The sequence below is a fragment of the Anolis sagrei genome, chromosome 3, assembly GCF_037176765.1.
Source record: "Anolis sagrei isolate rAnoSag1 chromosome 3, rAnoSag1.mat, whole genome shotgun sequence".
NCBI classification, from domain to species: Eukaryota; Metazoa; Chordata; class Lepidosauria; order Squamata; family Dactyloidae; genus Anolis; species Anolis sagrei.
In genome coordinates this window covers 149,066,011-149,138,099 of record NC_090023.1, presented here as the reverse complement: position 1 = coordinate 149,138,099, position 72,089 = coordinate 149,066,011, and the positions used below count along the sequence as shown (strand labels likewise).

The 72,089-nt window shown below is 39.0% G+C and overlaps 3 protein-coding genes across 7 annotated transcripts in view; 1 reads left to right on the top strand and 2 right to left on the bottom strand.

The window, feature by feature from the left end:
• The window catches only part of VDAC2 (voltage dependent anion channel 2), a 15,527-nt gene extending 15,074 nt beyond the window's left edge, over positions 1–453 (bottom strand). Inside the window, exon 1 of one of the 4 annotated variants that reach the window (XM_060769118.2) lies at positions 326–453. The gene's annotated coding sequence lies outside the window, so the exon portion shown is untranslated. Of the gene's footprint in view, positions 1–281 lie in introns of all 4 variants that reach the window. The other 3 variants (XM_060769114.2, XM_060769116.2, XM_060769115.2) reach the window with 3 other exon arrangements.
• Positions 454–16,349: 15,896 nt separating this feature from the next.
• SAMD8 (sterile alpha motif domain containing 8) lies at positions 16,350–49,663 on the bottom strand. 2 transcript variants are annotated; one of them, XM_060769120.2, is made up of 6 exons: positions 49,582–49,663; positions 35,388–35,983; positions 25,917–26,012; positions 24,730–24,847; positions 23,003–23,153; positions 16,350–21,619 (listed from the first exon to the last, which is right to left on the bottom strand). In XM_060769120.2, the coding sequence occupies exons 2-6, from the start codon at positions 35,969–35,971 to the stop codon at positions 21,315–21,317; spliced, it is 1,254 nt and encodes a 417-aa protein (XP_060625103.1). In that variant the 5' UTR covers positions 35,972–35,983; positions 49,582–49,663; the 3' UTR covers positions 16,350–21,314. The 2 variants fall into 2 exon arrangements, with proteins under 2 accessions (XP_060625103.1, XP_060625102.2); XM_060769119.2 differs by lacking the exon at positions 49,582–49,663 and adding an exon at positions 47,770–47,939.
• A 173-nt stretch (positions 49,664–49,836) lies between these two features.
• LOC132771296 (dual specificity protein phosphatase 13A) lies at positions 49,837–63,461 on the top strand. The gene is given in 6 exon segments (XM_067466958.1): positions 49,837–50,280; positions 59,881–60,019; positions 60,119–61,123; positions 61,125–61,309; positions 62,737–62,954; positions 63,147–63,461. Coding segments are annotated over 4 exon segments (699 nt in total). The 5' UTR covers positions 49,837–50,280; positions 59,881–60,019; positions 60,119–61,057; the 3' UTR covers positions 63,377–63,461.
• The last annotated feature ends 8,628 nt before the right edge of the window (positions 63,462–72,089 follow it).

The following is a 72,089-nucleotide window of genomic DNA, read 5'->3' as shown; positions in this document are numbered from 1 at the left end:
GCTTTGAGGAAATACTAGGAACAGACTTTTGCAAAGAGAGGGGCACTCCTAAGGGGGGGGGGGGGTGAGGCAACTTCGCAAGGCTGTTGGGAAAGTAACGTGTGGGGGGGGGGAGTCTCCAAAGTGGGGCCTTGGCTTTGGAGCAGCGCCAATTCCATGCAGAGAGAAGCCTCTCTTGGAGGGTCCTGAGCCCTCGCTTCCTCCCCACCAATTGGGAGGCCGAGCACCAAGACCCCCCTCCCCCGCGGGGCCCGCCGTGTTTCCATGGCAACCCCGCCTACCTGTCTACACGGGGAAAGGGCGCAGGAGCGTCTCTATATCGCACCTTTCTCGCGCGCGCGCTTCCTTTCCTCTCGCCGCGTGAAGGCCGCGCTGGAGGGCGAAGTGAAGGAGACACCTCGCGCTCGCCGCCCGCCTGCACGCAAGGACCCTCCGAGGGAGAGCGAGGGTGGCCCTGGCAGGCGCCTGTGCCGAACCCCTGCCGCTGCCTTTGGGGATCCAAGCAGTCACCTCAGCGAGGGGGCCAAATCGAGGCGCAAACGCCGCTGAGAGAATACAAAGGGAAACGACGCCCTGAGGGTATTCTCTAATTAGTCAGGCACTGCGGTAGGATGCCCCGCGAGAGTAACGGAGAGGTCCTCAGCCACAGCAGGGCCTGGGGCGGAGAAACAAAGGGGCGGGGCCAAGAGAGAAGGCGGGAGAGCGAGGGGGACGAGGAAGAAGCGCCGGGGCGTGGCCTCGCTTGCATAACGGGGGGAGGGGGGCGGGAGGAGCAGAGCGTTCTGGGCATGCGCTGTGTGAGGGAACGTGCAGAACGCGCTCCTCGTGCCCTGGGCGCGCGCCTCGCCAAGGAAACCCCGCCACAGGAGGGACAGAGCCGCCCTGGCTGCCTGGAGAATGGACTGAATGGCTTGGACGCTTGGGGCCTGGCTGAGGTCTATGGAGGTCTGGCAGGGCTAAAGACACCATCCTAAAAAAAGATGAAACCAAACTGCATTATGGAAAGAACAAAAGAGCTGGATAATTCATTACCATGCAAAGGGCTGATGGGAAATCCAGAGCACAACTGTTGAACTTTTGGTTGTAAACCACACCTGTTTACATAATCAAATACAATGTTACCTTAAGAAACAACCTCTCTGGCCCAGAGCTCAATGTCACAGGTTATCTAAACAACCAAAAATCATTACATAAAGAGAGCCTTTTCCTTTTCTATTGTGTGCCAGATCTGCAGGGAATGCAGCATTGCTTCTCCAGCAGAAGAAGCAGAATCTACGAAGCCCACCTCCTTCAAGATGAACTGAATCACCTCAACTGGGCTCTACAGGCCAATGGATACTCCACCTCAGACATCAGCTGCAAGACCAAGAACAAGCCACAAGAGTTGTGATGACACGCTGGGAAGACTGATAAGAAAATGTCCGGCTATTTTCCCAGTGACCATCAGTATGCCCTATATCAGGGGTCCACAAACTTTTTAAACAGAGGGCCAGGTCACAATCCCTCAAACTGTTGGTGGGCCGGATTATAATTCGAAAAAATCATGCACATTGCAAATATCTTATTTGTAGTGCAAAAAACATTTTAAAACAATACAATAATTAAAACGAACAACAATTTTAACAAATATAAACTTATTAGAGTTTCAATGGAAAGTGTGGCCCTGCTTTTGGCTGATGAGATAGGAATGTTGTTGTTATTGTGTGCTTTCAAGTAGTTTCATACTTAGGTTGACCCAGAGTGAGGGCCGGGTAAATGACCTTGGAGTGCCGCACCTGGCCCCCGGGCCTTAGTTTGAGGACCCCTGCCCTATATGTACTTTAATATCTCCAAAATAAAACTCTAGAGACGAGACTAAATTTAACCAATTGTTTACTGAATAATCAAGGTGAATCAAAACAAGGTATACAAAAGTGTAGTTTGATTCTTGATGGTATAGAATTAGAATAGTAAGGTACAGGTATAAGGTACAACTGATGTAAAGAACAAACTATATGAAATAATATTCTCTATGATGGTACAATTCTAATCTATAAGGCATACACTTCTATACTCTTTGGGCAAATACTATCTATATTCTTCTATACTCTATGGAGGCATATACATCTATATTCTATGGAAAGTACATCTATAAACTCTGGGACATGTACTGCTTAGGTCTTTGGCATGTACATCTATAAACTTTGGTCTCTGAGGCAAATACGTGCTAAGGATTGCCTGTTCCAAACTGCAAAGCCAGACCAGACATTTTCTGGCTAACTACTACAAGCTCAGTCAAAGAAGGATGGAGGGGAAAAGGCCTTCCACCAGGCTCTGAGCCAAAATGGGCTGAACCAACAGAGCTCGGCCTCTAGGGGGATCTTAAGCTCCTACTCTAAAACTTAGCAGAATGGAACAGTCCACCTCCAGGGAGCAAACAGAGAAATAAACAGAGGGGTAAAACTAGGCTGAGACTTCACAAGGGTCAAGACAAAGATCCACCCAGATGAAAAGTGTTCTTGCCATACATCAAAGGAACCATTGACCACATAGGGAAGCTGATGAGGAAACACAACATACAAACTATCTACAGACCCACTAAAAAAATCCAACAAATGCTATGTTCAGCAAAGGACAAGGACATTTAATTATAAATGGATGTATTGTCGAAAGCTTTCATGGCCGGAATCACTGGGTTGTTGTCGGTTTTTTCGGGCTATATGGCCATGGTGTAGAGGCATTCTCTCCTGACGTTTTGCCTGCATCTATGGCAAGCATCCTCAGAAGTAGTGAGGTACCCCCCCCCCCAATCTCACTACCTCTGAGGATGCTTGCCATAGATGCAGGCGAAACGTCAGGAGAGAATGCCTCTACACCATGGCCATATAGCCCGAAAAAACCGACAACAACCCTATAAATGGATGATAAGTAATAGTGATAATTGAATACAATTTAATATAACACAATACTACAACTGGAAAAGGGTTAGCTGCTCTTCCGAATATCAACCAAAGAAACTATGAAGCCAGATACGGAGACAACTGGAAGTCGAAATTACCCCTTCTACCCCCTCCCCAACCTCCCTGATTTATCCTTTTCCTCTCCCCAATACCGTTTAAAAATATTGAACACGTTCTGCTATAATATTTCTTTTCTGGATGTTTCAGTCCATGTTGGATCACAGATGGTACATTTTATTACTCAGTAAAATAATTTTTGTCATACCTGCCCTGTGAAATAGGCCTATGTAAATAACAACATTAAGAAATTTAATGCATTACAAACAATCCTGTTGCTAGTATCCTGACCCTCCTAATTTTTGCAGCCCTGGGCAAGTGGCTAAAACAGGTTTATGGAGCCCGTCAGACTGCATTTCATTGTAGTAAATTATAGAATTGTGTTGGCCTGCTTTACTAGGAAAGAAAAGTGTGAGAATATGTGCATACTCGAAGCAAAATAGAGCATACTAATGAGAGGTGCACGGGCCATAAACCCACCACAAGTGTTTTAAAAATAATTAAAGTGTACAATCCTATTGGAATGCAAACCACTACCTCCACCCAGGAAATATTCCACACAGGACCTTTACAACTAGTACATTTGTACAGAGTTTACAACAGATGTGTCACATATTTTCTATGTCATTAGCTGGAAGACCAGTGACAGAGTTCCAGCTCACTACTTCCCTACCAATATAATTTTTAAAAAGGAACGCCTGCTGAAGCTTTGTAATCCACATCAAGATGCTGGAAAAATACCTTACAAAATGGCAACAACATTAACCAGATGTCATAGCGGGTTTAATAGCCAGCTCTGAGATTAAAAGCTGAAATTGTTGAAACATATTATACAAACACTTCAAAGAAGCTCAGAGGTGAGAGCGCCCCAGGTAACCACAAGAGGAATACTAGGTCAAGAAGCTGGCAAATTGGGCCAAGGTAAATATATAGGACACCGATTTATTAGGATCCTGACATTAAAAAACATGCACAGAAATGTCATAGAACAGAACCAAAACACAGGCATCATTTAGAGATTAGACAGAGGGACTGGCAGAAGCCCTCAGTCAGCAAAATCATTACATAATACCAGCTTAGCAGGCATCTGCCAGACAAAACATAAAGCCAAAACCCTATTGACTAGAGTTATCAGCCTTTGCAGTCTTGAACTGAAATAATAAAATTCTATGAAAACGCTCAAAAAGAGAGGCAAATATTTTTTAAAAATAAAATACATACTCCACATGTTTGTTAGATCTAGTAAAAGGGGCTATTATATATACCAGCACGTGATAATATGTTTGTTTATTGTGCCAAGATTGCATCTCTATTTTAAAATCTTGCATTTTGTTTTGTCTTGCAGTCTTGATACAAGTAATGAAAATGTGGCTCTCTATTTATTTATTTATTTATTTATTTATTTATTTATTATTTACCTTACTTATATACCGCTGTTCTCAGCCCGAAGGCAACTCACAGCGGTTCACAACAACAGTTTGTATCTCTAGATACAAACTGTGTCTGCACTCTTGATAGATTATAGATTCTGTCCAGGAGCGACACTATTCATCCCAACCAGCAAAGGAATATGAGGCATATTTAGACCTTGAAAGGAAGGATATTACACGCAAACTAGGGACTTCATCACATGGACTTACGGATTTGTAGAGAAGCGTGGGGGTCTGTCCCCATAGCGATGGGAAAAACGCTTTTTGAATGCAAATCGCTCTGTGAAACTTTTACTGCTTCCCATCCCACTGTTTTCTTGAAGCATTCTTGACCCCACGTTGCCCGCCTTCACATTCATCACATGGGGAAGGCTTGTCATGTCCTCCCTGCTTTCCCCATTCTCTATCAGCCGAAAAACCTCTTTTATCTTTCTCTCTTTAATCTGCTGATTCTCCCCAGTCAAACACTGCTCTCTGTTTGCAGCAACGAACCAAAACAGGGAAGGATACTTCCCATCCCACGTGTTTTTTGTTTTAAAGAGAGGATCAAATTGCAGTAGCAGCTCACAAGACGATTACTCACCCCTGGAGGGAACTCCCTCCTTCATGCTCATTTCAGTTAGAGATGGGAACACATGACAACCGGAAGTAGTTCAACGTCATGTGATGGGCTCCATTCCTCTCAGTCACTGAAATGAGCCTGAAGTGTCCTTGTTGGTAGGTGTAGTTGGTTCCTGCTCTGAGGACCATGTCTTATACCCAACCTCAGTGCGCAGCATCTGCCAAGTACTCTTTAGCATTTCACAAAACACATGTGACCAAGTAACGTGTGTGGTAAAGGTAGCACAAGCTATTTCAAGCTATTTCATGAGGAGTAATATAAGTTAAGATTGATTGCTTTTACCTAATTCCACTCCCACCCGTTCAGTTTACTCAGTATAAACAATTTTTGCAATTTGCTTTGAAACTACCTCATCACACAAGGTTCTTTTAGCTCCTTGGTCCTCTTCAGGGATGGGGCCTGCCAAGCACCATCACATGATGCAAGCCATGACTCCCCCCCACATTGGTGGCCAAAGTGGTGAGGAAGCATTGCAAGACACTTCCTCACCAACAACAGCGGGAGGTAATTTGTGTTTTGGGTAGCTCAAGTGCAGCTACCCACATTTTTCATGCCTTTCTCCCATCTGATGGAGGCAGGGACAGGGCACCAATGTGCCTTGTCCCAATGCCTCCATGTGATGGAGAGAGAGTGAGCAGGTTGCAGCAAGGTGCCTCGTACACCTTCAGTTTCACCAGCAATTGCCATCAAAACGGAATAAAATATGGGGAGGGGTGTCAAAAAAGACAGAATTGGAGAAGGAGACTGAAACTTGGACACTTAAAAGTTAAAAAGTAGGAGAGAAGATAGATAGATGGATGGATGGATCGATGGCTGGATGGGGAGAGTCACATTTCACATCTCAAGTTTGCTTGAGATGTGAAAAAGATCTGAAGTGACTTGAAACATGGGGGAGTTAAATTAGTGCTGTCTTAACATAGGAACCCCTTTATTTATCCATCAAGGGAAACAAAGCAAATTGGATAAGGTTAGAAAATAGGTCTATGGAGCTAGGATTTTCATGTTATACTTCCTGAATGATGGCATATTATGCAAATATTATAGTGAGATGAGAAAGGGTTAAGCAAAACCGACCACAGATTTCCTACTTTAAACTATCCCTTTAAAGTTCACTTTATAACTTTGTGTGTCATGTGTTTCAAACTTTTGGCCAAATAAAAATTTAAAGAATAATTGAATCATAGAGTTGTAAGGGACTAGAAGGGTCATCCAGTCCAAACTGCTACCATGCAAGAACACTCAAAAGTACCTTCAACTGATGGCCATCCAGTTTCTGCTTCAAAACCTCCTGGGAAGGAGATTCCTCCACCCTGTGAGGGAGGGTCCCCAGGTGTATTGGCCTTCAACTACCAGAAATCCTAACAACTGGTAAGCTGGCTGGGATTTCTAGGAGTTGTAGGCCAAAACAGCTGGGGACCCACAGGTTGAGAACCACTGGTTTAACTTTTCTTCACATTAAGATGTTTTCCTCATGTTTAGGTGGAATATTTAAACATGTCTATTATGTCCTTTGTCAGCCTTTTCTTCTCCAAGCTTAACATACCCAGCTCCCTAAACAGCTCCTCGTAGAGTTTGGCTTTCAAATCATGTATTGTGAAACGTTAGGCTGCAACTCTGTGGAAAGTTTCTCAATTGAATTAAATCACTGGCTAATCATTGAACCAATGGAACTTACATCTCATTAAGCATGTTTAGGATATATCATTTATTTAGGAGTGGTATTCTCAGTCGCAAAAGCAGTTGATGCTTCATAGTGTGTATTTTTTCTTTTATGTGTTTTAGAAGTATGCAGGTGATCGTAATACAGTTCCAATCAGTGACTAAACTAAATGAGGTTCAGACAGTATCAAGATTGCCCATTGTGGCATATGAGTGCGTCCCAGGTGACATACCCATGGTAGGGGCTTTTGGGAAAGTCAGAGAGGTCTACACCCCACCACAGGTTTTCTCACACTCTTTCCAACCTCCCTACAAAATGTGGAGAGCACAGCCCTTTACTAACACCAAAGCCCTCCAAAATGCCTCAGGTACCCACCCCATCTTATTTCTCATTCACTCACTCTCCCACACCGAGTCAATCCTGCAATTTGAGAAAGAGAATGAAATTTTCCATTACATTCATCTTTACCTGTATGTTTATGTCCTTTCTTTTTCTTCTTCTTTTTCTTTTCTTCTATCATTTCTGTTTTTCCACCCTCCGACATAAAGAAAGGTAGGTTCTCCGACATGAGAAAAAATAGCACAGGGGTTCAGTTTCTTCAGCAACTCCTGACGTGACTGAAGCCACAAAGCCTGCTAAACTGATAGACTTTAGCACTTTACTGCCCTATTGTAGTGAGGAAGATATACTCTACTCCCCCTGTCTTAACAAAAAGATTAAGGGGACTGTTGTAATTGAACAAAGGAAAGCTATGACTTAAGTAACAAATACCTGTATCTTGCCGTTTATATAGCCCTGGGATGGTTAAGTTTTTAAAATGACAGAACTTAAAATTTCTCCTAGATCACTTACATGAAAGTATTATATTGAGCTCAGTAGGAGTTTCGTCAAAGTAAGAATAGACTGTATGGTATCAGGTTGCCCTTGTACAAACCCAAACATTGTATCTGGACTTCAGGGTATCAGGTTACTCTTGTACAAGCCCAAACATTGTTTGGCTTTACAGAATGGAAGTTTCTGCTTTAATTCTGCCAGATCCTCAGGGAGATCCTGTGTAGTATGTAAGTATCTGAGAGTGTCCTCTTAAACTCGATGGCAACTTACTCCTGAGTAAATAAACATAACATCAAGATGCATTCTTGTTTATAAATACATCCCATTGAGGTCAATGGGATTTACTTCCAACAAATTCATCTAAGAATGAAGTGCAACTATTTGCTCAGAGGGAAAAAACTATTTAACTTAACTTCTATCCTTGCTGCACTCTGGTGGTAAAAACACACCTGAAATACTTCTTTCCATACTTCTTAAAGATGCAGCACTCCAAGGCATACTGCTTTCCCCTGTGCTCTATATATCTGTACAATAAGCAGGGATCCACAAGGTGTAGTACCTGCTAGAGTAAAAGTGGCAGTACTAAGCCTGTGAGGGCAAGGGCCAGCTTCTGATGGGACCTCAGATAGCTTGGACAAAGGGGTATCCTTTACTAACTGTGAGAATGGATGAAGAATTGTTGTAGGCTTGAGAGAACCCTCCAAATGCCCAATCTCCTCGGTTACATATTCTGTTAGGGAAGGGCTTTTTAATTCATTGGCAGATTACATTTTTTGCAAGAAAATCCTTCAGATCCATCTCTAAGTATGGTCCCATCTGGAATCACAAGGCATTCCTTCCTCTCAGTGTAGACAACACTGGACTAGATGAGCCAATGTCTTGACTTTTTAGAAGGACATTTCCAGTGTTCCGAACCATGTATTTTTTATGCTTAACTTAAACAGCAGAACATGTTTTGCTTCTATTCTGGTTGGGCTGAGACTCTAATCATTGCAGTCTTGGTGTGCTCAGAAACAGCTCGGGCCCCTTCTACACTGCCATATAATCCAGATTATCAAAGCAGATCATTCAAATTATGATAATGAACTGAATTATCTGAGTCTACACTGCCATATAATCCAGAAAATCTGTATAGAAAATTCAAGGAGATGGATCTTGTTTATAAATGTTTATAAAAACTTTGGACATTCCCCCCAAAATTGTGGATATGTGAAATGTTCTGAAATGTGATGGGCTAACAGTGGTAAATGTGTTCTACCATTGTAGCACATTACGCCTCAAATATCTGTCAAAATGAGAAAAAAGACCCTGAAATTTCCCCACTTGAGCAATTGCTATAATGAAAAACCAATGAAATGTTGTTATTCTCATTATAGTAATGAAATTTTCACTAACGCTACTTTAGAAACACTTTAGAAATGAAATGCCAGCACCCCGTAATTTTGTAATGAGTTTTGAAAAAAAATTTCATCAATCGCACAGCACTACTAATGACCTAAATAAATTAATTGCATTAAGTGTTGAGTTATCTGCATTTTAATTAGGAGTTAAGATACCTTAGAATGGTTTCTATGAAATCAGTAATCTGGAAAGTTAATTATCCCCATCCCCAAAGTTCTATTGAAAATACTCAGATCATGTCATCCAACTCAGATATCCAATGAAACTGGGTATAGGAAGATTTAGAATATGCAAATGTTTTATTTCTCAGCATAACAATGAAAAGTCTAAAGCAGTTGAACAGGAGCAGGCGGAAAAAAACAGTCTATTAAATTCTACCTTTCATCTAGATGATTAGGCAGATTCATGTACCAGGCAGTAATACAATACTTCTCAAAATGGCCACTCATGCTACCTCTACTAAAACCATATGATTCAGCAAAGCATTTGACCATAGTATGTGCAAAATGTTTGTCTATATGTTGGTTTTATGTTAGCATATGTTACGTTAGGAGGGTTGTAAATCAGCTGGAAGACATAAATACAGGTTCTGTATTCATGTCTTCCAGTAACCATATCTTGAAAATATATTTTTAATTCTCAAAAGCAACCCCTGATTTTGTAGCCAGTGAACACAACCCTGTTCAGTGCATACTCTGCTATAGTTTTTTTCCCACTGCACAGGTTCTGCCCAGCACCCGTTTACCATTTATATAAAGGACCATTGTACTGCGCCATTCTATATAATAGATACCACATTCCATGGATCTTGGTATCCATGTAGGTCCTAGAAAAAATCCTAATAGATACATGGGTCCACTGCATTCTCATTTCCATCTATAGCAAATTTGCAAGGTGAAGAGCACCTAAATAGGAAGTTTGTGTAGACGGAGATTAAATTAGAAGACGATGTTTATTTATTACCTTCTGGGGAGTCAACATGCAAGCAAATGAGTACCATAATTCACCAAGGATATATTATTTGCAGGCTGTTATTTGCAGGCTGAAGTCTGTAATGACAAATGCATGAAGTGACATGCCGAGTTACAGGTTTAGGCAGAGAGCCTATATGACGGGTGGCAATCATGTGGTTCACCAGATATTGTTGAGCTGCCTCACGCAATGGTGATGAATTCTAGGAACTGTAGTCCAAAACATGCATGTAAAAGGCTTCATTATTTCTATACTTGTTAAATGGGGTCGTTAAAGTGGTGAACAGGCGCCTGACTTATGACAGCACATTATAGTCCCCTCTGAGTTATGAAACACATTGGATGACCTTGGAGCAGTCATTCTCTATCAGCCAGACCAACCCTGCTTATTGTGAAGAGAAAGTAGGGAGGGAGAACAGCCACATATGCTGCCTTGTGCTTACTAAAGAAAAAAGTGGGATAGGGATGGAACATACAAAGAAATTATTAGTAATCAGAGCAAAGATTTCGGGGTAATCTAAACAGTGAAGACAGGACAAAATGAAATGCAGAAAATACAGACGGTGACAGAAGTAAGTGGACTTACTGGTAAGACTGGATGGCTGCCCTTTGGCTTGGTGTCTATCACCACAGTATGGAGCTGTCAAGGAGCTGTCTAAAACACAGTTTTGTTCTTAAAATAAAAAGACTATGTCCCTAAAGGGAATATTTCCTTATTCTAAAACACAGTGCTGCCTACTTCAATTAGGTAAGTATGCTTGGGGAAAGGATTAAAAGCTTTCTTCTCAGCCATCAGAAATTTCCATCTGTCCTGAATTTCCTATGGTTTTTGGCTAAAAGGAAGATGAGTCATTCCTGTGGAACTGCATAGTCCTGGCACAGTAAAAGGAATGCATAGTTATTTATGATAAAACTCGTTCTGGCTTTGAAGACTGGCTGGGCAACTATGTGTCACAAACTGGTAATCTCAGCATGTATTTTCTCTCTTTTTGTTGCTTGATATCAACATGAAAGTGAGAAATCAAGTCCTTAAAAGCCTCGTGGTAGAAAAAAAAAACCCTATACATCTGAACTGAAATAAATACTACTTACTTTGGGTTGCTGTGTGGCCATGTTCCAGAAGCATTCACCCACATCTATGGCAGGCATCCTCAGAAGTTGTGAGATCACAACCTCTGAGGATGCTTGCCATAGATGTGGGAGAAAGCTGCCATAGATGTGGGCAAAACATCAGGAGAGAATGATTCTGGAACATGGCCATACCACCTTGAAAACTCACAGCAATCCAGTGATTCTGGCTATGAAAGCCTTCAACAATTACTTATTTTGTTTACTGGCAAAATGTGCTTTTAAAATACTGTGACCATGTTGCTAATTTTCAGTCAATATAGTTTTACTGTAAAAAGTGTGTTCTAACGATGGGAAAGATAAACCGTAACTTCGAGTGTAACCTTGTAATTAAAGCAAGACATGAAAGGAACAACAAGAAACTGTGTGTGGGTTATCAGTAGAACACGAGCTGGCAACTGTGTCCCTCCAGATTTTTTGGACTGCAGTTCCCATAATTCCTTACTATTGATCATGTTGTCTGGCCAAATTACAGAGTGCACTTTTTGCTGGACCTGATCCGGTTTACAAATAAGTGCAACTTAAAAACGAACCAACAGACCCTATCTTGTTTGTAACTTGGGGATTGGCCATATATGTTTGAACATTAGTTGTGTAGTGTAATATTAGACACACCTATCTAGATATACACATAATTGGCATCCTTGGAAATTTGTCCAAGGCTACAGTCTGAATTGTTTTGAAAAGAGTAATCAATAGAACACAGAACATGAGAAGAGCCATGAGGATATGACTGACTGATCAGGCTTATGCTCATATATTCTATGTAGTCTCTTTGTCCTGCATAAATTTTAGTTATTTTTGACTAATAATAATAATAATAATAATAATAATAATAATAATAATAATAGCTTTATTTGTACCCCGCTACCATCTCCCCAAGGGACTCGGTGTGGCTTACATGAGGCCAAGCCCAAAATACATCAGACAAAACATCAATAAACGCAACATCAATAAAACAATCAATAATATGGTATATAGAACACTAGAAGATGAGCAAGTCTAGGGATCTGTGAGGCTGTGGAGGACTTAATTAAGCCCATAATTGCAATGCCAAAGTTGACATAGTTGGCACTAGGTCTCTTGCAGAAGAAATAACATTTCAGTCTCCCAAAATACCTTGGCTGTTTTTTCACTACACAGTTATAGCACCATGATTCAGCTTTACCTGACACACTTTCATCTTACAGAAACGTGAGTTTTGTATTTTGGTGAGGCTCTAGAGTTCTCTGGCAAGAATCCTGAATGCCCATCCCTAAATTGCAGAAGCTGGGATTTTGCAGAAAATTGTCATCCTGGCACTAAAAGTCTTAGTGCTAGATTTGAACTGCAAATGGCATGGAGACATGAAAGGATTCAAATTACCCTGTTTCAATACTTCATGTTATTTCAGAGATTCCTGCTTAAATAGCCTTTTCAGCATGATCAGTTTGATTATGGACATATTCTTCTCACAGCTTCTGTCTTTCACTTTCCCCTCCTCTCTTCTGCTATAAAATATTTGGCATTTTTATATAAAGGTAGATCAGAAGAGATCTTGCAACGAATACAGGCTAAATAAATATAAATACATGAGTTAAGTAACAATTGTCGCTGGCATATATAAATGTGATGGACCTGAGAATGGATTTTTTTCACCCAAAGGAATGAATATATACATATATCTAATCACATTTTGTATTGTTATGTTTCTTACTGCAACATGTAAAAATGGCTGGATGTACTTTGAATTTGGAGGATATGTTTGGGATGGTATGACTTTACACATAATGTATGTGGTATACCCAAGGTTAACTTTGGGTGAATAAGGGCATCCCAAATGCTGATTTTCACCAAATTTGAAAGGCATGTTTGGAATGTCTTAACAGGCTACATAACATTCACTTACTTTTTTCATATCAAATGGAGTAGCATAGCATATTTCCAGAAACATTTAAACAAGTTTTTAGAAGTTATTAGTTTTTGCCTGTTCATTTCTTACATGTAGCTGGGTGTATTACTCTCTTGCTACATAAAAAAAAGGGGGGGGGGAGCGGGAAAAGAAAGAAGATAGTAGCACATTTACAATTAACTGGGTGTTTTTTGTTGCATGAGCTTTCATGCATAAAACCCTCTTCTTGGGATGCATTTATTTATTCATTTACAGCATTTATATTCCGCCCTTCTCATCCTGAAGGAGACTCAGGACAGATCATAGAACACATACACAGCACACATTCAATGCCATTGAACAGACAGGACAAACAACATATAGGGGTATTACCTCAGCATTTTTCCCAACTTTGGCATCCTGGAGGTTGTGTTCAATTCTGGCCACAGGGAGTGCTGTTGCTCCATCCTCTGTGCTATAAAGAGTCCTTGATCACAGACTTCCTCATTCCTTTGATCACCGGCATTTTTCTGATATTTCCTTTATGGTGCCATGAATTACTTTCCCGCTTAAACAATGCCTAATATCTCTACTCACAGCTTATAGCTATGAGTAGATGGACAGTAAGCTGGGCTGAAGTTTGGGCTCTCACTTCGACCCAGGCTTCGCATTGCCTATCTTCCTATTAGTAAGATCCAATGCTGCTGTGCTAAAGCTCTGCCCTTGTAGTACCCAATTATATTAAAGTCTCAGGTATAAAGCATATTTATACTCTTGTGGGAGTGGAGATTGTAACAGGATTGAGAAAGATACAAATAATATTCCTTGCCCTAAATTTCCAAGGGTCTATGTAACATGATACAGGTCTTTCAGATATTATTATTATTATTATTATTATTATTATTATTATTATCCACTTTATCTCCCAAAGGGTACTCAAAGAAACTACAATAGTCTGTTAGTGGTGATGTGTAAAAGCAATATTTTTGCTTACCAATAGTCAGTTGCCCTGGGTTCAAAACTCTGAGATTATTTTTGTTCCGTGTGCAAGTAGCAGTGAGTCTTATATTAATACTGTAGTGTGCCCACAAAGCAATTGTGTCTGTTCATATCTTTGCTAATGGGTTTGAATTTGTGAATATAATTCATCCAAGTCTTTATCTTTCTAATCTTCCTCTGTAATTTCATTGTTCAAGAAACAGGCAGATGAATTTTCAATAGAGTGGTTATTTGGGATTTCCCAGACATATCGCATAGGTAATGCAACACAAATGGGATTCACCTGGGGGTCCTCATTTATATAAAGTAGTGTGTTTGGAAGGGCAAGGGCAGCAGAGACTGACATTCATCTCGCGAAATGTTTGAATGACCAAAGAGAAAGGCAAGGCCATTGCATGTACGAGTACAGTTGAAACTCAACAGTCGTTATGGTTATGGTTAATAATTCTCCTGTGCAACACTGAGAACGAAACCTAGTCAAAAATAATATTTTGAGATGTTCCTCAACACGTTCCAGGGAAATTTAACCACTTGATAGACCCATTTATTTCAACAGGAAAAATTGGTAAGATAAGGCTATACAGGTCTACTTAGAATGGAGTAATTCTGAACTCAAGATACATTCCAATATCCAAAGCTAGATTTTCACTGACAGAACAGAAGGGATGGCCTCCTTTTTCCTGCAACCCTTGTTCTCATCAAAATCTTCTCCAATGGAAAATTTCCTTTTTGGAAACTGGAGGCGGAAAGAAGGGATATTTCATTCACATTGCGTTTAGGTTAACTCTGTATAAAGGTTACTACTTCAAACATTCCCTTAACTTTCGCTGAAATCAATAGCAGAGCAACCCTAATCCTCTCAGATAGCATTTGGGGGATTAAGATGAGATCAAGATGCTTCTCCAAAAGCAACTTTTGATTCTGGACAGTTTAAACAGTAATTTCATTTTATAGGATTGTTGCCCACTTGACATTACCTCCCTAAGATCAGTACGCAAAAATAACGATCACAAAAGATAGATATTGCCCTGGCTGGGTTTGTCATTCAAGCTTCATGCAGAAATTAAGAGCAGTGAAAAAAGGAGCAGAGAGAGCAATAGATGAAGAAAAATAGTTTAAGAATATTATGGAAGTATTTGGAAAAAATAACAGATATTTTAAGAACAAATGGAATAATTAGGACATAGGTATGATAACCTTCACTGTGGGGTAAAAGGGAAGGCGGAAAAAAATAAAGCAGTGTGCTTAGGAAGGGCTGTCTTGAAAAGAAGGAGCAACTAAATAAAATAAATGGTTTCATTTGGCTACTACTATGGTAACTAGCAATGCAATCTTATCCCTGGCTGGCTATATTTAAGGTTTGTAGTATTTAGTCCCAAATCCATCACACTAAATTCGTAGTGAAGTAAATGAAAATAGGGGTGTTAAAAGAGGATTCCCAAACACCTCTGCAGATACTATTTCAATATTTTTTCAACAGAAAGGTATTAATGAATGCATGAGCTGCCCACATAAACAAAGCTGAGTGCAGTTGTTACCTGAATTTGCATTCCACATTTTTTCCAATGTGCTTAAAGGAAAATCTGAGCACATTTTGGTTCAAACTCGATGCAGAAGCACAGACAAGGTTTATAAAAACTCTCAACTTGGAAGGGTTTGTATTCCACATGCCTATCTGTGGCCTTGTCGTTTAAAGCATTAATCTAATTGGGGTATTGGTTTTGGCTCCTTAAGCCAATATTGTAATTGGGTTTAATGAAATGCTCTTGCTAGGGCTTTTCTTATTGTACATTTATAAAACTAGCAATTCATAAAGAGTGTGGTTTGTTAAGATGTATGCGTCCTGGCAACTACATTAAATACATTAGCCAACGACAACTTTAAAACCGCCAAGCTTTGGCAATTCTGAGACTAAAAGTTCTGTTGACACTAATGAATGCTTAACACAGACAACATGTAAGAAAAAGGTAACCTTCCAGACTATAGGAGGCATTGTTTAAACAGGGGATTAGCCTTGAGACTTATTTACAATGTCACAAACTGTGCAATGCAAAATTAGAGTCTCAGCAGTCTTTGCTTAGAGACTTAAAGATAACAAGATCTGATTTCTAGTGTCTGGTACTATCTTCTGTCAAAGTGACCAAATTAACCAGCCACATCCAAAACAAACATAATAACCAATCCCAGTAGAGACTGATTAAAAGGAAGAGGAAAGGCCAGAGCAGCAGAACTTGCAGAGACCCACTTAAACTCTTCTGCAGACAAGGTATTTTACAGAAGTCTTTGAGAAGTGATCTCACAGCCCCCAAGTTCTCTGGTGACATTTGGGAAATAGCCATTCTCCACTCTGTAAAGGGGGAATAAAGAGTAATGACTGTAAAAGGAAATGAGTAGTTGGTTACTCAGACAAATGTAAAAACTACGACACACAGGATTAGTCATTTTTTAAGAAATTCATTTTATATTTTATTTATTTCTTCAATAGTTTAATACAATACATACAAAACAATATAAATTAAATCTGGGTTCAAATTTAAGTGAAATCCATCTTTATTTACACATCTGTGCTTCAGATTACTCTGCAGTAGGAACATCCATGCTTTCCCGTAACACTACGTTCTCTGGGGCAGAAGAGAAACCCAAAATATAAGGATCATGCCAAGCATCGTCAACAAGTCTAGACTAGCCACTCCTCTCCAGTTTCTGGGACTGTGCTACAATTATTGCAAATGTGTCATTCATTTGAACATATGCCTAAGAAACTAAAACCAATATAACTGTTAAAATCTGTGCTCAAACTGGCCCTTCTTCTTGCAACTGAAAGAATCATTGTGTCTCATTCGGCATAGCCAAGGGCTTAAAGTGACCTAAGGACATCCCCAGATTGGGGTGTTGTGTGGTCATGTTCTAGCAGCATTTTCTCCTGATGTTTCTCCATCCTCTGAAGATGCCAGCCACAGATGCACGTGAAACATCAGGAGAAAATGCTGCTAGAACATGGCCAGACAGCTCGGAAACACCCAGTGATTCAGGCCGTGAAAGCCTTCGACATTACATCCCCAGATTGTGCTGGGTACCGGCATCTTTCAGGATCTAGTCCAGATTTGAAAGTTCTGAACCAAATTATCCATCAGACTATTAAAAACTCCACAGAATTTAAAAGCTCTGTTTTTAAAACTGTTCACATTTAGTAGTTTAAGATTTACACATCTCATTTTCATCAATATATTTTAGACCACCACCCTGTCATGCAACTCAAAACACGAAGGACATCCATGTAGCAATAGTGTACACACTCCACAATCTCAAAGCTGTTATTTCGATCATTCCAGCTAAGTACTGTTGTAAGATAGTGTGTCAACACATTTACCTCTTCTGATTAAAACAAACCTTTGCACACCACAGATCTTGAAAAAAGAATACACTTAAATATTCCTTTATCTAATAATCTAATTAGTTATCTGTTTCTCAAGTGTCAACGCAATTATCAAAAAATAAAACACATTTATTAAATTATAATTTAGAGCCTTAACATACTATCCAAATCACATGTGGGGACACTATTTAAAAGATGAAAGAACAGATAAAGTAAATTGATGGTATGCTATCAATGAGTACATGATGATCTTCATTATCTCTTTGGATCTGTTATATTTTCAGCACCAAACCATGCCTATTTTACCACCAGTCTCCATTTCACACAAAGACAGTACAGCTCGGAAGTCCCAGAAATAAGTTACAGTGTAATATATAGTTAACATTTCCAAGATAAAAAGAAGTGTTCAAACCAGACATTTTAGTACAAGAATTCTATTATTTGTGATATTCCACACTCGACATATATTGGAAATGCTGATGGATGTATCTTCTCTCAGAATGAACAAATGTGTAATTAAACATAGAACAGGATGTCAAATCAACCATTTGAAGTAGATTAATCCATAGAATGAATCATTTTGATTAGAACCCAAAGTGCAAATCTAGTCCACAGGACTATTTTTTTAATTGGAAAAAATGTACACAATTCATGTTATTATGCTTAAGCATTGCTTGTATCCTAAAAACTAAGATAGTTTTGGTTACTCATCTCCCTTTTTTTCTATTGCATAAACTAAAACATACAGCCCCGATCTAACTAACACAGTTATATATTTGCTCACTTTCAAGTATGCCATTGTGTCCATTGAGGTCACCCTCTGGTGCTTGTGCTGTACCTCCTAGACTGAAGCAGTGACTCATCAGACGGAATGCTCCTTTGTACAAAGCATATTTCTAATGGAAAATATCATGTCCTGAATACAGATTTTTCAACTTGGCCTTCCCTAGTTTTCTACATATGTTTTTCCTTCTCTTGGAGCATTCTTCTGGGGAAGTAGTCACCTACATCCTCAGCGGGCCTAGTCCATACATAGGCTAACCACCTGTTAGAACTAAGCCCAGTAGGATTTCTTTCAATAGAACACAAACTGGGTCATAATGTATGCTGAATCCCACTGCTGCTTTTTGTTTACCCTACTTTATTAGATTGGGGCTTTTGTTTCTATTCAAACTGACAAAGTAATACTGCTTACAATATAATGCATATCTGAACTGTAAACGTATCTATACATTTTGTTGGGTGGGGTATAATTCTTCCTCAAAAACAAATGTATAAACTTAAAAAGAGTGCATGTATCCTGAATTCCCAGGTGGGCCGGAGATTTCTTGTAAACAACCAATACTACATGCTTCGAACAAGGAAATTAGGGCACATCACCAGGAGAAGGGCAGAGGAGAAGGAGACTTTTTGGATCTTTTCTCTTATATGCCACATGAAAGTGCTATCCTGAAAAAAAACATAATTCTACTCAAAAATGCAAAGATGTGCATTGATCTTTACTATTTAGGAAAGGAATAAAAATGCTGCAACTGCATAACAGAGGTGTCTTTTTGATTTAAAAACATGGTCCATTTAAATATCTCAATAGAATACATCCTACTCAATTTGTTATGACACAAATCCGCGCTAATTAGCAAACCCACACAACGGAGGCACCAACTCATGAAGGAAAAGGTTTACAACACCTAATTGGATACATAGTGTTGACACTGCAACAGTGCTGACTTTGTAAGGTGTGAAGAAAACAAAGCATGCCGGAGGATAGTATTTCCCCTTTAAAGTGGCACATAAAAATACTGATGTGATCATATAAATCTGTATAAATAGATCCCTGTTGCAGTATTACACATAGCTAGAAGATGATCAATGTTCTAGCCTACAAATACTTTGAATGTGCAGGTTTGCAAGTTTAACTACTCCTATTCCTAGTTGAGTTCATTTTTGGAAACATTTATTCAGCCCTCCAATGAAATGGCTCATACATTTGTGTCTACAAATGTTATTCCATGAACAGCAATGCTTAATACTAAGATCAAAAAGGAAAGTGTGTTTATCCTATTCTGGAAACAAAGACAAGTAGCCACCATCTGCTAAGGAGAACCCCTTGATAATTCTCAAATATAAAAGCAATGTCTATTTTGTGGGCCTGGCTTAACTGTGTTTCCAGGAGGATGCAGCAGAAAGGAGGGCCCTTCCACACAGCCATATAACCCAGAATATCAAGGCAGAAAATCCCACAATATCTGCTTTGAACTACTTTGATATATGGTAGTGTGGACTCAGAAAATCCAGTTCAAAGCAGATATTGTGGGTTATTCTGCCTTGATATTCTTGTGGAAGGGCCCGGAGACTTGACTAGAGGCCAGTGGTAAAACCTAATTATCTAACTTCCATACGGAAGTTCGTTTATTTAATCTGTTATTCTATTGCTTAATAAATTTTTCAAATGCAAGATAGCTCATTTACTATTCTGCGTTACAGAAATTTAGCATAGTATGGGACGTACTACAACTGAAAATCTAGTTTACTTGACTATACATTTTAATGCCAGATTTATAATTTTAATTGATACAAATACATAATGTGGGCTGAACACTTTTAAATAACTAGATTACAATCTAAACAAATTTACGACCACCCAGTTGTGCAAGAAAGGTATATTATTTAATATATATAATGGAAATTAACCCAACCTGCATGCCAATTTTAATTTGTGAATCAGCAAGTACTAACTCTTTTGAAAGAATGCAGTATAAATCACTCTATGCTAATAGCTATGGCTGTGCAAGTTCATGTTGTATTTTTTCAAGCATTATTTTTACTCTTAAAAACAACATCTGAGTACATAGATGGCTTAAAACACTAATTGAAAACCTGAGTATCTTCTATAAAATCTAAATTTAAAAGAAAAATATAGTGCTTTAATGAGTACCAAGTGCTGTGTGCTGTGTTTGCAGGACTCCTAATATTTTAAGATCCATTTCTTTTTGTTATTTCTTTTCACAGCCATAATTTTCTGAAGAAATTGGAAGGAATTTTAAATTGTGAAAAGAATAGAGCACTTACTGAAAATACCATCAGGAGTTTCTCAATCAATGACATTTCAGCATTTACTAAATTCCACATAAAGCAGAATGGGAGGCCTTTGAAAACTGTACAGTGAAATGAAGAGAAAAGAGATTGTTGTTAAACAGATTTCTCAAAAGCCACTGTTGCCATTTTCTTAACTAATTTTGTTTAAAAAAACGTTCACCTTGGCTCAATGGGAGATTGGTTGCTACACTCCCAAGGAAATAATATTCTCCTAAAAGCTGTATTTTAAAAGCTTGCAAAAATTAAAGAGTTTAATACTGAACTAGAAAGAAAAATCAGGGCACCCAAACAAAATCAATCTCATTTCAAAAGATAAAGTATTTATTCCTTACCAATTGAATGAAATGTAAACAAGGAAAGGGTCTATGGCAGAACACATTTACTCCATGTCAGTGATGCCCTGCTCATAACTGTCACAGCTCCAGAGGCCGTCCGTTTGCTCCCTTCTCTACGTATCAGGCACAGCAAGTTTCTCTTATGCTCAAGGCTCTGGGGGCCCTTTTCACCATTTGCGTGTTTCCTTGCCCACTTACCTCCTATCACACACACTATTCTTATATGGAGAAGCATTGTTTTAAAAGAACGACACTTGTGTTATTTATTAGAGACACAGTAGCTAACTAGGTAGTATTTGATGTTATCTAGATCCAAAACCATTGCCTCAGCACAGGACAATCTTGAAGTCCTCCAAATGAAAACATGTTAAGAATTGTTGATATGGTAGCTTAACTTTATCCTCATTCGCACAGAACCTTATTACAAGTTAACACCTCGTAAAAAATTGTGACAGGGCTTCATTTTGTCTTGTGGCTCAATGAGAATTAACAAGAATAGGAGATGCATGGGTAAGAAGAAATCAATTTTTCTGAGCCCATTCTTGAAGAAAATTAGTCAAATACTTCACACAGATGTGAATTAAATCCAGTAATTTTTAGCCAATCAGTCTTTTCATTATAGCCGGCCTTGAGAAAGGCCAAGAATACTCATTTGGAACTGTACCATTTACATTGCATTCAAAAAAAGAGAACATAGGAAACCAAATTCTGGCCCTCCTGCTCTGTTGATAAGCTCTTGTGTTAGCCAATGTGTGATAGTACAAAAAGAGTCTTGTAGTAATGTAGAAGGCAATGAAGACATCAATAGAATAATGTTCATGTGCAGCCAAAATGAAGAAAATCCCGAAGAGATTCAGCACCCAGGACAGAGTGTGCAAGAAGTTCCAGCTTCTTGGTGTATCTGCAAAAGAAACAAAGCATTAAAACAAATGTGGTTTCTACAGTTTCATAATAATGAGAGATAGGTGAAAGAGCCAGTGTGGTGTAGTAGTTTGAATGTTGGATTATGACCGTGGAGATCAGGTTTTGAATCCCTGTCCAGTTATGGAAGTCCCTGGACAAGTTATACTCTCAGCCTCCAAAAAAGGCAAAGGTAGCCCCTCTGAACTGATCTTGCCTAGAAAAGCCCATGAAAGATTTGCTTTAGTGTTGCCACATGTCAGAAACAACCTGAAGGTAAACAACAACAGGCACATCTGGAGAGCAGATAAATAGAAACCAAAGGAAGGTCCTGAACAATCCCATTTACCAGATAAAGGACCAAAGACTACCAGGAGGTTACTTGCAAGAGGAGTACATGGATCTCATTTGGTTTAAATGTCTGTTAATAACATGCCTGACTATTATGGCATCTTTGAACTGATCTTTCTCTTATACTTTTATCCACAGCTCCTACTCTCCTTTAGACCAGTTGTTCTCAACCTTTGGTCCTCCAGGTGTTTTGGACTTTAACTCCCATAATTCCTAAGAGCTGGTAGGATGGCTGGGATTTCTGGGAGTTGAAGTCCAAAACACCTGGAGGATTAAATGTTGAGGACTACTGCTAGACCATAAAGATGGGGACAGTGCAGTACCTGCCTTTGGATAATTTATTTTCTAGAGCAGAGGTCCTCAAACTTTTTAAAGAGAGGGCCAGGTAACAGTCCCTCAAACTGTTGGAGAGCCGGATTATAATTTGAAAAAAATGAATGAATTCCTATGCACACTGCACTTTTCTTATTTGTAGTGCAAAAGACACTTTAAAACAATACAATAATTAAATGAAGAACAATTTTAACAAATATAAACTTATTAGTATTTCAATGGGAAGTGTGGGCCTGCTTTTGGCTGATGAGATAGGATCGTTGTTGTTGTAGATATGTGCTTTCAAGTAGTTTCCGACTTAGGTTGACCGTGAGCGAGGTTTGAGGACCCCTGTTCTAGAGCATCAACAGTATGTGAACATATACGTTTCATGCTGTGTTTGTACCAATAAAAAAATTATGATGGCATCAATACAAAATCAATATAGCAACAGTATACATCTTTAAAATAAAGGCAGCAATCCACTTTGAGTATTCAACATTTAATATTTGTCTTGCTATGCTTTCCATGAATCCAATCGCCTACTACTACTGCCATATAGATAGACAGTTTCCTGACTTTCTTTCAATTCAAACCAGTTTTCTCCCCCACTTAGCCATTTACCTCCTGAACAGAACAGCTTGATGTAACAATAACTATCGAAACAGTAACACACATGATTAATGGCAGCAATCTTGTAGTATTTCAGTGTTGCACTTACATTCAGTGACGAAGAAGTTTAGCATAGTCAGGACAACAGTATGGCCACTGAACATGTAATCTCCACAAGTATGTACTCCTGTTAGCGTCATGCCAAACCCACTCCAGATTGCAAAGGCCCGTTGAAGTTTTGCCCATACATTGCCATACAGCTAGAATTAGAATCATATAAAACATTGTAAAGGAACACATTAAGAACACTTGAAGAGTCTTGCCATTTCGGAAAGCACTGTTATCCGCCCCCTGCATTCCACAAATAATTGAAATACAGTTCATGTTTTATTTTAGTATTACTCGTCTTTTTTTATCTGATGCATCAATTATACAAGATTTCTCATACTTCAAACATTGACCTACCTGAAATAGATTTTCATATTTCTCAGGTAATATATATTCATACTTTTAAACACATTGTGTATACCTATGTCTATGCATTAATGTGCCATAACATATAAAAAGACTAGTATCTTTTCACAGGTCTTTTTAACTTTGCCTTAGTGAAGATGAAAGTATTGTAATACCTCTATCTCATCATTTCAGAAGTCTGTGCACTTGCCCTGTAAAGTGATTCAGTATGACAGGTTGAATCTCCTTTTCCTGAAAATCCAAAAAAAAAAAACACTCCCAAACTCAAAACTTTTTGCTACCCCTCCCCCCGCTTCACCATTGAGGAAAGGGGCTGAATTTATTCTCAAGGAGCTGTTGCTTCATCATACTCTGAAACTTGATGATGGAAAAGGAGGGCTCTGGATTCTATCGCTGGACTTACTCTGTAAAAAGTAGGCATCAGGAGAGGGAAAAGTCCAAATGCATTTAATTACCAAGGGCTCTGCGATTGCTGCAAAGCTCCAGCTGTCTGATAAATCGATGCCATATTTTCCTTCTGTCAAGTCAATGACGCAGCAGGGTAGGTGTCCTGGAAATGGGTTGTGAGTGCTACATAGATCGGTCAGGCAGCTGAAGCTTTGTAACATGCACAATAGCCAGATGCATTTGGACTGTCCCAACACATGCTTTTTACTAGGGTTGTGTGTAAGTCTATCAGCAAAATCCAGAGTACCCCCCCTTTCCTTTCTCCAGCTCCTTGAGAAAAACTCAGTAGGGGCAAGTCCCTTTTCCCCCTATCCCTCACTCAGAATGAATATGAAAATAAAGATATTCCAAACTCCCAAAAATGAGTATATGTTCTGAATATAAAAGATCCCTACTTCAGTCTGCAGTTTCTGTGTTCATTGGGGGGGGGGGGGATCAGAAGACCCCTAACCCTTCTGAGATCTTCAAAACATTTAAAAACAATACCAGAAGTGAGTTGGGAGCCACTTCGATGTTTTTCATGGAGTTGGAGGGCATTTAGACACAGTATGCTAATTTTCTTGGCAGTAGAAAATGGGACCCCATAACCTGTTGAACCTCCCAATTCAAAGTGAAAATGTTTAGCTAAAAAGTGATGCTGAAGTTCCTGAAGTGCTGCTGCCAAACCAAGCAGACTAACTTTTAACAACAAGGTGCCTTCTAGATGTGCTGTAGCATGCCTCCTTATCACTCCTATTATTAGACATGAAGTCTGAAATGAATGGGGAAAACTGCACTGAACTGGCAAACAGCTTAAGCTGGTAAAAGGGACTTTTTACATTCCTAATTTTTCAGAAATGTTATTTCTCCCCAAGAATGCATCATAGGAAAAAATCAAGCAATGCAGTTGGGAGCAGAAGACAGATGCTAGCTTACCTTTCCAGAACACTGTAAATGTTGGCCTGGCACAGATAGTGAGGTCACAAACATTGTGAAGCAACGGAGTAAGAATACTGTACCCATCAGACTGCATAATCTTCGTAAAAGAATAGATCTAGAAACAAACAGAAAGTGTAGGCTTCAAAACTTGGCCTCGAACTCTTGAATAAGCTAAGCTAAGGAAATCCAAGGGAGGAATGGATTCTGTCCCTTCTACACCAAACAGCTCCAAGCATCACTCTTGAGATGCTTTTTTTAAAGGGGTGCAGGTGGCCATAAGAGAACAATAAAAATAAAAGTTTATTCCAGGAAATACACATGAGGACCATGAATCTGTTTGCTATGATAGCTTTTTGAACTTGGATGTTTTATTATGTTTTCGTGAAATTCAGAGGCTGCCAAACCTGAAGGCAAGCCGGGATTCCTGCAGATACACTGCAAGGTCATGGATACTTCCCATCAAAGACAGAAAAAAACTGTGAACTTCATTTAGTAACACTGTGTGCTACACGTTTAGGACCTTATTAAAACATAATGGCCAACATGCAAATTGCATTAGGTGAGCGGAGGGTCACAGTAATGCGATCTCCCTCCAAGTATAGTCTTTACTATTAAAGTTGCATCTCCACAGAGTTAAAAAAAAAAAAAGAGAGAGGGGGGGACGCCTTAATTTTCCAGCCATCAAAATAAAATACAATGGGCACATAAATTCCATATGGATAACTGCTAACAGAAATCCCTCCTGCTAGTAAGTTTGCTCACACAAGCCTCATGTAACATAAAGGTCTTTTGAAACTGAGTTTGTGAAGTAACTGGTTCATATACTTCTGGCAATGGCATACCATATTTTTTCAAAGCTAGACATACACTGGAGTATTACAAAATAAGCAATGTGATGTAGCTTGCTGTGCCTGCTAATGTTTCTCAAACCACACCACATTCTCAAATTGTTTTCTGGTAATGACTGAACAGGTGAAAAAGTGCTATAAACATATACCTCACCATGTTGAGTAGCTACCATGGGTGCAGTTTGCGCTTTCCATGGTACTTTCTTTATATCCAGAGGACTTTAGTATCCCCAATTAGTGGAGAATCACATTCTCCTTGATTCTGCACCAGAAATGAAGTAGACAGATAAAACAAGGTAGCCTGTTCTTTCCAAATTTAAGTTAGAGGGACTATACCTATGTTTATGAAGTAGGAGAACAAGCAACCAGATGTAGCAGAGAACCACTCCACATACTTCTGTCATGGCAAAAGCCCATGGTATCCGAGGAACACTAAAAATAGAAATGAAAAATATGACATCAAACATTTAAAAGTCAGTCCTTGACCTGCATATTCAAGCAAATTGATGTTCATATTTAATTAACACCTTTACAAACCTAAGTCCTTTGGCTTAAAAGAAAAGCATTCATGTATATAACTAATTACACACCACTCTGCTAGCAATGGCAGTCAGATTAATCTGAACTCAACTTTGATACTTTAATATGGCACACCAAGGAGCAACTCTGAATGTGTCAGAAGGATCAAAGTTCTGTGGAGATTAACTGTCATTGTTGTGTGCCTTGAAGCCATTTCCAACCTCTGGCAACTCTAAGGCAACCCTATCACTTAATTTTCTGGGTAAGATTAGTGCAAAAGAAGTTTGTAACTGCCTTCCTCAAAGGCTGAGAGAGTGTAACTTGCTCAAAGTCAGCCAGTAGCCTACATTGCCAATGATGATTCAAACCCTCTTCTCCAGAGTCACAGTCCAATGCTCAAAACCACTATACCATTTTTTACTATATTAAATTTGTCTTTTGCTTAGCTAGTGTAAAATTGATCCTACTCCACTGAAATATTTATAATCTCTTTGAAATCTATAAGTGACTGTGCATCAAAACCAGAATCATGATGTGAAAGTGGTTTGCTACACAATTCTCTATTTTTTATGTCTAAACACACAGGTCAAGTATTAAGTTAAACCTCTTGCATATTGGATGAGTCATATATGGTGGGGAATATGCTGAAGACCTCTTTATACAAGCAGTAGCCATAGCAAATGATGGCATTTCAGCCTAGCCTTTTGACTAGAGGAGATGTCAGCCACCCTTTATACTCCTCCTGATAAAGGCCATCTCTCTGCTTGGTTTTTTAATGCCTTACTGACCAGTTGTAATCAAGGCACCGAGAGGAGAAAAAGTCAGTTCTTGAAAAGACACAAGCAATATCCCAACTCAGTCATTCTACTGTGCCATGACTCTAAGACCCAATCATTCCATATTTCATCTCCCTTTGGTGTCCCGCCAGGTGTTTTGCTCCTTATACATGTTTTAATACAGCTAAGATAGTGGTAGAAGGAAATGTGATTCTAGAGTCAAATTCCATCCTTATGCTGTACAGATTATTGGGCTAGATATGTCCCAAGTAATAGTTATACCCTTAGTAATATATCCTCCAGATTTACATATCAAGAAACTGTCACCCTTACATAATATATCTCCAATATATCTACAAAAAGACCAACTCTGCAAGTAGTATTTAACATTTCCAATTTCCATTTCAAACCCTAAGCACTGTAACCTAATAAATGCTTTAGGAGAAAAGAAGCAAATGCCAAATAATTTTCAATTGAATGCTTTTATGTTAATCAAAGTTATAAAACTCAAATATTTATACACTGCTGTGGTGTACATAAATCTATTCTGACAGCCCCTTAAAATAAAGTTCTCTGCCATTTTACCATTTTTGATGATCCAACATTATCTGAGGGGAAAGGGGTAGTTTTTCAGTTGTTTTTTTCTAAATTACATCACTTTCTTGAAGTAGAGTTGTTTTTCTCTTGGCTAAATGAATCCATCCTACTTAGCATTACCATGGTTCACAGTTTTATTGTAGCTTCATTCTTCTATAGCTCCCCGTTCATCTGTTATTCACATTTCATCCTACTTCTTGTAATAATAATTTTAACTCACACTTTCTTCTACAGATATTTATCTCACTCTTCAATGCATACCATTTCAGTTACTCAACTAGTAAAAGAAAAACAGATTCAAAATAATAAACATGCTTTTTAAAAACCAAGTAACACTACCACATAAATGATATCAGCAGATGATGCTGTTTAAAAACCTGAGGAAATGAAAGTCTTTTGCATCAAAAGGACATAAACATTAAACAAAAAATCCCCTCTAGGACAGCATTTTGAAGGTGGGATGTCACAACTGAAAGAGCTCTGCCCAAAAATGCTACCTGTCTACTTCTAATGAAATGGCCAGTCAGAAGAGGGCCTTCAATGATGACTTAGGGCAGCTTATGTAAAAACAGATGTCTAGCTCAAACAAGAAAAAATCCTGTGAAAATATGAGTACCCTAGTACAATATGTTCCCCTCAACTGGTCCAGAAGTCTAACAGTAGCTTCTAACTAGTTTTCAAAGACAGTCCCATGAACAAAACATTACAGCAGTCTATTCTGTAAGTTACCAAACTGGATGACTGTAGCCCAGAATGGGCTGCAAGCCCCCAATGAGAGTAAATTGGCAAAGGCTCACATTCCCCATGCCTTTAAATCAGTGGGTCTCAACCTGTTGGTCCTCAGATGTTTTGGCCTTCAACTCCCAGAAATCCTAACAGCTGGTGAACTGGCTGGGATTTCTGGGAGTTGTAGGCCAAAACACCTGGGGACCCACAGGTTGAGAACCACTGCTTTAAATAGTGAGGCAAGTTTTTCTGTCTTCAGCAGAAGGATTGGGGGAGGGTATTTCAATTGTTCCTGCAGTAGGATGCAACTGATCACTTTCTCACTTCCAGTTTCTACTAATCTCTTCTACGAGGGTGTACTGCTAAGTTGTGTGTATTGTTGTGTGCACTGATTTATGTGTCCTACACCTATGAGTGTGTATACTGCCTGAGAAATTTAGTTTCCTATTAGAGTTTAAATTGCTACAACACTTTTACTGTATATATTTTTCTTTCTTGTGTAAATGAAATCCCCATAAGAAATAAGCTCCAATCAGAGAAGTTGGGACCAAAGTTGACATGTGCGTCTGGGGAGAACACAATCTGATTATAGCAATCATATGACTGCATGACCTAAAGAGCCACTCTGTTTGTCCAGAACGCTAAATCTTTGAGGTTAAGACAAGCCCAAGCAAACACATTACAATCAATCATTACGTTGTAATGGAAGGATAGCTGTGGTAGCACCTTTTAAGAAGTATTTATTTATTTATTTATTTACAGCGCTTATATGCCGCCCTTCTCACCCCGAAGGGGACTCAGAGCGGCTTACAATATATATTTTCATACAATATATTATATTATTAGCATAGTACAATATCAGTATATATTACTATATTGCACTATACAATTATATTGTAATATTATTAGTAATATTACATGTAATTAAATATATAATTATAATTATAATATTGAATTATTATTACTAGTATTATATTGTATTACATTATAATATTATAAATATTATATGTATATACAATATACTATATTATATTATTAGTAAAGACAAGATGGAAATGTCTTCTGCTCCCTTCTGTCTTCTCTCTGGCCAAGCAGCCGTTGGTGCCAGAAGGGGGAGGAACCTCTGAAGTGATGATATAGGCAGAAGACAAGATGTACAGACACAGCTAGCCCTTAATTTATTTCAATATCCCAAACGACAAAAACAAGGATGACAATGTAAAGGGAATCAACTCCCAGAAATTTACTATTTGGAATGTGTTTTTTAAATTATCTACCCCACTACTGCTGATGGATTTTGGCAGCATTTTAAACAGGACAAATATGCAGCTGTTTATTCCCAAGACACAAGAACAAGCAAAAATATGTACCTACATGTGTATATTATATATATCACTAATTTAAGCTCTCTTGAACTTTTGGAGACAATAACTTATAGAGCAGTGGTTCTCAACCTGTGGGTCCCCAGATGTTTTGGCCTTCAACTCCCAGAAATCCTAACAGCTGGTAAACTGGCTTGGATTTCTGGGAGTTGTAGGCCAAAACACCAAGGAACCCCCAGTTTGACAACCGTTGTTCTAGAGGAACTTCTTAATAGAACCAGGCAAATTGGTACCTATAGGCTACAGCCAAATAACATTTTTTAAAAATTCTACAAACACCATCGGTAGACAGTCTTAAACATATGGAAACACTCATGAGTATCCCTATCATATAGTGTTTTTCCCCACTGAACACAAGGTGAAATAGCTATTGAGCGCCAGAACCACTTATAGTGGTTTGAGCATTGGAATATGACTCTAGAGATGAGAGTTTGAATCTCTATTCAGGCAAAGAAACAAATGACCTAACCTTGGGCAGGGCACATTCTCTCAGCCTCTGAGAAATTCAAGCTTCCTCTGAACAAATCTTGCCAATGGAAACTTGTGATAAAGTTACCTTAGGGTCGCCATAAGTCAGAAATGACTTGAAGGCACATAACACAAACAGTTAACACGTCTTTAAAGTTCAGTTGTACTATAAGAAAAAGCAATCCAAAGAAACTGAAACATGTAATAAATTTAGGAGCTAACTGAGGACCTAAACTGTGATATATATTTATATATAAAATCTATTATAAGCCAGTGACAACATTGGCCAACAGACATTTTGGTGCCTAAGATTTTAGCCCTGTTTCTGGGTACATTTGACCTGCTGATTGCAAAAATGGTACCAGTTTTCCTCTTACCATGATAACTATGCCTAAAAAACTATAGCTGATGCTCTATCCAATGCTATTTTCTGAATCAGTGCCCCCAAATATCCCATGAAACAAGTCTAAAAACAAAGACACCAAGAAACATTGTTTAGCTGTCTAATCATGAGAAAGATTAGCCCTTTCCCTTGGCCTACAAATTCTTATGAATCTTTTAGCGTCATTTCTGAAGTGCTTTGCAATCAGTGCTAGTAATATATCCTTCTGAGAGAGAGTGTATGGGTACTGGACCATCACACAAACATAGCATTGCTTAGAAATTTGGCTGGCATTTGTTCTGCTGTCACATGCTTCTGTTACAAAAGAATAAGAAGACAGAAACCATTCATGACTGTAATCTTCTGCTCTTGTTTGCTGCCTCCTCTTTTAACACTCACTCCACCAAACCCCTTCCAGCACTTTAATAACAGCAACTTGTTCTAACACTTGGTGGACAATTGTTACCTTAAAAATATCCATAAACTTGTTTTTTTTTATAAAAAAAAAGTTGCCTTAATTCAGCATCAGCATTGCTTTTGCAGATAATATTACATCATTTAAATTAAAACAAAAGCCACTCTGTAGCTACAAAAATAATAAACAGGCATCAGTTGAAGTCTAAAGAACCAAAAGCTGTTGCTGGGTATTTCAACGCTTCCTCTCAACAAGAACAGGCATAAGAATTGCTCACTGCTAACATAATATCTACTGCAGGGCAACGTGTTTTTTAACTGTGTTTAAAAGATGTTTTGGAAGAATACTGGATAGCTCACTATATTTCAAAGTATTAAGGATGTGCTTGTGTGTTCAGGCCTTCAAGTCACCTGTTGACTTATGGTGACCCCATAAATTTCATAGGATTTTTTAAGGCAAAGAAAAGTCAGAGGACATTTTGTCCATTCCTCTCTCTGTAATATAGCCTACAGCACCTGGTATTTGCTGGCAGTCTCCCATTCATGGAAAATCTGGGCTGACCCTGCTTAGCTTCCAAAAACGGATGCCTTTAGGGTATTCTGACCCCTGATTGGGAAATAATCAAAACAGCAGGTAGCTTTCTTGTGTTTATGAATTGTTTGTAATGAATTAAGTGGTACTGGCTGCCAAGTAAATACAGATTAAAAATGATTGGGTAAGTGCTTTGGATCTTTGGGGGGGGGGATACCTGCATTTGCATATAAATACACAATAAGGTCTTTTGGAGATGGGGCCCAAGTCTAAACATGAAATTCATTTATGTTTCATGCACTGTACACCTTATACACATTGCCTGGAAGTAATTTTATATGATAGTTTAACTTTATCCATGACACAAAGTTTGCATACACGGAACTATCTGAAAGTAGAAATGTCACTATGTCACCCAACTATGTGAACTATTTCAGATTTTCAGATAAGGAATGCTCAACCTGTACCACGCACACAATTTATATAAGGACCTGCAGTTCAAGACTAGCCTACCTTAGATGCCATCTTCTCTCATATATATGTGTGGTCATCTTGTTCAGGAACAAAGGAAGAGGCTCTGCTTACTCTGCCACAACTAATTCATACTACGTGGCTGCACTGTGGAGGAGGGCTTTCTCAAATGCAATGCTCACTAAACAAAACAGTTTCCACACTAAGATCAGGCAACACTCCCAATGTTGGGTTTTTCTCCCATCAATTAAAGATTTATCTGTTTACCACACATTTTCCTGAACAGGTTAGTGGATTTCATATTTTTTATTCTTCTTGTTTTTAACAATTTCTTTTAGTGTAGTTTTGGAAACTGATCCAAGTTTAATACAAAGCTGTATAAAATATTATAAACAAGAAAAAACTCTGTTTATTTATACTAGAAAAAAGGAAAGAAAATATTCACCCTTTTTAGCAGATCCATTTGTGCTATATTCTGATAGTAGCAAAAACTTGGGTCATATACCATTAAAGCTACATGTGCATTTCCTGAACATGTTTTTTGGTGTTACAGTGACCAATTGGTGGCACAGCAGCACCAAAAGAAGAATATGGCTTCTATTCAGTTCAGGGAGCATAAAATGTAGCTTTTCATCTCCAAAAATCACCCTATCTATATAAATAAAAATGTAATGTTCATTTGTGGGATTAACATAACTCAAAAACCATTGGACAAACTGACACCAAATTTGGACACAATACACCTATCAGGCCAATGAGTGACCACCACTCATAAAAACACTGAAAAAAATACAGCAGAAGAGACTTAAAAAGCCAAAAATTTTAAAAAATACATTACAATGCATGCCCAAAACCTCATATATACACAAACACACAAAAACCAAATATATACACACATACACATATATAAACACACGAAACACATATACACAGGCTGAGCCACAGCAACACTTGGCAGGGGACTGCTAGTACTAAAATAAAGTAAATAAAATTTGAGTTATGCTTTCCATATCTATTAACAAAGCATTAAATATTAAGATGCAAAATTGGATCTGTTCAAACTACTAAAGGCTGGGGTTGGAAACAAAATGCTTTCATTAACTACAGGGAGTTCCCGAATTACAAACATCCAACTTATAAACAACTCACAGTTAAGAACCGCGGTGGGACAACAGGAAGTGAGAGAAATCTACCCCAAGGAAGGAGAATTCACTGAAACTTTCTTACCAATACTTGTTTCAACAAGAAGCCATTTTAAAAAAAATCCAATTGTCACAGGAACAGAAAGCAAGATTAAATCTTCTGAACAGGGGCACAGACAGCAAAACAAACACCACAGGGGTGTTAATCCTTCTCTGTGGCATCCAAAGTTTATCTTTGGATATTACAGACTGCCCCTGTTCAGAAAAAAGAAACAAAAACAAAACAACAACAAAAAAACAATAAAAATGCAGAGCAATTTTGAGTGTGGCCATTGGGAGCCTGATACTCATATTGAACATTAACTGGTTCCGGCCCAGCTTACTTATCAAAATGTATCTCCCTCTATAAACCATCTCAGAGGTAAAGATCTTCTGGGGAGGCCCTGCTCTCGGTCCCACCTCCTTCAGAGACACGACTGGTGGGGATGAGAGACACGGCCTTCTCAGTGGTGGCCCCTTGGCTATGGAACTCCCTCTCCAGTGAAATTAGATTAGCTGCCTCCCTCCTGCCCTTCAGAAAGAAAGTGAAGACATGGTTGTGGGACCAAGCCTTTGGACATTAATCTGCAATGGAATAAGTGATCTGCAAAATAAGTGACTATGGAATAGTGCAATTTATGAAACGGCTCCTAGAATATGCCTTTGGACTGCATGGTTTTTAATGTAGCTGTTTTTAAGATTTTGTGTTTTAACTATTGATTTTAATGTGTATATATATTTATTTTATGTATGTAAAAGTGGCATCAAATTGTACCTTTTTGGAAAGCCGCCCTGAGTCCCCTGAGGGGCTGGGAAGGACGGGATATAAATGAAGTAAGTAAGTAAGTAAATAAATAAATATTCTCATTCTCATCACTGTATTATCTGGTGAGTAAAAACCTATAGTGATTTTTTTTTTAAAAAAGCAAGAAAGAACAACCCTTGTTCAAAACTTGCAGATTTCAATAGTACTAGTTACTGTCCAACCACACTAGTTCCCATTAGCTATTCTACCATGCATTTAATGGGAAAATCTACTGCATAAGAAAAATCGTCCTGGTTTATGTTATCAATTGTGAAAACCAAAAGACACTGCAATAAACATCTGCATATCTTCTTTTCAGTGATGTACCTTTTATTCAGTAGTTCCCAATCTTTGGTTCTCCAAGTGTTTTGGACTTCAGCTCCCACAATTCCTAACAGCTGGCAAACTGGCTGGGATTTCTAGGAGATAAAATCCAAAACAACTGGAGGACCAAAGGTTAGGAACCACTGCTTTTATTAAACGTATCTTCAGAAATAGCAAAAACAGCAGAGTAGCATAATCCAGTTTCTGTATATCTATTCAGAAGCAAAAAGAACTGGATTTCTCTGGAATAAGATGGGTAGCAAATACAAAGAGTATCCAAAACCTGTCCCATGCAAACAGTACCAACTGTGGTGATGCTAATCCCAACAGCGACACAAAAATATCTCTTTACAGGCACACTTTCCTATTCTATCTACACATTTACAGAAAAGGGGGAATCAACAGATTAACCTGATGAACACAAAACTGAAAGAGGAGACAACATAAAAAGACAGTTGTTTAGAAGCTTATTCTCCTGTTTCGGCAAGAATCAACATCACACAGAGAAGTAAATCAAATATGGTATTCAAGATTATGCCAAATTCATAAAAGTATTTATAGCAGAAACTAGAAAGTTATAGTTATGCTGCTATAGCGACAATATTACTCATTATGGTACCATTCTAATTTAACTGAGTTATATTTTCATTAGTAAAAAAAGGGAATGACTTAAATGTTAGCTAGTTTCTTCCAAGCTATGGTGAAGTTACGGTTTACTCTGAAAAAGCAATTTAATTACAATTTAAACAGTTTTCTTTTTAACTTACTTCAGTCTTTCCTGCACTTTCTTCATAGTCATAAGTACAGTAATCTCTGACTGGCTAAAACAGACTGCAAGAACTCTTTCCAAATCCACAATGCATCATCCACCTATGGATATAAATAATTTGGCCCTTTGGAAGTTATAGGACTAAAAGACCCAACAAACCTAGCTGGCAGTGAAAAGTGAGAGACACTGGAGTTGCAGTTAAAATATGCAGTGTTATGAATCTTCTGAGAAAATCTCCCATCTTCACCTTGATGCTCTTCAGCCTCAAATATTTTGGCAAGATATGACTGAACTGGAGACAACCTCTATTTATATACTCTCAGTGTTTTGTATATATACAGGCTGCCTCTAGGGAGTTGTTTTGATTTTTAAAATGGAGGATGTCACATGAATATTTTAATCTAAACAGCTGAATACATCTGATTAAAAAGAATAGTTTTGATGTTAATGCTGCCACTTACCTGTCTAGGAATATGTCCGGTAGTGGTGGGTATGTCTGCATGTCAGGTACACGCTCATGGACAATGACCATGACAAACGATGTGAAGCCAAACACAATGAACACATATATACAACTCAAAGCTGTCTTCCAGTACTCTGGGTTCAGTTTTCGCGTAGAATGTTTGTGTTTGCCATTTGCATACTGATATTGCTCAGCATTCAAGTCAGCAGGAGGTTCATAGTCATCAAAATCACGTTGCACTTCACCATTAGAAAACCAATCTGTTCCTTGAAGAGAGCCAATCACAGGAGATGGTAAACTTATCGGAGAGTCACTGTTATAACCAAGCTCTTCCAAAACTTCAATGTGGTGCTTCTGTAACTTGCGTATTGATAACATGAGCCTTTTGATATCACCAAGAACCTTGATTTCCAGAGGAGGAGACCTCAAGTCATATTCAGTCAGGGTCAGTAGTGTAATGCCATCCAATCTGTGATTATCACACAAAATCTCTACATATTCACAAAAACCTTCTTCCTTCAACCACTTGGCTACATGCCTGGTAGACCAACGCCGAATGCAAAGATGACCGTTGCCTTCCATTTTCTTTGTCTCCTAAAAATCAGATGTTTTAAAGATTAAGTCAGTAATATGTAGAGGCTTTCTAAGAGATTGCTTTACAATGATAACAGTTACTTATTTTCTTACAAAATACAAAACAGATTCCTGCCTTCCTTCCTCAGAATCCTAGAACTACAATCTAGAGAAGACTACTCCCCTGTAGACACCTGTTTTTAAATGAAGAATAACATTAGCATCAACACAAAGGGATTAAGATAACATGGAACCTCACATCCTAAGCACTGGATAAGTAAGATGTGTCAATTTTGGGTAAACTGATACATTCCATCCTCAAGTGATAGAGGGGTCAAGTGGAGTGCTTCTCTCTCATCAAACCGTTGGTCATTATCACATGCATGGGGAAGGACTAACCATGTTATAAGCAGAGCTAGAGAAAATGCCCCGTGACAGATTCACTGTAGGATTACCATGAAGACTCAAAAGCACACAACAACTACAAAGCCAGTTTTCTGCAGCACTTGCATTTCCTCAACATACATGACACAAGGTAATAGGACATAGCATGCTTGACAGAACCCCTTAGATTTGCATAACTTAAATCCAAAAGTGGCACATTCCTGCCAAATGGTTTGTAACTACATATGTATTGGTCTATAACTGTATTTCCATGGGAATCAAACCTACCCTTTGGATGTGGCCCAACAGATATTTGGATCAGAGTAAATGAGGTGTGTGTGTGTGCATGCGCATGTCCCCTCAAGTTGCCTGTTGACTCATGGTGACCCTATGAGTTTAAATCATTTCTAAGCAAGAAATGGTTTACAAATTCCATCCTCTGAAATATAGCCTGCAGCATCTGATGTTCTTTGGCAGTCACACATTCAAATACCAAACAGGGCTGACTAGATCAGCCAGGATCTGTTGTCATCTTAAATAATTTAGGAAATAAACAAATAGACAAGAGCTTTTAAAAGTTATTGTTTTCCAATTTTAGCAAGGCACACATTTGTTCTGATAATCAATAAAGAGAAAATGAAAAAGACATCATTAACACCACAGTTTTGATTCCAAAATCTCAAGCATTCTGTTAGTCACAATCCAAGTTATTCAAATAAATTCACTCAAAATGTAGGAACAATGTTCAAAGAGGTATTACACTCTTATATACCTATCATAATCAAGCAAGAAGGGATATACGACATCCTTATCAATAAACACTGAAATGCAACATGCCTACAAACATTTTTGTTTGCTTACATATACCTATGTTAACAGTTCGTGACATCCTAGTTATCTGAACAAAAACTACCCTTTGATTAAATTGGCAAAGGCTAGTCTTCCTTCAACCCAATAGGATGTTGTGAAATGTTAACATAGCTATTGTTTAAATTGGCAGTTTACCCTGTCTGATAGTTAAGAAGCAGCTGAAAGCAAGTTATATTTTCAACATAAATATAACTCCAGGAAAAAAAATGTTAAATACTATATTTGCTGATGTCCTACATCTGAAAAAAAAGTCACATGAAGCAAGTGTCTCCATCTACATTCCCACAAGAGTGATGTGGCTGGGATTGGCATGGCTCTCTATTTAAAATGTCAAGCATGGAGAAAGAAGCAGAACACCTTGAGGAGTACCCCTATCTAGTTTGAAATACTGTAATTTTGCTAGCTATTAATGACTCTCATCACAAGTCAAACAGCAGTTAAGATGTGATAACTGTCTATGTACTCATGTACTTCCCCGACAGTCTCCTCTTCTCCTCTTTCCTGTGCTGTGGGTCAAGTCTGCATTACCAAGTGGTGAGACAGACATGCCTATCCCAGGGCACAGATTATCAAGTACACTTCAAATTTCCCACCATCTATTGTGTAATCCCAAGTATATATGACCTTGGATACTCTAGACCAGAAGGTGGACAAAACTAAGGAGTAGGTTGCTGAATTGGATGCACATGGCACATAGAGTAACAAGGGTCTAATAGAAGAGGTATGTATGTTAAGGATTGTCATAATTCTTTTACTATTATTACTTCATTTATATATGGCCTTTCCTCAGTCCTTTCCCCAAATTAAGGCAACTTGGAAGGTATTAAAACAACAACAGATTAAAACACATACAAAGTCATCAATAAAAAAATACCTATATAGACATTGTTTCAAAAGGCTATTAAAGTATCACCAGAATGAAAAACACTTAAATTCCCAATAGAACCAGACAATTGTGTGGAAGAATTTTTGTGGCAGAAGAAGACTTGAATTCTTATTTGCTCTGGCATTCAATTTATTTAAGTGGGCCTTCTAGATCAGCAATTTCCAGAACCGTATATCACTGTGTCCTGCTTTAATAAAGTTACATTACAGAAAGAAAACATGCTAAGTATAAAGGATAAGAGCAAAACCAAACAGACTCAAAAGAGGACAACTTGAGTCTAAACCTTCTGATAAATTTAGAAAATGTGAACAATTAACCCTCAAAATTCTCTTCATCCCTGGAAAGCTGTGTCAAAATTACTCTAAAAGACCAGCAAAATAAAAGTCTCTTCCAATATTGCACAATAATCCTTCAGATTGTGTCGTAAGGAACTACTTCAGTGTTTATCAAGTATTCACCAATACATCAAAGGTCATCTGTGTCAGCATTATCCTAAGAAGAAAGTCCACAGTAAAGTCCAGATGGTGACAACTATTACTTCTTCTATATGGCTATTTTTAAACTTAGTTCACTGTGTACAGGAATGAAACACAACGCATTCTGATACATCACTGCTTTCAGAAAGCTGACCAGATGAGGCAAATATGTTAAAAGGGGGCAAATCTCCATCTACATCGCCCACAATGGGTGCTGAGGAGGGAAGGAAACACGATTCTCTATCAGTGGAATGGACAGAAAATTAGGATTGCATGCCTGAAAAAATGCTTTCTAAAAGAGCTCCCCCCCCCCCCCCAAATCTATGATTCATACATCCCTTTTCGGGATAGAGGTATATAATCAAAACAGATTACAAGTTCTTAAAGGAACATTTTCTACTGCTCTACAGGAAATGAGTTCAATAAAGTACCAATACCAAGTAATTTGCCTTCTGGCTTTTCTGTAGTCAAGAGTATTACTATAAGCCCCATTTTCCAGATTCTTCAGAATCGAATCAAGTGTCTCCATAAAGGAGCATTGGTAAGTGAGTGTACACCACAAAATAACACTCTCCCATTTACAAGTATTACATTAAATAAGAAGATACATATACATTTCCTGGTAAAGAAGCGTTATAATTTGCCATTTCAAGCAAAACATTTGGTCCACTCTATCTGTTCTTCATGTGTATATAATTACCTCCCCTAAAATCCGACAAGATACAACATTTTTAAAACATGGGGGGAAATATGTGTGTCCAGGAAGGGCATGTAATGAGGGGAGAACATTTTTTTAAAGAATTAGAATCTTATATATATTAAAATTCATATTGTTTCCCAAATGAATTATATACACAATGGCATCCCACTGTATGTTCTTCATAGGCATAGCACTATCATTTTTGTTATATATGAGTACAATTCAGTCAGAAGATAGTTACAAACTGAATTCAATTTTTAGAGTTTTTGTTTTGTTAGAAACAGATTTACACAGTCCTGAACTATAAAGAACTTTTCTGGTTTTGCAACTAGGAACAGCAGAATTAGGAACGGCAGAAAACAATAATAACAGAAGAAACCATCAGCATTAGAGAAACTTTTTTCTTATCTTGTTTTTAATATTATCAAACAATAAGAATTCCAATGATCAAATAGTGTATGTCCCCTGAAAAAATGGTTAACAAATTGATTAAATATGGAATAGCTGAGGACCCCTTCACAATTGGTTGAATAACCATGCTCAAAGTCATTATCAACTATGCAGATGATACAGAACTGAGAGGGATACCTCCCATTACAGGAAGACAGGAGTAGAATTCAAAAGGATATTGATAAGACAGAAAGTGAGCAGAAAACAAAATGAAATTCAGTAGAGACAGATGCTAAATTCTACATTTAAGTGACAAAAATCAAATGCACGAGTACAGGATGGGGGTAGAGAATGCTTTGCAGTACTACATATGTAAAGGGCCTTGGGATTATTTTTGATCAGAAGTTGGACAAGGTGGACAGTGTGCTGCTGAAGAAAAAAAAGCACATAACGTTTCAGCTTGCATTAACTGAACTTCAGTTTCTAATAACACTATATTCTGTACTGGAATAATTCATTCTACTCAAGGCAACTAATTTTAAGAAGGATACAAACAAGTTGGAATCACTTGCAAGAAAGGCAGCAAGGATGGTATAAGGGAGAAAAAAACAAAACATATGAGCAATAGGTGAAAAGTCTGAGCACTGAGTGCACTTTTTAAACACCTCAAGTGCTGTCATATACAGAAAGTGCATGCTTGCTCTCTGCTGCCCTGCAAAAACAAAACAAAACCCAACCAGTTCTAATGGTTTCACATTAAGGAAGACAGATTTTAAAACATCTTGACAGTAAGAGGGGGAGCATTTACTGTAAGCATCATCGAAAAGAAGCTGGAACGTTATAGCTACAAGAGATATCTGCAAGCTTTCTGCTGAAACTCTTCCACTTATAAATTTCTTCTACCAAAACTTTATGCAAATTTCCTTTCCAAATTCTTCCTGCAACTTCTGTAATCTTGTTTTAAAATCAGCATTCAAGCCAGGATACATAAATGTTTCCTTAACACACTCCCTGGAATTCTGGCTGTCTTGTTCAACAACTATCAGCATGTTAATCAAGTTTGACAGCTAGAAAGTCTAGCAGACCGACTATCAAATATATACATTCAGCTGAATACATAGGAAATAAAAGATAGAGGTAGTTAATTGGTTTTGGACACAATTGGAGGTGCTGTTTTGTAATTTCATAGGTTCATAGCTTGATACCAGGATAGTTGCTTTTCCTCATGTGTTTCACCACCAATCGAGACATGAATTGGTTTTGCTTGATGGCAGTCAAGGTAAAATCAGCAAGAAGCCACTCAAGAGCACATGATGGCCTTCCGGGAAAGTTATTAAACATTTTCCTGAAGACTTTTCAGAAGAAATGTAAGATTTTATACAGAAAATGTCTGGAAGGCAGGTTTAAAAAGTTTGACCAATGTTTAATTTGTGTGTATTCAACTCAATTTTTTAAGGCTTGTGTTATGGAATAGTATACCTAAAAATAAGTAATGTAATATTAGAAAGCAGCATTTATACTACAATATTTAGAAATTAATTTAAAAAGCATGTCCTGTTCTGCAAACTGATAGAATTATTTCAGTGGCTAATTAAATGGGTCATTTCTTTATATTTAGTTACTGAGATATCCTATCTGATATATCTTTCTAGGAAAAGAAAAAGGTATTGACTCATATTCCGAAAGTGATCATGACATATAAGGTTCAAGTCTCAAGGTCTCAAACATTATCATTTTCCACTTACAAATGAGATAAGAGAAACAGTCAGAATAAATGACCTGCATTTCAAGACATAGAGAATAAAGCTAGGTTTGTTGATCTCAATAGAGAAGGGTATACATTCTGGCATCTGGTGATAACAAAATCATGTTTATGTCATTATCTTCAGTAAATGCTAATAGTTCTACATTTAAAGAGTACTTCTATGAACTGCGAACAAAAACAATTACTACTATGCAACCCCATTTATATGGCAGTTTTCTCCAAGCAACTGTGCTCCAAATATTTTGATTACTCTTCCCAACAATCCTGATTATTGGATATGCTTGGATTGGCATAGGGATTTAACATGTGTTAGATGGGGTCACACTCTCCTGAAAACCCATGTTTGCAATTTAGGTTTACTCCTCAGTTGGGCTCTGAACCTAGAGGCTCAGATTTCAGCAGTGACCATTTATTTATTTATTTATTTATTTATTTAGTACACTTGTATACCGCTAATATCTCAGCCTAAAACGGCGACTCATTGCGGTTTACAACATTTAAAAACAATATTCCAATTAAAAATATAAAACACATACATGTACAATACACAGTATTGGGCCACCAATACAGACCAATGCATCTCTTAAATTAAAATCATAATCCAATTTCGTTGTCTGTGATTGCCAGTCCTTGATCAGAGATTTCATCGCATCGGATTAGCCGAATGCTTGCTCAAACATCCATGTCTTGAGTTTTTTCCGAAATACTATCAGCGAGGAGGCTGATCTTATCTCTATAGGGAGGGCATTCCAAAGCCTCGGGGCCACCACAGAAAAGGCCCTGTCTCTCGTTCCCGCCAGCCGCACCTGTGAAGCAGGCGGGATGGAGAGAAGGGCCTCTCCCGAAGATCTTAGGGTCCTGGTGGGCTGATAGGCCGAGATACGTTCGGATAGATATGTTGGGCCAGAACCGTTTAGGGCTTTAAAGGCCAATGCCAGCATGCTTTTGCATCAAGTGTGCCTGTACTAGGAGTGCACCAAGTGTGCTTGTACTTGGAGAAATCAGATGCCTTGGTTACTTCTTGTTTCGATTATTGTAATGTACTCTTTGTGAGGGTTGCCTTTGAAAAGTGCTCAGAAACTTCAGCAGGTCCAAAGAGTGGCAGCCAAGTTATTAACTGCTGGAGCTGGCTATAAGGAGCATACAATTCTTCTGTTGCAGAAGTTCCACTGACAGTCAACCTGTTTCCAGGCACAATTCAAAGTGCTGGTTTTGACATATAAAGCCCTATACACCTTGGTCCAGGATATTTGAAGGATCACAGCTCTCTGTTTTAGGGAATGATAAAAGGCATGCTGTGGGGGATTGTGTGAGTGGGATGGGGAGGATGTCTAGTTTGGAAATGTAATTAAATATATTTTAGTATTTTATACTCCATGGCAGAAAGTAAGTAATTGTGTTTTTAAAAAACACACACACATTTTAATGGATTTGCTCTGTTTCTAATTGTTTTTGTTATGTTTGCTTTTAGCCATCTTGAGTTGGGGGGAAAGGTGAGATATAAAGCAAATAATTTTTTAAAATATGCTGACCACAGCTAAAAGAAATTAAAATCCAAAACATCTGGAATGCACCAAGTTGGTATTATAGGACATGCTTGTGTACACCTCTTAAAATCTATGCACTATAAATTCTTTAATACATTTTAAATATTACTCCCAAGCTGCTTCCACAATAACTGTCCACCTATGGCTTCATATGTGGAAACTTCTGCAATGCTAAGCACCAATGAACAAGAAGAATCTTCAAACAGAAACTGGTCTAACAATTTAATTCAGGAACAGGTAAACGTTTGTATGGGAGGAGTGCTGGCCTTTGAAAACGCCTTTGGTAACCACATACACTGGCATGAGGTAAGACCAAAGCTGTGGGTGGGACTTTAGCTCCACTTTAATTTATTACATTTGTTCTCTGTGTTTCTTCCAACAAACTGAAGGCCAGATAATGGCTCTCTTCCTCTTATGAAGAAGAACAGGTGACTAGCCTAAGTAACAGTACATCCACACTCAGGCTGCATGCACACTGATAAATTACAACAGTTTGACACCATATTAATTGTTTCGCTCCATCCTATGGAATATTATGATTTCCATTTCGTTCTGGTAAGGGTTACAGAGAAGGACAAATATAGCAGATAAATAGAAAATCCAGAATTCCATAGTACTGAAACACGGCAATTAATATGGTGTCATACTGCTATCATTTATTAATGGGGATACAGCCTAAGGAAGAGCTGAACCTGGCATATAAAAATACAAGCCAGGAACCTATCAAAATACTTTGAAACAAATTTGCCACTACCAAGTTCATTTCCTGAGTATCAATCAATCCCAAAAGCACAAATGGTGTGCCATCTGTTATACCCCTTAGAGGGATGAACCATCCAGCAACCTGGCTCCTACTAGCTCAGACCTCAGTCCAAAACGTGTATGATAGAGATGTGAAGTTTTTGGACAAAAGATATTCAACTTGTCTAATTTTCCGCCCCCAGGGGAAAAATAAGAAAAGCAGTGAAGTTGGGGAAAATGTGTGAATTTTATATAAACACTTAGCATTGCTCAGATGTAATTGGAACCACTGCCTGTCTGATTTCTCCTTTCTCCAGCTCTAAGGAGATTTCCATGGCAGTGCTCTGGCAACTCTCCGGGCAGGCTCCCTTTGTGATTCTTTGTTTCCCTCATACACCTTTCCCCTTTTTTCTTTCTTTTCTTTTCCTTTCTTTTCCTTTGGCTTTCTCTCATACAACTTCTCCCTCTTACTTCTTTCCTTTCTCATTTCTCCCCCTTACGCTCCTCTTACTTCACACTTTACTCATATTCCTCCAAAGTGAAATTACTGTTTCAAAATACAATCACAAAGGATATATTAAAAAATGAAGAAATTGATAATCTTCTCTCAACTTGTGCAAGAAACAACTTCATGAACGTACTGTAGTTCATGAAATTCAAAAACACAGTTCAAAATCAAAAGCTGTGTTTGTCAAATACTTTTCCTAATTGACAAATACAGTGAGGTCCCACTGTATATATTTACTAAGAGGGACAGAATGACCACATGAGGGTCAGATAGCTAATTTTCTGTGTTACTATGACCTCAGCATCCAGCCCTATCCATATTTACTTAGATGAACGTCCCACCCAGTTCATTAGGGCTTTATCGTGTACATAGGTTGCAACCTCTACATGATAATATACTGTTGCAAAGTTCAACTAGTCATATTCACTGTTACTCCTTAAATACTGGAATGATTTTTCCTCAAGCACAGATATTCTTGAGCATGTTTTATTTTTTTATTATAATACTGAAGTCTCTATGCAAATATGACTGAGATAATACAACCTTTCTTTTGGTAATTATAATACTATTGGCTTTAACTGTCAACCTTCCTTTTCTTTTTCCAGGCTGGAGATGGCATGGACTGCACCTCAGAGTACATTTGTTAATACTGCATTTAGTAAAAGAAGACTATTTAAATATCTAAAACGCATATATTTATGAAACACTTGCATTAAAGTCAATGAGCTAAATCCAGCATAAACACGAGTCTAACAAGTGCATTCATTCCAGGAAATATACATAGACGTAATAAAGCTGATGTTCTTAATGTAGTAACATACCATGAGGTCTAATTTTATTAAGGTGCAATATTGCTCAACAGAAGATATTATTACAGCTGTCTTTATCAAACTACTGCCAAAGACCGTTATGAAGCTCTACAAGAGGAAATGAATCTTGTGGATTTATGTCATTGAGAAGAGGTGGTATAAATGCAAAAACATTTAGCACTGAAAAGTCAAGAATGCCTCTTTGTTCTCACCTGTAACCTGGTTCTTTGATCTACCTTGATGCTTCCACAGATCTCTGAAAAACAAAAGCCTGGGCTCCATTAAGCATCTGATAGAGCCTGGCTTCTGTTTTTAAAGTATCTGCAAACATTTCACTCCCCCCCCCCCCCCACACACACACACCAGAAGTGACGTCAAACACAAAAATCCAAAATTTCAAAATTTCCAGAAGTTTCATGTCCAAATCTAAGATTGATCTGAATGGCAATAATTCTGTTTCTCAAATCTAACTTCTCTCTGAACACATAGCAAGATTTAAAAATTTAAACTGTGTCACCACTTCACAAGACAACAGTCACTAACACATTATAAAAATAGTATCAGCTTCGCTGCTGTCCCAGATTGGGTGTGTGTGTGTTATGGTAGGGATAGTAGGGGATGATATTTAACACAGAGGGACACATCCTCCCCACACTCTGAAACTTCGGTTCTTCTAGTATCTGCTATAGAAGCACTATGAAATTAACTACTGTATGTAAGAAATGCCTTTTGGCCCTAACTCACCCTAGTTCAGTTGTCAGCACAGAGTACAGCCGTAACGTGGAGACTGCTACAAAGTTCAGCATACAACAGGTAAAGCATTTGGGCATCTATGGCAGTGAGCTTTGAAAAAGCAGCTCAAATTACAAGTAAATTGCAGTGAGTTCATCTTGACTAGAGCTTTCCAAACTGTGTGTCGCGACACCTTAGTGTGTAGGTGTGTTGCGCAAACATAGCGAGAAAGTTCTGAGCTGAATATTGTTATTTTACAAGTCATACATTTTCATTTTAAAATATAAATGAGGGGTTTTCATGAGATATATTGTGTCCCCCATATATTTTATCATTACAATTTATGCATGTCTCTTATGTGAGGTTGGTTTAATTTCTGGTTTGCTAATAAAACTGATTCACTATATTACGAAGCAGTACATGCCTAAAATGTGGATCAGCAACATGAAATATTTGGAAAGTTCTGCTCTAGACCATAACTGGGGGATTTATCAGCCCTATCTGGCAGGGCCAATTGCAATGGGAGTGATCACTCATAAAAATCTGAAAGGCCATAGAGTCCATATCTAACATAGAAAGCACTGTAACAGCGTGCTTCCCTCGTAAAAATTTCACCTGTGCACATCCCACACCAGCTGATCTCTCCAAAGGTCTAGCATTTAATAGCCAGCTATATGCCCCATAGGATCTATAAGCAGAGCACAATGGTATGATCTTGTTTCCTACGTTTGTTCCCAAAAAACTAATATTCAGAGTTGGTACAATAGCTTTGAAAACTGAAACGCCTACTGGCAAGAGCCACACATACACACATGTCCACCTTGGCAATTTATAGAAGGGGGGTTATGTGTTGTGAAAATACTTGCTTTCCACAAACCAAGAACAACACCTACACCAAATGCACTACGAGAGTCTGCTTACTCAATGTAGCAGTTTAAAGAGCCAGTCAGGAACTCCCGCAAACACAGAGAAGCGACCTACTCTTTTTACCAGAGCTTTTCAAACTGTGTGTTGGCTGCAGTAACAAAAATAACAACAGTAAAACAATCACAGCAGACTATAAAGAGCAATCAAAGGTGGTGTTTTCAAAACATCTTTCTTAATTTGCTTAAGAAATTCAAGTTATTATTAATTCAAGTTGTTATTATAATTATAATTATATTATTATTACATGTACATAACGCAGCACACATGTACTGTATATTAGGTCCAAGTATTTTAATGTGGTTTTAACTTAAATGTTTATTTTAATAGCATGTTATTTTTATGGCACTGAATAGTTGCCTATGTTTAAAGCTGCTTTGAGTCCCCTTCAGAGTTGAAAAGTGCGGAGAATGAATATGGTAAATAAATACATAAATAACAAGTGTCTGAATACTGGGATCTTCCCAAGAGCCTAGGATATTGGAGTATTTTCATAGAATGTGTGCAGTTCCGAGAAGTGTTGCCTTCTGCAGCATGTGGACTGATGTTCTGTCCAAATTAAGATTTTTTAAAGTGCTTTTCAAAGTTTCTTGGCATGCCTCCAAGAGCACCAACCACGATTGGTACCACTATTGTTCTCTTTTGATACAGTTGTCCAATTTCAATGTGTATGCACTTGTATTTTGTGATATTTTCTATCATTTTGCCCTTTACTTTATTATATATTGTATTATTATTATTATTATTATTATTATTGGTACATAGCAACAGCAATAATATAACAATATATAATAAAGTAAAAGACAAAGAGCTGGAACAAGATCACAAAATATTACTATATTTATTCTGTATAATACATTTGGCAGCCTCTGAAGAGTGCTTGGAAACTTCAGCTGGTCCAAAGAGCTGCAGTCATGTTGCTCACTGATGCTGGCTAAAGGGAGAGGACAACCCCCCTGTTGCAGCAGCTCCACTGGCTGCTAGTCTGTTTCTGGGCACAATTCAAACTGCTGGTTATAACCTTTCAAGCCCATGACGGCCCAGGCTATGGCCGACCGCATCCCCTTGTACAAACCTGTCCAGGTCCAGAGATCTTCAGGAGAGGCCCTTTTGTCAGTCCCCCCTCCATCTCAAGCTCGGTTGGTGGGGCTTCTCGGTGGCTGCTCAACTCTGGAACCTCCTTCTTCCCAGGGAAGACAAAATAGCCCCCTCCCTGCTGTCCTTCCAGTGGCAGGCTAAAACCTTTTCATTTAGACAGGTTTTTAAAGATGAAGATGTTTAAGATCAAGTTCAAAAACTTTGAATTTGTTTTAGTGATTTTCAACCAGGAATTTTTAAAAAATACTATTTATATTTAATCCTGTTTTAATTTTTGTATAGTTGTATATTTTAAATGGCTATGCTGATGCTTTTATGCAGGGGAAATAAAGTGGTGAGATAAAGTTGGTTAAAAATAAATACAATAATGAGAATACTTTCTCCAGTCTCTAAAAGTTAACTCTATTTCCAAAATCTTGGATAGGGAAAATATTATTATTTTATTTATTTATATCCTGCTTTTCTTCCATGGGTGGGATTCAAAGCAGTGTACAGTGTTAGAAGCAAAAGAAAAAGAGTTTATTACTCTGGGTTGTTGTAGAGTTTTCGGGCTGTATGGCCATGTTCTAAAACAGTGTTCTAAAACCTGTGGGTCCCCAGGCGTTTTGGCCTACAACTCTCAGAAATCCCAGTCAGTTTACCAGCTATTAGGATTTCTGGGAGTTGAAGGCCAAAACATCTGGGGACCCAGGCATGTAGCGGGGGGGGGGGGGGGGGTTGAGGGGCTTCAGCCCCCCCCCCCCAAATTCTCATAGTGGTTCGCGAAAAGGCCTTACTGGTGCATTATTTAAACTGTTATGTTTATTCATATCATGATCTGATCACCATACTCAATATATCCCATATGCATGGGGGTATTGGGGTAATGATACAAAAGGTTTGCTAGGGTAGACCCTCTTTCACTCAGACTCAGCCCCCCCCCCCCCCCCCGAAACGAAATCCTGGCTACGGGCCTGTGTTTATTATTCTTATTTCTGGCCCGCCTTCTCCTTGAGGCTGGCACAACACTGTTAAAAACACACCATCAGCATATCGGTGTGTCATGCAAATGTAACAAGAAACTTCTAAGTCTTACGCGAGCGAAACAATACATGATCTATAATTAAAATATGAAAGGTTTCCCTGAGATACATCTCACGCACATTTTATTATTACAATTTACCTCTCATAAGGTAAAGGTAGGTAGTCCCCTGACATTAAGTCCAGTCATGTCTGACTCTGGGGTGTGGTGCTCATCTCCATTTCTAAGCCGAAGAGCCAGCGTTGTCCGTAGACACCTCCAAGGTCATGTGGCCAGCATGACTGCATGGAGCGCCGTTACCTTCCTGCCGGAGCGGTACCTATTGATCTACTCACATTTGCATGTTTTCGAACTGCTAGGTTGGCAGAAACCTCTCATAAAGGGTTGGTTTAAGCGGCTGATGGGGGGAAAAGAACGGGTCTGAGGCTGCTAGGGATTGTGGGAGATGAAGTCCAAAACACCTGGAGGGCCCAAGTTTGCCCATGCCTGGGTTAACCTCTAGCTTGCTAGTAAAACTCAATCCCTGCAGCAGCAAAAGGATGAACGCCCAGAAAGTGTGCCACCAAAGCGAAATGCCCAACAGAGAGAGAGAAACCATCTCTTCCGAGGGAGGCTCCCATCACTTCTGAGGACTGAGGCGAAAGAGGCGCCTCTTGAGTCTTGACACTCCCGCGAGAAGCAGCCGGGAGAGAGAGGGAATTGGCTCGGCTCTTGCTAGCCCAGAAGCGCCCCCTCCCCGCCTCGCCCCCTCCTCCTCCTCCTCCTCACCTTTGGCGGGGCAGGGCAGCCTCCCCGCCGTGCTACGTGTTGCTGAGGGGCGCTTGAGGCGGAGGTCTGCGCTCCCCGAGCCGGCGCGCCCCCTTCGCCATCCCCCGCCAGAGAAGGAGCCGGGGGAGCGGCCAGCGGCGGCAAGTCGCGCAGCCTGTCTGTCAGTCAGTCAGTCAGACGCCTGGCGCTCTCGTCCCCTCACGTAGCGGAAGGGGCGGGGCCTGAACGGCCCAGTGCTTCCGTCAGAGGAGAGAAGCCGCCTCTCTCCACGGCGCGCGAGGGGCGCCACAGGCCCCGCCCCCTCCCCAGTTGAGCGCGTGCTGCGGGGGAACAGACGCAGCCGGCCAATGAGGTTCAATGGGGAAGGAGACGTCACTATTGCTACCCCCCTGACAACCCTTTTCTGCCTGTCCAGAAAGAGAGGGAGAGAGAGGCGCCTTTCTGCCAGGCCAGGGCTTGGCCACGCCTATCTTTGTAAGGCAAAGGGCCCTGCGCCCCCTCATGGCCCTCGCTGAAGGATACCGAGAGGCCTAAAAGCACGAGCAGCTCCTCAGCAGCCAGGCTGCTTCCCATGGCAACGTGGCTCTTTCCTTCCTGCCTGCCTTCACCTCAGTGACGTCACCGAGCTCCTTCACCTAGCAACAGCCAATCCAGTGGCATCTCAGAGGGCCGCTTCGCCTAGCCATCCCCTACCAAAAGGTATAGTCCAGCCCCCAGTGTTTACACAAGCCTTTTGAGCTAAATGAATGGGTGTTGTCACAAACAACAATAATAGTCAAGAACCAACATTGATGGAAGTCTATAGTCGAAAAGTGCATAAAGTGCATAACAACAATAACTGACCTCACGATTGTGTTAAAAAATAGAGTATGGATCAAAGACAGGGGAAACCAAAAGAATAATAGATGCTTTAGATGGAGAGAAAAAACTCCTAAAAAGAAACCCAAAAAAGAGGGTAGTTAAACTACGAATAGAAGCCCAAAAAAAAACAAAAAAAAAACAATTGGAGTTGCTACAAACAGACAAACTTGAAAAGCAAATGAAATACGCAAAGGCAAATTTCTTTCAAAATGCTAACAAAACGGGTAAGTGGTTGGCAAATAATTTTTTTTAAAAAAAAAACAAAAAAACAAAGGCAGATTATTTCCAAAATAAAAGTAGGGGATATAAAAAAGTTTAAAAATATTGGAATGAAATTCATACTATTACACAAAAAATACTAAAAATTCCCCAGGTCCCTAGAGATTTACTTATTGGGTTTACTAAATTCAAAATTCAATAAAAAATTCAATAAAAACCAAGAGAGACTACTATTCTTGTTAAGCTCAGCGGCTAGAATTTTGCTGGCAAAATCCTGGAAGTTAAAAGAGATTCCTGAAGCAAACGCCTGGATTATTAAAGTGCTAGAGATAGTTCAAATGGATTCTCTGTCCCAAAGACTAAACAACAACAACAACAAAAACAAACTGGTCAGGACTCAAGGACTACTGCAAAGAAAGGAAAATTCCACTGATGATAGACCTGTCCAGTGTTTAAGGAATGAATGGTTGAGAAGAGGCATCAAAAAAGCTGAAGAAAAAGAAGAAACGCAAACATCAACGACCCCATGGGGCTTGGGAAGTCCGTATTTTAAATCCCCCTACCCCTATCCCCTACCCCTCTCACCTCTCTTTATTCCCTACTATACTACCCCCCCCCACAACCCCCCACCCCTAATTACCCCTCCCCCTTGTTTGCAGTCTTGCCTTCCTCTCACTCCTACCACTTTCCCTCCCCCCCTTCCCCTTGTGATTGTTTTGTATGTTATGTTGTATGCAATGTAAAATTATGATAAAAATTCAATTAAAAAAATAGAGTATGGATCATCGATGTTCAAAAGCAAATTTATATGATTCCACAGAATACCTAGAGTTTGTTCAACCTCCCCATTCCTTGTTCCGAACTCTGTTCTTATGCACTGTGAGTTGCCAACTTCCTAAAAGTGCCTCTATTCAACTCTAGGTGTACAATAATAATAATAATAATACATCTAATAATAATAACTCTAGGTGTATAATAATAATAATAATAATAATAATAATAATAAGCAGTTGAAGAAGAAAAACATTCCCTGGCAGAATATGTCAAAGAAAGCCAAGAACCTGCTTTAATTGAAGTCAATAATCGGAAACTTCTCAAAGCACAGCAGACAACGAGTCAGTACAAGAAAACAGCACTGCAAACCAGAGCTGACAGCTGGCACAACAAAGCCTTACATGGGCAGTTCCTTAAGAAGATTGAAGGAAAAGTTGTCAAGGAAAAGACCTGGTTATGGCTCATGAATGGAACCCTGAAGAAGGAGACAGAAGGCCTGATTCTTGCAGTCCAGGAGCAAGCCATCAGAACCAATGCAATTAAGGCCAGGATCGAAAAATCAGTGGATGACCCAAAATGCAGACTGTGCAAGGAAGCTGATGAAACCATGGATCATCTGCTCAGCTGCTGCAAGAAAATCGCACAGATGGACTACAAACAAAGACACAACTCTGGCCCAAATGATTCACTGGAACTTATGTCACAAGTACCACCTGCCAGCAGCAAATAATTGGTGGGATCATTAACCCACAAAGGTTGTGGAAAATGAACATGCAAAAATACTGTGGGACTTTCGAATCCAGACTGACAAAGTTTTGGAACACAACACGCCAGACATCACGATTGTGGAAAAGAAAAAAGTCTGGATTATTGGTGTCGCCATACCGGGTGACAGTCGCATTGAGGAAAAACAACAGGAAAAACTCAGTCGCAATCAAGACCTCAAAATCGAACTGCAAAGGCTCTGGCATAAACCAGTACAGGTGGTCCCAGTGGTCATTGGCACACTGGGTGCCGTGCCAAAAGATCTCAGCCAGCATTTGGAAACAATAAACATGGACAATATCATGATCTGTCAACTGCAAAAGGCCACTTTACTTGGATCTGTGCGCATCATTTGAAAACACATCACATAGTCATAGACACTTGGGAAGTGTCCGAAGTGTGATCCAATAAAACAGCCAGCATTGTGATCTTGCTTGCTGTGTAATAATCTTCTTGTGTATCATATAATAATAATAATTTGTCGATGTTGCAATCCCAGGTGACAGCAGGATTGAAGAGAAACAACTGGAAAAGCTGACACGATACAAGGATTTAAAGATCGAACTGCAAACACTCCGACACAAGCCAGTCAAGGTGGCCCCAGGGGTGTTCGGCACACTTGGTACAGTGCCTAAAGATCTTGGCCTGCACTTAAACACAATTGGTGCTGATAAAATTACCATCAGTCAGCTGCAAAAGGCCACCCTACTGGGATCTGCACACATTATTCACCGATACATCACACAGTCCTAGACACTTGGGAAGTGTCCAATGTGTACTCCAACACAACAGCCAGCAGAATGACCTTGTTTGCTGTGTACTGATATTGTGTTTCAAATAACAACAACTTTATTTCTGTATCCCACCACCATCTACCCGAAGGGACTCTGGGCGACTTACATGCTGGACCAAGGCCAATAACAACGAAGACAAATAAAAACACATTATATGCACAATAAACATATGGCAATCTAATTACACAGTTAAAACAGTAAAATATAAACACATTATTAGAATAAATCAAAGCCAATCTCAATAACATGTGATCCAATATAAAAGCCAGCATACTGATCTTGTTTGCTGTGTACTAATCTTGTTTTTTATCAAATAATTTTATTTCTTACCCACCTCTTCATGTGGCTCGAAGCAGGTTACAAAACAATTAAAATAAATAAACAACAAAACACTACATATATACACACTGAAACATACCTCCATAAAAGTTATATACCAAAACATATCTCTATGAATACATATTAAAACAGACAAAATAGAGATTAAAACCAAATACGTGCATTAAAATTCATGTTTATATTTAAAGACTGGGTAGGCCTCCTGGAGAGACAGGTCTTCACTTGTGTATTAAATTCCAACAGCTGATTTAGCCATCAGAGCTCTACCGGCAGGTTGTTCCACAGCCCTGGAACAGCCCTGGGGCGATGGATGAAAAAGTCCTCTGGATGGTGGTTGCCAGTTGAGCAGACTCCCCCCAGAAGATCAAAGTGTCTGGGGCAGATTGTGTGGGAGCAAGTGATCCTTGAGGTAACCTGGACAAAAACCATGTTGGTTCTCTAGAGTGCAGTATGATTTACTCTGAGTAGGGTGGCAAGTTGTTTCTTTTCTTTTTTAAAAAAAAAATACATATTGGCCTGCATACTCTGGGTTGCCCAGGTTTCATTTGGACAGCTGCTGGCCTACTTTCTCCCTTCTCCAGCTCTGAGGAGGCTCACCTCACAAGGCGTCCATGGCGACATGGCTCTCTGTGTGACTCTTCCCTGCCTGTTTTCCTCCCTTTGTCTCTTTGACACGATAAAGGGCCCTTCCACACAGCCATATAACCCAGAATATCAAGGCAGATAATTCACAATATCTACTTTGAACTGGATTATCTGCATCTACACTGCCATATAATCCACTTCAATGTAGATTTTATACAGTTGTGTGGAAGGGGCCAGAGAGTTACTTTGCCCACCAATAGCCAATCCAGTAACATCACAGAGCACCACTTCACCTAGCAATAGCCTTTGTGGGACACACACACAAACACATTTTGCACACATACACATAATATATATCTATTGGATACTGTTCCATTATCCAGGCGGAGGCCACAAGGGGGCACTAGAAAGAGAAGGATAGTCCATTTTATGGGGGTGGAGGTTGGGTTGAAGGAGTAAATCATTTCTCCCTGTGGTCTTGTTATTCCCTTTGCCCATGTCCCCATTATGGAAACAACCCTCCTTTATGATATAGGATGAGGGGAGGAGAAATAACCAGCAAAAACGAGGGAAATGATTTTCTTCCTTCAATTCCCCTTGTAAAATGGTCTATCCTTTTCTGTCTAGTGCCGCCTTGAATCCTCCGCCCATAACTGTACTATATATTGTTTTCAGCCATATACTGTAACTTTGTCCCTCCAAAGCACTTTATATTTTTAGGTCTGCTCGTATGTCTTCCACAAATGCCACTATCACCTTTTCGTCCATGCCTCAGCACTATTTCCAATTTTAATTTTTACATTTGGCCTTCCCACAGTTTTAATCGTATGTTGTCTTATTAATAATGTTATATGGTTATCGTCTATGTTTTATTTTAATTGCTTGTATTGTTGTGATTATTGCTTGTATTGTTGTGTTTGGGCTCGTCCTCATGTAAGCCGCACCGAGTCCCTTGGGGAGATGGTAGCGGGGTACAAATAAAGTATTATTATTATTATTATTATTATTATTATTATTATATAATTTCTAAAGATGGTAATTTTACCATATATGACTTGTATAACTATATGCACCTATTAAAGCTAACTTCTCTATCCTCTACATTAAAAACAATAATCAAAATGATAAAATTAAAAGGTTAAAATGGACTTGCCACCCCAAAGACACACAAGGAAAACATTGGAATCCTGCTAATCTCTTATTTTAGACACATTCTTCATTCTACCTTGCTATCTCAATATTTAGGGGCTCATACACTTCTTCATCTGTAGTCTAAATTCTCATACTTATAATTTGAACTTTTTCTTTCTGCCATTACTTTCTCACAAGATGTGAGGCTTAGCTTAAACCTCTGCTGCCACCAAACATAATGGCTTCCACAAATCTCATAATTACCACTATGAACGAGAGATTACCTTTGTCTCACATTAATGTAAAGGCCTCTTCCTGCCCTTCTGCTGCGGCCACTAACCGCGAGAGCCTCCTAGCTATTCTTAATGTACTTATGTGATATATTGTGCAACCTATATCCCCCTTGGAGATCATTCCCTCTTTATTCAGTGCTGTGACTACATAATCCTTGTCTGAATCCAAGCTTTTGAATACATTCAACCCTTCGTATCCATATATTTTTCCTCAATGGATTGTCACCTTGTTGTGATGAGGGGGCTTGTGTGTTCCAGTGAACCTTCAGGCGTAACCACTGGAGTCATGCACTCCTGGTTTGGGGGGGGGGGGGGGGGAGGTTCCAGACTGAGCACCATCCAAAGACCTCAATGGTAGATCAGGCAGAAGATAGCATGGCACATGTTACAATGGCTGTGAAGTGAAAGAAGGCTGCAACAGATTGAGAAGCCACTGTCATTGTGTTAACCATGCCACTGGTTGAGACCCTCACTCTGTGAAAACTGTGTTGATTGGCTGTGCACCGACCTCCACACATTAAAAAAACTCACACGTCTACCAAGAACTTGGAAAGCCATCACACTCAGAAAATGAGGGGTTGCCTAAGTAATATTCCACCATCCATGGTTTATTTTATTTTATTCCCAAACACTGTTTTGTGTTACTGTATATAATGGAACTTGAGTATCCTCCAAGTATCTTGGAACAAAACCTCAGCAGATACTAAGAGACCGCCAAATATAGTGTTGCTGGAGGGCAAATGTGTTTTAATATTAAACAATTCTACATTAAACATGAAAAAAACATTAATTTAATAGACGTAGAACACAGCTCACATTTTTCACACTATCCACCTCTGGTTTATTAAATTCCTAGACCTGATTGACACTTCATTTCTTTTTTTCTTCCTAACCATTCTAACTGACTAGATCAACTGTCATTCGCCAATATGATTCAGGTCCCTGCTGTGTAGAGATGGTGGCAAAATTAACAGAAGTCAGAGACAAAGCAGAACTACCAACACCTTTTTCATCTCAGTCTTCTCCCAAAAGGCTAACAGTGCTCAACTTGGGGAGAATGGAGTAGAGGAAATGCAGCATGGAAGTAAAGAGGTAATAGAGGAATATCTGACTAATCTAAATTAATTCAAGCCTCCAGGGCCATATGAATTACATCCAAGGTTATTAAAAATTCATAGAAACTACTTCAGAACTGCTGGCAATCATCTTTGAGAATTCCTGGAAAACAGAAGTTCCAGAAGATCAGATACTGTCCCCAACTTCAAAAAGTGGGAAAATAGGACTCAATTACTACCCAATCAGCCTGACATTAATATCAGAAGATATTCTAGAGCAGATCATTAAACAGACAATCAGTAAGCACTGAGAAATGAATACCGTACTCACAAAAAGTCAACATGGGTTTCTCAAAAACAAATCATTCCAGATTAACCTTACCTCTTCTTTTGATAGTGTTACAAGCTTGATAGACAAAGGGAATGTTATGGACGTGGCATATGCCAATTTCAGCAAGGCCTTTGACAATTCCCCCCCATAATATTCTCGCAAATAATAGAATCATAGAATCAAAGAGTTGGAAGAGACCTCATGGGCCATCCAGTCCAACCCCCTGCCAAGAAGCAGGAATATTGCATTAAAATCACCCCTGACAAATGGCCATCCAGCCTCTGCTTAAAAGCTTCCAACGAAGGAGCCTCCACCACACTCTGGGGCAGAGAGTTCCACTGCTGAACGGCTCTCACAGGAAGTTCTTCCTAATGTTCAGATGGAATCTCCTCTCTTGTAGTTTGAAGCCATTGTTCCGCGTCCTAGTCTCCAAGGAAGCAGAAAACAAGCTTGCTCCCTCCTCCCTGTGGCTTCCTTCACATATTTACACATGGCTATCATATCTCCTCTCAGCCTTCAGCTAGTAAAATATGAGCTAAAAAATGCTCCTGTTAGGTGGATTGGGAATTGGTTGATTGGCCAAACCCAGAGACTTCTAACCAATGGCTCCTGTTCATCCTGGAAAGAAGTGACCAGTGGGTAGCATAGGGTCCTTTTCTGGGCCCAGTGCTATTCACAGCTTTATCAGTGACTTAGATAACAGATTAGAGGGCATGCTTATCAAATTTGCAGATGACATGAAATTGGAACAGCTAATACATCGGAAAACAGAATCAGAATCTAAAATAATAGATTAAGGAGCTGGACCAAAAGTAGCAAAATGAATTTCAGCAGGGGGAAATGTAAGGCACTACACTTAGACAATCACAATGAAACGCACAGATATGGGATGGGTCATATCTGGCTTGATAACAGTTCATGTGAAAGGGATCTAGGAGTTTTAGTAGACCACAAGCTGAACATGAGTTAACAGTGTGATGTGGCAGCTGAAAAAGCCAATGTGATTCTGCATCAGTAAGAGGGAAGTCTAGATCAAGGAAATCATTGTCCCACACGGTTCTGCTATGGTCAAACCTCACCAGGAATATTGTGTCCAATTCTGGTCACGATAGTTCAAGAAGGATATTGGAGTCTGTGTGGTAGCGTCTTTTTTGGAGAGTTTTAAATAGGCTGGATGGTCATCTATCAGGAGTGCTTTGATTGTGTGGCATGCATAGCAAGGGATTGGATTGGATGGGCCTTACGATCTCTTCCAACTGCATGATTCTAGAATTTTTGATAAGAGGAAAGAAAACCTACATTTCACATTATCACCATCTTTCAAGATCATAATTGATGCACGTAACGTGAGATTATCCAAAAAATTTGGAATATCCTTAATTAAACATATGTGATATAATCAGCAAAAGTAGCAGAAGATAGGGGTCTGTTTTACTTCAGATGTTGTATCTGAAGTTAAATTCATTTACATACCAAGCAACTGCACAGGCCAGTATGTATATATCCAAGCAACAGGAGGATTGCCTTTGTACTATGTTATGCTATATATCTGTGGTAATGATTTGACAGCTAGCATGATGTGATTTGAGCATTGTACTACTTTCAAATCCATGCTCAGCAATGGAAACAACTTAAACAACCCAAGAACAAAAAGGATGCGAACAGAAAATATAACATCATCTATATTCTCAAACACAATAGCAACACACACCCTTAGAGCACACTTCAGTCTTCTCCAATAACCTTGAATATTTTCAAGAATGAACCAAGACCTTGCCACTTTTTTTCTTTTCTGAAAAGTATTTTCCCTCACCCTGCCCTCAAATCTGAAAAAAAGCTCTTGCATTTTACCTTGGTGACTGGAGTCTTTCAGTAATGAGCAACACAAAATGGACCAGGATTGGGAAAAGCAATCCATCCTATAGATATATTTCCTGTTAAGCTGGCTTCAAATGAAAATGCCACTTAGGACATAACCAGTGACATCACAATCTACCTATTGTTATGTCTCACTGTCACTATAAAAAGTCTTTACATTTCGAAACAAAAACATATTGTCTGTGGCTGGCAGGTTTGTCTTGAATTGCAGGCCTACATTTTAAACAGCTTTGTCTAGATATATCATTTTCTGAAATATATCTGTTTCTGGGCCTATCAACTATCACAATGACTCAATGTTTCCCAACTCAATGTTTCTCAAGTTTAGCCCTTTCTCATTGCCATCATTCCTCTTGGAACTCAAAATTCCCTTGTTGCAATAGGCTGACACATGAGGGAGATGCCAACAATGAAGTCAATATGAAACTATCAAATCAGATTATTTATTAAAAGGTATTGCCGTGGTTTCAATTTAGATTGTCTTTTAATGCAATAAGAGAGTGAAGAATGCCAATCTTACTTTCTGAAAGGAAAGAGGCACTAAGTATCATCTCACGTTGAACTGGTGCTGCAAATAATTTCAAAGAAAACCATTCTGCATTTTATAGATTATAAAACAATTTGTGCTTTATAGATCAGCAAAGGCTGGCTTTGTAGATGAAGAGAAAATAATATTTGCTCAAAAAGAAATGAAAGTGCCACGGCATCTGATCCTCCTGATGTGTAACCTACACTCTGGGCAAGAGTGTAGATTACACTGGTCAGAACAGTGGAGGAACAGAATCGATTCCTGTATATATTTAATTTATATCAGAGAAGAGACAAAGTTTCATCATGATGAAAAAGATGATTTTTCATCTTCTGAGTCCCTCTACGGAGGTTGAGAAGATCGGGATATAAAAGTTTTAAATAAATAAATAAATTTTTATTCTGAAAAATAGATTTATGTGTTTCAGCCTGGAAGCATTTTATGGCCTTGTTCAAGGGCACTTGAAAGATAAAAAACAGAAACAAAACAATAATCAACAAGTTGTATCAAGTTACATTGCAAAATGTCTCAATTTCTAAAAAGCTATTAACCCAAATAAAACAATGTTAAGTACAAAATATATAGAATTGCTTTGATAATGTAATCTCCTCCAAATCAGGGCCAGTGTATTGCATGTAGATGAGATGTGCCCAGACTCCCTTCTTTTGATCTTTAACAGCAAAGTTCAGTAATTTCACAGTGATAAAAATGACAATATTTATTAGATGTCTTTCTTTACCCGTAGTCTCATGCCACCAGGCCTGTAGCAAAAAAAACAACAAAAAACCCAACCCCTCCCCTCAAAAAACGAGAGGGATTGAAGGCACGCCGCGTTTGGCAGAGCGGTTCTCTTCTCGGCAGTGGCATGGTGCCCACCATCCAAGGTTTGTGGCTTGCTAGTCTATTACATGTGCTTATTTCACCAGACACCACAAAGGAGAAGGTTGCTTACCTGTAACCATCCCCGCCCATCCTCCCCGCAGATCATGCCTCTAGCCTCGGGCTGCTGCACGGCGGCAGGGAACTAGAGCTACTTCCCCTCCTTCAACTTATATGCCTCATGGGGAAGAGGGGCAGGGCAGCAGCCACAAGCCTTCTCAGCTTTTCAAAGGTTTCCAGTGATTGCTGCACAGGTGCATCAACTATCACATGTGCTTATTTCACCAAACACCACGAAGGAGAAGAGGAATGTGCTGTGAGATCTGTGTTAACATGTCAATAGCCTAGCTCAGTTCTCATCTGCCTTTATACATACAAAGTAACTACTCAAGGACAAATTAGAATCATCCTGCATTGCAACTAATGATTGCACAACTGCACCATTGTCTTTTGTTTTTCTCCTTTGATGACACTGTATGTTTTAATGTTATAACTAAACTAATTTTGATCCACAGAAGTGCTGTAATTGACATTAGCTTATCAAACAAAACCTTAAAAATGTGACCACCAATCAATAAACCGTTCCTCTTGACTCATGAAAGAAGGTGGTTGGTCTGCATTCTTGGTGAGATAAGGAGCATCTCTTTCATCAAAAACAAGGTTGAGCATAATCTTTCTTCACTGGTTTGAGGGTCTCCCCAAAGTCCATGCCACTATGGAAAGTTTTGTGGCAAACCTGTCATTCCAGTACCTGCGCCCTACAGGCTTTCCAACTCTAGATTCACCCTCAACTTTAGAGCCATATCCCGTCAGGAAACAGAGGCAGAAGGATAGTCCATAACAGAAATCTCAATGGCCAGAATAATGGGTGTTATATCACCAAAACATTTCTTTTGGTAATAGCTTCCTATTTGTTAGACTTGGTTCTTTACTGATTGTTTCTCCTGTGAAGTGGTACTGATTACACCCCTTTGCAATCTTGGATTGAACCAGATCACTAGCTTTGCAAATGCCCAGCACCTGTCATCACTGTTGGATTCAAAATGACAACTGGAAAGGCTGATGCAGAAACAAGCCAAAGTGGCTCACATTCTCAGGTTTCAGGGGTGAGTGAGGGTTACTGTTTTGATGATGATGGCGGAAGAGAATATATCACTCGCCAAAGACCTTGAATGCTCTGGTACATCTATACCCGAGATCCCCACACTTGAAGACTTAGAAGAGCTTCTGAATACTGGGAGTCCCTCCTGTAACCATGTTGATGAAGTCTGGCCTAATCTTTTCTTAGGAGATCAGTAAGTAAATGTTGGTGAGACAGCTTAACAACCATATCTTGACAATTGCTTCCCCAATTAAATACTATTTACAAAGAGTCCTTAATTCTGTGACTTGACTGATTGCTAGATTGGTTATACCTGTTGAATATGCTGCCATTTAAAACAGTATATTCATAATCAGATATTTATGCACCTGATTATTTTATAGATGCAGTGTTTCAATCATCTAGAAGCTTAGCCTTCTGTCATGACTCTGCACGTTCCTGTCAAGTTAGTTGCCTGCTGTTGGGAAGCAGGCCTTTGGGAGCTATAATGAAAACAAAGCGCAATTAAATTATTTTCATATTGTAACCACTTTGATCTGCACAGGTAAGCTAACATGAATGAAACCTCTCCACTGAAAACAATTACCTCTGTATATAAACAGCTCCAGGGAGAAGGGTGTTGGTTTAACCAACCTTCTCAATGACACCCAGTGTTATACATGGGCTGTGTATGTGTGTGTTTGTATGGAGAAACATTCAGTCATATAAAATCATACGTTTGGAAATAGTACAGCTGAGACCCAGATTAACCACTGTGATGGAAACAGGCATCTCATACAAGATACCTGAATAGATGCAGTTCATCGACAGCTAAAATAGTACAAGTGTTCCACAAAGCTAAATTAGGCCAGAGGTGCTGTGAACCCTAGTCTCACAACCCTCTAAACCTGTCAAATCCAACTTTAAACACTTATTTTGCTATATATAAGAAGAAGATATGCAGACATTTAAAACTGCTATTTTTTATTCCTTTCAACTTCATCTAAGTTGTGTGTTACCGGGACCATATATGCGACTGGTAGACAGCTCCACCCCCTAGGCTCTATCAATCTACCAAAAACTCTAATTTCCACACTCACTTAGGAAATTCCATTTAAGAAAAACCAAAATCTCATGCTGTGTAATCATAATTTCACACCATTACTTTGCTCCTATAAGTCATGATCTTGAGTATACTCAGAAGGCCTACTACATTATTCAAGGGGAGAATCTGACTATCTTTGGAGCAATTCTTGGAAACTCTCCAACATCCTGTAGATTGTGATTCTAATCTGTAAATAATTTCTAATATTTTAATATTCTGTCTAAACTCCACTGTCGGTCAACCATCATCAGGCTTTCAGTTGGCTCACAACCTAGCAAGACCATTTCATCCTCACTATCACTGACCTCCTTTTCAATATTTCCAGACATAATAATAAAAAAAAGGTTTTAAAAATGTTTCTAAAGGGATTTCATGTTTTCATTCATAAAATAACATTTGCCTTTCCCTAATATGAAATGTGTTGTCAAATGTAAAGAGCTCAATTAAAAAAGAAAAGAAAAGAAAAACCAATGGCCAAAGAGAATAATTTTCCTACCTGAGCAACTGTCTTATCTTGCTATTTATCTTTTCTACAGCATTACAGGCCACAGCAGATTTGGTTTATGGAAAATGGGCATTAGCCATGTCCTGAATGCTGCCCATGGAACACTATATTGCCAAGAGCCCCATGACTTTTACGGCACTACTATTGAATACCACGGTGTTCCCGCTCATGACCTGCCTGATTTTGATATAAGTCCATACTTTTATCCAGCTGCAGAATTTATACACAAGGCTTTGGCTACACCAGGAGGTAGGAAATTACTTCGACTCACCAGTGATGTCATAGTGTAGGGGATCCAGCTTGGATATTATTGAGGATAAATGTTATTTAGAATTAGTACAAATATATAATTTCTCACAATGATTTTTTTAACTTCTGTAGTTTGAAATGTCCTGTGTAAATTTATACAAAATGTTCCTGATCTTTTCCTTTCATTTGCAGCTAAAATCTTTGTGCACTGTGCCATTGGGATAAGCAGGTCATCTTCTTTGGTGCTGGCGTATCTGATGATATACCATCATTTGTCTTTGGCTGAAGCAATTCAAACTGTGAAAAAACATAGGTGGATTTTCCCCAACCATGGATTTTTGAAACAATTGAGAAATCTAGACATTCAGTTAAGAGAAAAACAGAGCAAAGGGGAAACTATCCTTGATTGTCAGGAAGAGTAACAATTAACTATTGAATGTTTTCACTATTCGCTGTTCTTCATATTGATTTTCTAGCTAATAAAACAACAGCCAATTCATGCTGGTAGCCATGTTTTCGGGAATTATGTTTATCAATAACATTTATGTAAAAGCTAATAAGAGTTACCATTTTTTCAAGCATTTGTGTATGTTTTGTTTTTATTTTTTAAAAAACAGTATTTATATGTGCTCTGTAAGTCTGGTAAATTCATGGGATTGAAATGGACCATGGGTATTGGTTTCATCTATGAGAGTTTGGAGGTGAACAGCAAACACATGATCAAGGAAAGTCATTGTATGTCCCAGACATTGGTGCAGAGCAGTGGTTCCCAACCTTTTTTTTTTTGAGCAGGGACCACTTTGACTAGGGACCACTCTCCAACATTAGTACCAAAAGGGTTACAAACCAGTTTTTGGTCTTTAAATTCGTTTTGGTTATTTGGGTGCTGATTCAGAAAATTGCATTGGATAAACCACATCAGCTCTAGTTTCTGATACAGAACATATGCCATCCAGTACTCGCCATCAGCTCACTCACAGAAAACCATATTTAATAATCTAGAGCTGATGTGGTCTATTCAAGGGGGCGGGGCTAGTCTGCGACCGGGAAGGAGTGACAAGCGATGCAAAACGAATGGAAATAAAATAAAATAAAATAAGTAAATAAAGAGGAAGGAGGCTTGCAGACCAGATTTTTATCCTCACAGCCCACTGGTGGTCCGTGGCCCACAGGTTAAGAACCACTGATGTAGAGCCTATATCTCTTGAATCTCAGTGCACTCTTTAAAATTGTTGTCCTTAAGAACTAGACACAGTCCTTTTTTAAAAAAAATCCCAGAATAGGTGGAATTCCAATCCATCGTGATTCAAGGATTCATCATCGAGTTCTGCATAAACTAAATTGCTGAAAATAAGGGATCTTTATTATATGGTTTACTGAATTATCACATATACACGGCATTGCCTGGGCGTCATTGGGACCACTGCTCACCTACTTTCTCCCTTCTCCAGCTCTGAGAGAATGTCTCAATGGCAACACTCTGGCAACAGTGGGCAGGCTCATACACATTCTCCCTTTCTCTTTTCTTTCTTTTTCTTCCTTTGCTTTCCCTTCCCACTGACATAAGAGAGGACCACTTTACCTAGCAGCAGCCTTTGTGTTACAAACAGACAGAGAAAGCCATATATTGACATTTATAAATATAAAATATCAATTGAAGACTGAGCCCCAGCTACTGAAAGTACACAAGGTGAGTCTGTAAAGAAACACAATTATGCAAAATATTAGAAGTAATGTCAACCTATGGGATCAGACTTTGCAGTAACATTTGGCAAGAAAGTACATTTGGCAAGAAAAACTTTTTTTATGGAGGTGGATGTTGTGGTTTTAAAAATTATTTTCAAGAGATTCAGTTGCAGGTGATGCTTTTTTTGTCAGGGATATAGAAGCTCTTCGAACAGCTAAGGACAGATGAAAAGCAAAAGTAAAAGAAGACAGAAATGGGGTCAGAACCCAGGATGCAGCTGTTCAGTAACTTGTGTACAGGGGCAAAGAGAATTATTCTAATAACCAATGCAGTGAAATAGAAGAAGGCAACAAAAAAGAAAGAACAAGAGATCTCTTCTACAAAATTTGAGAAGTCAAAGGGAGATTTAAATTATGAGTGGGAATGACATAGCACAAACAGGAGAACATATTACACGATCAAGGTGAAATAAAAAGGTGATGGAAACAATACAGTGAGAACTATAAACATGAGATGAAAAGATGACATATTAATTCAAGGAAGAAACCGAAGATGATCAAAGCAGAGAGAAAAAACAAAGTGAAGTTGCACACGGCACCTGGGAGAAAAATCCCAGGAAACAAAATGATTACAAAACCTTGAGACAAAAAAAGACAAAAAATATTTTACTCTCCTAGGGTTTCAATGGGTGCGGACATTAAAAAAATTACAGATCAACAGCTCTTTCTAAAATAGTCAGGATGCGTCAACTTTGAATACAATGTGTACTGTTGGGTTTTTTAGGTTGGATCTCCACTGCCATTTAATCCGGTATTTCTATATTGTTGCACAATTGAGTGCTTTCTGTGAGCCGGGCTGAGTCCCTTTGGGGAGATGGTAGCGAGATACAAATAAAGCTATTATTATTATTATTATTATTATTATTATTATTATTATTATCAGAAACACCACAAGATGAGTCCACAGCAGACATTCTGCTGGCTGTTGTATTGGATCACACGTCGGACACTTCCCAAGTGTCTAGGCTGTGTGATGTATCAGCGAATAATGCATGCAGATCCCAGTAAGGTGGCCTTTTGCAGCTGGCAGATGGTAATCTTGTCAGCGCCGATTGCGTTTAAGTGCAGGCCAAGATCTTTAGGCATTGTACCCAGTGTGCTGATCGCCACTGGGACCACCTTGACTGGCTTGCGCCAGAGTCTTTGCAGTTTGATCTTTAAATCCTCATATTGTGCCAGCTTTTCCAGTTGTTTCTCTTCAATTCTGCTGTCACCTGGGATTGTAACATCCACAATCCATACTTTGTTTTTTAACACGATTGTGAGGTCAGGAGTACTGTGCTCCAAAACTCTGTCTGTCTGAATCCAGAAGTCCCAGAGTAGCTTGACGTGTTCATTTTCTGTAACTTCTGTAAGCTTGTGATTCCACCAGTTCTTTGTTGCAGGCAGAGGGCATTTGTGGCACAGGTTTCAATTAATCACCTGAGCAATGGTGTTATGCCTCTGCTTGTAGTCTGTCTGCACAATCTTCTTGCAGCAGCTGAGGATGTGATTTATTGTTTCATCTGCTTCCTTGCAGAGTCTACATTTGGGTTCTGTCATCAACTTTTCAATTCTTTCTTTGATGGCATTTGTCCTAATGGCTTGTTCTTGGGCTGCCAGAATCAGGCCCTCCGTCTCCTTTTTCAAAGTTCCTTTTGTGAGCCACAGCCATGTTTTTTCTTTGTCAATTTGGCTCTCAATTTTTCCCAGGAACTGTCCATGGAGAGCCTTCTTTCGCCAGTTTTCTTCTCCTCCTCCTCCTCCTCCTCCTCTTCTTCTTCTTCCCCACTAACTTTCAATGTTCCATTCTCTCACCCAATTTCATCAGTTCCTTGCCTTATGACTATTATATCTAATATATAAAACAATATTTTACTTTTAAAAGTGAGTGACATAAACGTGCCCTTCCAGTCTCACTAGTCTCACCTTCCACTTTAATATGCCATTGTCAACTATTGAGATTAATTCAGTTTTGTTTCCACTCTGCCTCTTCTTTCCATGTAAATCATGAGGTGGTGAACTTTGTCATACCATGACTCTAGAAGATGTGGATTGTAAATCCTGGGGCCTCCAAATGTATCGGCCCACAACTCCTCTCTGCTCCAACCAGCATGGACAATGTTAATGGAAAACCATTCAAAAACCAGCAAGCCAAGTGTTTCTGCCCCTGAACTAAATTATCATCACCCATCACTGGTTTTCAACAGTAGCAATCCTGCCCACATTTTGGCTGTCTCATGTTGCCAAGTCATAGAGGCTGAGTGACTGCTCCTTTGTAAGTAGGTTCTCTATTCACTTTTGAGAGCAGCCACAGTGATGACAGCAAACATGTAATTTCCATACTGTCAACTCATAAGACAAAATGAAACGTCGGAAGGAAGTGAGAATCGTGGAAAATCATAATGGCAATGTCTATAATTAGAACAAATTTGATTTCAGTGCAAAATCTATGGGTTTTCAAAGAGGTGAAGTGAGTCTATGTATCCTTTACAGAAAAATATGGCTTGTTTTATTTGTGTTTCTTTTCCTGTGGATGAACTGATCTCTGATGCAGACACTCATTTCAAGAGCAGTGATTTCTCTAAAGTGATACAGATTTAACATTAAAATTGTTCTAAGTATAGAAATAGCTTTTATAATTTTCCATTATTCCCACTATATTCAGATGTCCCATTTTCTGGTAAATCACTCACACTATTTTGCCCTTTGAGGATTGCTTGCTAAACTGTGTTAATATGGGATCCTAATATTGTTATATTAGCACAGTCCATGTACCCAAAGGAGGAAAGCTTTGATCCGGGGACGGGATTAAATGCATCTGTTTCTTCCATTTTTAAAAGTGAGATCCTTGAAGGTGGATGCATCTATTCACATACGTATAACTATATGTAAACAGAGAAGTAGCAAACAGTGTATGCAGTTGGATATCATGTTTTTCCATTAAGTCATTGCCAAAAGAACCATTAACCTCTTGGCTTTTAACTGGGGGAGGGGGAGTTTACAGTAAAGTATTACCGCACTCAGCGGATTGGGTTGAAGGTTTCAGAAATATAAAGCAGCTGAGGTGTTGGCTGGAAGATCCAAGTCACAAATGCTGATGACTATTTTTATCTGAGAAACATTAGTCTTTTTTTTTACACCATCCGTTAAGGTGGGGGATAGAGCTTGTCTGTGTCTCTTCTTAATAAATTCCCCAAACAGTCCCAATCTGATTCATTACAAAGAAAAAATGAACCATTCTCCTTTCTCCTATTATGTATGTGCTCTGCCTGTAGTAATGTCTGTGTCTACTCCAGCTTTTCACCCATGGTTGTCTTCTAGAATGAGCAGAGGTGCTAGACATATTCTTTTACCATTCTTTGCTCATATTAATTATCTGACATATCTACCACCATCGCTGGAAATGGACATATACCCATCCAAATAAAAGAGCACCTGGGAATTAACTGGAGAAATGGACAGTGAAAGACACCTTTACTGTCAATCAGAAAGGGGCTGTTGGCTACTATTTTTTATATCCTTCACCAGAACATATTTTTTCTAGCTGGGACAGTATGGAAAAGGAACGGTTCTAATTCCAGCATTCTTGGCCTTTTTCCTTTTTTTGAGATTCATAATTTGCTGTCCATCCTTACAAATGAGTAATCCATACTATGCTGAGGTATCTTGAAGATGATTTTATGTATATTTTGCAGTGTTTCTCACTTATGGTATATAGAGAAGATGCTTGGAAAATGTGTTAGAGTTGCTTTCTGGAATACATATAAAGAATGCTAGTTTTCTGCATGGCTTTTAACATTCCAGATTTTTTATGAGGGTATTCTGGTATTGCTGGTACACACCTACAACTTAGTTTTCTCTCACATCCACAACTGCAACGAGGACTGCCTAGGATACCATATTGAGAGAAAGACGGTGGTGGGCTGTGCACTGGGACTGTGGCGCAGCTGGCTGGGAGTCAGCTCCATTAAAATCACTACTGACCAAAATATCATGAGTTCGAAGTCAGCCCGGGTCGGAGTGATTTTTGTAGCTTGCTGTCTACCTTTGCAGCCTGAAAGAAAAGTTGCACCTTTCAAGTAGGAAATGTAGGTACCAATTATGAGGCAAGGCTAATTTATGACGCCATAAAAATCTCCAGCAAGCATGCAAAGAATGAGGAAGTACTTCATCAGTGTCACAAATGGACAGTGAAGCGACAGGTCCCGTGGTGGCCAGAATACCCTCATGAAAAAGCTGGAATGTTAAATAGCCTCCGTGTGCCTGTCTTTTTATATGTGTGTGTATGGCATTGAATGTTTGCCATATATATGTACATTGTAATGCGCCCTGAGTCCCCTGCGGAGTGAGAAGGGAAGAATATAAATACTGTAAATAAATAAATAAAGACTGGATATTAAACAAATAAATTGTTTCAGTCTTCCTCCCAACTTACCCATGGCTTTTGAGCTCATCACTGTAAATTCATTTGATTCTCTATAATACAAGGGTTGTTGTTGGTGCAGGAGTGTGTGGATCTAGAACTAATGTTACTGGCTCACTGTGTGGGTTCTGCCTTGCAACATTGTCAAGTGAGAACAGAAAGGACTGTTTTGACTCTAATGAACCCACTTTCTGACCTAGCAGCCCCAGCAGGCACCAGCAGCCCTATAATTTACTGACTGTGAGATAGACAATTTGCCAGTTCAGGATAATCTCTGGTCCTGAAGTTTCTTGTACCTGGTGATGGGATCAAGGTTTATGCATTAAGTACAAACCAATGGCGCTATCTTTCCATGTTGGTGGATTGTATGCTTCTTTGAGGCAAAAGATTATGATGATGACAGCAGTGCCGCTGGTGGGATCTCCCATATCAGACTTTTGCTGAGAAGCCTACCAAATGTGCCAAACATCTACTTAGTGGCAAGAGTAGTAGAGCATGACGTTGGTGGAGGATCTCTCAGAGACAATAGTAGTAACACCATAGCTAACACTTGTTAGTACTGCATAGAACAGTGGTTCTCAACTTGTGGGTCCCCAGATATTTTGGTCTTCAACTCTCAGAAATCCTAACAGCTGGTAAACTGACTGGGATCACTGGGATTTGTAGGCCAAAACACCTGGGGACCCACGGGTTGAGAACTGCTGGCATAAAGGGAGGAAAAGTGAATCTCCTTCTGGAGATCTTTTATCACAAAAATCCAAAATGAAACATAGCATCAGAAGATGAAAGTGCCAGATTAGATGGCACTCAATGAGCTATTGGGGGAGAACAGAGAACAACTATGAGTACTACTGTGGTTAATGACGCAACAGGAAAAAAAATGCTGGAAGGACTTTCAGCTGTTGTGCTCAGAGGCAAAACGGAAATCCAAAGCTGAACAATATATAGTATTGAACTATTAAATGTGAGAAGTATGAATCAGGGAATGCTATACATCGAACACATAAACATTACAAAACATTGGGGAGAGCGGGTAAAGAACACAGGAATTGGACATTTTAAGGAAGTATTTTACTCCGGGAATGAACATCTAAGAAGAAATGAGAGACTGGATTTACTGTGCAAGTTCATCCTGGGAAAACAGAAGGAGCAATCCACCAGGATTGGGCTTATCTCACATGCCAACCTGACAGGCAGGATTTCATGTTATTTTTCTGTTAGTTCTGTTAGGACTCCTCCTAAATCACCTGTCGTGCTAACCTGATGTGTTTATAACCCTTCTGTTTATTAAATAGTATTACGCAAGTCAGGATAGATTTAGGATAGAAGGAAAGTGAATACTGAACTAAACATAAAAAGCAAATTTGAATAACCAAACCAACAATTGGGCCACACAGTATACAGAAAACCCACACACATGGATTGATAGCTACATAAAAACTACAATCACCACCCAGGACAAAAAAGGAGCAAAATTAAAGCTCTGGTGGACTGTGCCAACAGAATCTGTGAACCTCACTTCCTTCAAGATGAACTGAATCACATAAACTGGGCTCTATAGGCTAATGTTTACTCTTCTGCAGACATCAGAAGAGCTGCAAGATCAAGAACAAGCCACAGAAATTAAGATATAGAGCCACCTAGAGGAAAGGTGTTTTTATTAGGGCTGAGCTTCCCTCTCCCTCTGTTGTTGACTGTTGGTGTGATAATTTATTTTTTTATCACTGATAAAACAAACAACGACTATAAAACTTGCACCAGACATACGGAAATAATAACGAAATAATAACGAAACAATTTCGAAACAATTACGAAACAATTTCGAAACAATAATGAAACGAATTGGAAAAATTCGTTTCGTTTTTTAGTTGCTCCTGAATGGTTCAATATCGCTTCGTTATAAAAAAAATAACGAATTAATAACGAATTACGAAATTAACGAACGAAACCGCCCAGCCCTAGTTTTTATCATTCATCAAGGGAACCACTGACCGCATAGGTAGCTTATGGAGAAACATAACCTACAAACAATCTACAGACTCACCAAAAAAATTCAACAAATGCTACAGTCGGCTAAGGATAAAGGGGATTCTCTAACCAGTGCAAGAATATATCACATACTGTGCAGCTGTGGACAAGTCTACATAGGGACCATCAAACGTAGTGCCCAGACATGAATCAAAGAACATGAAAGACTAATTCAGCCAGAAAAATCAGCCATAGTAGAATACATGATAAACCAAGCTGGGCACAGAATATTATTTGAAAACACAGAAATTCTGGACCACTTGGGCAACCACTTTGTCAGACTTCACAGAGAAGGCATTGAAATCCAGAAGCACATAAACAATTTCAACAGAAAGGAACCATGAAAATGAATCAAATTGGGCTACCTGTATTGAAAAACATTAGAATCAAGACAGTGAGTAAGGAAACCACCCAGACTCAGGAAGTCTCCAGATAGTAAGCAATCAAGGGCTTACTCAAAAGATGCCTCCAGGCAACAAACAATTCAAAGGGAGCAAAGGCCAGGCTACTTCAAAGCTTGGTAATTGAACCCTTCACACTAGTTTAACAGACAATGGTTCTTTCCTCCCACCCTGGACATTCCACAGGTACATATACTCCCCTTGCTTGACCACTATCAGATCCTCTGAAGATGCAGGCCACAGATGCAAGCAAAACATCAGGAGAAAATGCTGCTAGAACAGGCCCATACAGCCTGGAAACTACACAACACCCTAGTGACTCTGGGCGTGAAGGCCTTCAACAATACAAATATGAGAAATTTTCAAGTCTTTCTGATGGCTGACCAGCAGACTAAGAGACAGCATAAACCAAAAACCCAGCCACCCGGATGACTATGTCTCTGGAGTAGAGCAGAAAGATGATATAGGAACGATACTTATGACTTCTAGTAAAGTGAAGCTAAAGAAATACAGTTACAAACAGAATCAAAAAGTGGTGCTGAAACTAAGAAAAAG

Excerpts from the sequence above, each read along its gene's own strand:
- SAMD8 (XM_060769119.2), bottom strand. The coding sequence starts at position 47,823 with ATGGAGGGGGGACTGACAAAAGGGCCTCTCCTGAAGATCTCTGGACCT. Across the intron at positions 26,013-35,387 it reads CCGGACATATTCCTAGACAG|TGTTCCTCGGATACCATGGG; the intron begins GTAAGTGGCAGC and ends TTCTATTTTTAG. Across the intron at positions 21,620-23,002 it reads AAACTTCTTCGTCACTGAAT|ATACACCAAGAAGCTGGAAC; the intron begins GTAAGTGCAACA and ends TTTCTTTTGCAG.